Source organism: Cryptomeria japonica, chromosome 10 (genome assembly GCF_030272615.1).
Source record: "Cryptomeria japonica chromosome 10, Sugi_1.0, whole genome shotgun sequence".
Lineage (NCBI taxonomy): Eukaryota > Viridiplantae > Streptophyta > Pinopsida > Cupressales > Cupressaceae > Cryptomeria > Cryptomeria japonica.
The window spans coordinates 77703132-77775220 of NC_081414.1; positions in this window are offsets into that span (position 1 = coordinate 77703132).

Sequence of the window (72089 nt, forward strand, 5' to 3'; positions counted from 1 at the left end):
ATTTTTTTTAGCATAGCACAATTTATTTATTTATTTATTGTTGTTACTTTGCAATGCATGATAGTACCTTCTATAAAGATGTTAGAGTAAAGAAGAGCATTGCAAATTGGGCAATTTGATAGAAGGTAAACAATGAGCCTACAATGATCATAGCCTTTTGTTATGTGACTCCACTAGGTGATTTATATGTCTAATGCATTTATATTTATTAGAGGGTATTGTTCAATTTTGTTACATTTTATTTGCAATCACATGACATATAAAATTTTATTCATTCTGGATTTTGAAAATTTTTGGGTTAGTTATGGTGTTTTAAGCATCAACCATAGATATGTTTTCTTTTGAATTTGAAATAAAAAATTCTCATAGATAGGTTTTGTTTTGAATTTGAAATGAAAAATTCTCATGACTTCAAAAAAAATTGTTGCTTTTGGATTAAAATAAATTGACCATTTGAAAGTTTTAAACCATGAAAAGAGGTTGAACATTTCTTATTTCTTTGGATTTGAGACAATGGATTGTATAGCATAAATCCGTTTAGATTTGTTCCATTTTGAAGCCGCTTACGTATCCTTTTATCTTATATTTTTTTTCCACTTTTGGTTTAAAATGATTTTTTTGTTTTGTTTTGTTTTGGAAACAAAATAACCCATCTCATGTGCCTCTGAGAGGAAACTTTATTTATGCATCTTTAGTTTTTGGTGGCCTACAAATTTCTATTTGAACTTAGTAGGATAGCCAATGAATGAAATTTCATCTATATTGCAATTAGTTTTGAGTAGCGACATAAATACATGTTTAGAATTTGAAAAATTCAAAGGTATGTAATAGTAGCTTTTCTATCTTTATGCTTCCATGTGTTTGAATTGATGGAATGCTATTGTAGATGTTAAAATTAAATTGGAATAGTTTTTTCCTTTGTTTTATTACTATGAAAAGATAAGAATTGTGAGGATCCAATAAAGAAACTGATTAAATATATTTTGTTTTTATTCTTATTTTGCTTGTTTTATTTTCTACTTGCAAGGGAAAAGAGCGCAAAGAAAGTTTATAGTCATAATGTATTTTATAGTCCTAACATTTAATGCCATTGTTTTAGCTTTGTTATATAAGCAAACACCATTCATTGAACTTTTTTTTTGTAATGTTTAGTCATTAAAATGTGTGTGTCATATACATTTTTTTATGGCTATGATAATTTGGTTCAGCTATAAGCTTTTTTTCATTGGCATCTTTATCCTTTAAATTGATTATAATAATTTGGTTGATTTATTATTATTGTCAATAGATTGCAATTAATTTAAGATTATAATTGATTTAAGATTTAGAATACTATCTTTTGGTATTAATTCATATTAATTTTTTAAAATTTGATATCTCTCGATGTCCTCTACATAAATTTTATTTATAAAATATAGGTACGCTAGTTAAAGGTAGGTTGATTTAGGAAATGAACAACCAGATCATCATATTTGTCATTTATTTATCATAATTATCATCTATTACCCAAGTTCAATTCCCAATAGAGACATCTAAAATGAATTCTAAGTTGTGACTCTTGGCCTTCCATAAAAATGGGGAAGGTCTAGGGTCAATGTAGTCAAACATAATAATAATAATAATAATAATTCAAAATACTGCGGCTTCAGCCTATTACCTACCAAAGAAAAAAAGGTCCAAGGGGTTGAGCTGAACTAGCTAAAACACTGGGTTCTCACTATGGAGACCCAAGTTCAAATCCCAATAGGGACATCTGAAGTGGAATTCTAAGTTGTGACTCTTGGCCTTCCATAGGATGGGGAAGGTCTTGGGGTCGATCTAATGGAACTCTAAGCTGTGACTCTTGGCCTTCCATAGGATGGGAAGGTCTTGGGGTCAATTTAATCAAACATAATAATAATAATAATAATAATAATTTAAAGATATGTAATGGGGATGGGGCCCCCTACTATGTCCCCACTGGTTTATAGCTCCAGTCAAAATCTATTCAAAAAAAATAGATTTAATAATATTTTATTATTATTAATATAATATAATTATATAGTTTTTATAAATAATTTTGTATTTATTTATCATTTCATTAGTTAATTCATTTAAATAGCAATTTTCATTTTTCATTGTATATTTAGGGAATTAAATGATTCATTATTTTCATACTAAGAAGTCAAAATAGCAATTTCCCATTATCACTCAAGTCATCTCCTCCACCTTCTCAAATTGACTCCAAAATCAGTTTAGTTAAACTCATAGTATTTGATCTTATCCTCATCCTTCATTTATTTTTTAAGAAAACCCTTAAATACATCACCCCCATATCATTTTTGTTTGCTTGAGTTGTTTATTTGTGCTTTCATGTCTTTATGTTTAAATTTTTTATTTTTAGTGTATTCATTTTAGTGAACCCAATTTGAACATGCCAATCCACTTACTAATTATGGTGTGTATAAGTTTTTTGGTATTTATTCTTTTGTACAATCCTAGTATTTTTAGGTAGATTTAGCTATCAACATTTTTTCGGGGCTCCTAATGTGAAATAGAAATTATGGTTGTGTTTGGAAGGGTGAGTTAATGAACTTTGACATATAACACTCTATTTTTTATAAAACAAACAAATTTCTTTATTTTTATAGGGTATCTGATGTATTGATAGTATGGTATTATGTATGACTCTACAAAATCTATATAGTTGTACATTTATATTATATGAATTGTATTATGCTTTGGAAATATTTCACTTTGTGCTATTTGCATGTTTTCAACATATATTGTTATATATATAACATTAAGGTTTCTTGTTAAGCATGTACATACAATCCCTTGCCCTAACATATATCCACTACGCATACCTCCTAAATCATATTATGTATATCTTCTCATTATTTTGTATACCTTGTCATCCATGATATGTACATACCTCTTCACCTCTAAATATACCTCCAAACTTGCACCTTCCATTTTATTATATACAAAAAATGATAATATACTTTCATACAATATTTATAGTGAAAAATTTCTACTTATATATGTGAAATCATGGATATACACACAATCACTACATGTTAATAATCAAGATATACACAATGGTTTCCCGTTAATAATCAAAGTATACATAGAAACTTGTTCACGTGGATACATAGTTTGCAAATAGGGTTTATATTTATTTTCATTTATTCTTGTAATTTTGTAAAATATTCCCTTGGTCATATCACTAACCAAAAAATCCACTATCCACTTAGCCCTTGGTAGCCTTGTTTGCCTAGCCCTCAATCACAAGGGCTAAAAGCTAGTGTCCACATCTTTTATAAAAGCCAACTTGTAGCCTCTATTCATATTAGTGGGCATGAGAAATGCTAAAGGGGATGAAACTTGCACTCCCCTATAATATTAAAAAATATCTACACATGACCTTGCATTCCCTAGCTATACATCACTCAATAGACAACATATATATGGGCCCTTGAAAGGATTAACATCCCTATCTAAACAATTTTATCTATCCATTACCTTTGTGTGGGACACATGGGCCTCATGTAGACTCAAACCCAAGACCTCCCATGTAGGAGGCTCACAACTAACCGTTGCGTTGTGGGGTCATCTCCCAAATTTGTGTTAATTATTAAATCTATATAACTTCTATTTATATATTAGCGTATGATTATCCCATTAATATTTATTTCTATTATTTTATAGTATTTCAAGTTTCAATATTTTTTTCAATTTCTTCGGGTAAACTTGTCGATTTCAAGAACAATCAATGTAGGCTAAAATTAGGTTTTTGCAAGTTGTTTAAAGTAAATTCTTAGATCTATTTATTGGTTGCAAATATCTTGTAAGGTTCATTATAACATTTGTATGTAGTGAAAGTAACATGATCAATGACCTAAAATGTTTATATTTAAATTCCAATTTGGGTCCAAGCCAACTCCTTCCAAATTGGTTAGTTTTTTGAATTAAGCCCAAAATATTTACTAGAATAGTTAGTTTGGAAACAGTGGTTTATTCAAAGGAGAAGATCATTTTCTAGCAAGCTTCCCAAGGTGTTCATCAATACCACTTTTTGAGTAGAAATAGATTTTAAAATAAAGGAAATGTATTTAAAACATCTAGAAATTCTCAATTCATTTTCATAGTCTTAGATCAAATCTATTGAAGAGATTCATTTCTATGGGTATGAAGATTAGTTTTACATTTGAATAATTTTCTTGTAGTTGAGAATATTATATTCAAACACCTATCAACCATGTATCACATTACCACATCCTAAACTAAATTCTTGATCTATTATCATTTAATTATGTAACATATATTTTTACTATGCTAATTCTTTAAATTAATATTATTTTATTTATATAGAAAATATGATTTTTCTCCACACATTTAACTCATCTAATATTCTCCTTAGATATTCAAACACCTATCAACCATGTATCACTTTCTTAATGTCGAGTTAAAGAAAAAGTACTTATTTTGTGTACCATAAAATGTGTATGCGCGATTTCAAATATAGAGAATTGGAGTCACCAAAAATCCTATACAGAAGCATATTTAGTAAAATACTAATAAGACTTCGTAAACTATAAAAGCTTCCTAACAACGAGTATATGTTTTGAAAATATTATTTAATTGAAATATTTACTTAAACAAAATAAATATTAAATTGAATAATTCATTCTATTAGAAAAATTTCACAATAAAGATTAATTATAAATTTAAAAATTAAATATTAATAATTAAAAAAATTAGAAACTTAATAAAAAAAAAGAACCATCAGTCTTGAGTAGATGAAATCATAAGTAATATGTAAATCTAATTCAAATGCAAGACAAAATCCATTTCTTTCAATAATGTATGTACAATTACATAAATTACTTAAAGATAATAGCAAACAAAACATTGAGAAAATTTTCAAACAACAATACGGATTGACTAGCGCGTTTTACACCACCGATTTTGCAATTAACGAATGTGATTAACTAACCTATCACTAACACTTTGTACGAAAGGTCTGTTTGGAGCCAGAATATATGCAATCGTATTCCTTACTTCATTTTGAAAGGAGTTATTACAATTTATAAGTACCTAACATATAAGTACAATGTACAATGTATCACCTACAAATGGATGATCAAACAAAGATAGTGAACAAGTGGGTTGAACAATATGTCAAGAATTATGTAGAGATTCTTGAACATCCAAATTTTATTGCTTTAAGGTAAAAAAAAAAAAATGGTAAAGAGGGACATAATATCTTAAATAAGATTAAATTATATAATAGTTGCACTTTAGCTCATTCTGCTATATTTTTGGTGAGCTAAAGATTTCGAATCAAGAGACATGATACGTATATTAGATTCTTTTTATGGAATTTAGGCTATTTTGATTTTGATTTTTTTTGTAGTGGCAGCTTTACATGTGCAATGCTAGTCCTTGGGTTCAACTTGCCAATAATTATTAGATATATTGAATTTATTTGAATTTCGGTCATTAATTGTTAAATATAAATTTATTTGATCTTTTGGGTATTATATTTCTCTTTAGATTATTTGAGGCCATTTTGAATTTTTCTTTTGTAGTGGCAACTTTACATGTTGCACAATGCTAGTCCTTGGGTGCAACTTGCCAATATTTTGATTTTATTCCTCTACAATAGTGGTGTGGTATTTTCGTGCACTCAATTTGAGAGGCAATTTTCTTTATATTTCCACGTAGATGTTCCACATAGACCTTTTTTTAGTTTATCTCTTCTTTTATAAGAACTTTTGTTCTACAGTATCATCTTTGAATGAAAAATCAAGGGATATTTCATCTTGTGGATTAAAATCTAGGAGTTGTAAGGTTAGAGGATGTAACCCTTTTGATTTTGGAAGGAATTCTCATCCAAATAGTGCAAGAGATTTCAATTGTTATTAGTATTAATTACTTTTGGTGTGTTTTATATTTGTAAGTGTGAGTTTCATTTTTTTGTTGGTTTTTACTATGCGTTGTATTGCTAGAACAAGAACAATTGTGAGTATTTTTGTTGTTTTTTATTATGGGTTGTATAGCTAGAACAAGAACAATTGTGATCATTTTAGGTGTTTTTGAATACTCTTTGTAATAAAATTATCAATTTTTCTATGTAATTATGTATTATTCATTTCTACATTACAAATATTGTAATGAATTTAGTTAAAATTTAGAAGGTTTGTAAGTATTGTAATTATTGTTTATGCTTCATATTTGCTAATGTTTTGAGCTTAATTAGTGCAATCGAGTATAATGAAAATTGTTGTTTTGTATCAATTTGTGCTAATTATTAAATCTATATAACTTCTATTATACATCAGTATATGGTTATCCCATTAATAAATCTTTCTATTATTTTATACTATTTCAAATTTCAATAAATTTTTCAAATTCTTTGGTACAAACTTGCTGATTTCAAGAAGAATCAATGTAGGCTAAAATTAAGTATTTGCAAGTTGTTTAAAATACAATCTTAGATCCATTTATTGGTTGCAAATATCTTGTAAGGTTCATTATAAAATTTGTATGAAGAGAAACGAACATGACCAATGAGTTAAAAATTTCTATATTTAAATTAAAATTTGGATCCAAGCCAACTCCTTCCAAATTAGCTATTTTTTGAATTTAATTCCAAAATATTTAACTATTTTATATGGTGTTTTATAGAAGGACAAATCTTAATTTCAATGTAAGTACAATTTATTACTTAGAAGAAAGATCCATTCATAGATAGCATCACATTATCATTTGTATTTAGTGATATATTAGAGCATAGCGCATGATTACTTGTTATCTTGAACCTTTGTTCTACAATAGTTAGTAGAAAAATGATGGTTTTAATCAAAGGAGAAGATCCTTGCCTAGCAAGCTTCCCAAGTTATTCATTAATACCACATGTTTTACTAGATATAGATATTTAAAATAAATGTAATATATGTTAGACATCTAGAAGTTCTCAATTCATTTTCATAGTCTTCATCAAATCCATAGAAGAGATTTATTTTTATGAGTGTGAAGATTAGTTTTATGTTTGGAAAATTTGCTTGTAGTTGAGAATATCTTATTCAACCACCTATCAAGATTGAATTGTTATATATTAAATATTCTGTAAAATCTAAGCTCACTTAAAAAAATCTACAACAATATTTCACATTGCCACATCCCAAACTAAATTATTGATCTATTATCATTTAAAAATATAATAGATATTTTTACTGTCTCTGATTTTTAAATTAAAAAATAATTTATTTATACAAGAAATATAATTTTTCTACACATTTAAGTCATCCAATATTCTCATTAAATAACCATATGAACTATTAAAATCCTTTATCACTTTCTTAATGATTAATTAAAAGAAAAAATAAATGCTTATTTTGTGTACCGTAAAAATGTATATACATGATTTCAAATATAGTGAATTCTAGTCACCAAAAATCTTATAAAGAAACATATTTAGTAAAATACTAATACAACTTCATAAACTATAAAAACTTCTTAACAATGAATAAATAAACTTAAAAATATATATAAAAAAAAATAATCCATTATATTAAATTTTTATTCACAATAAAAATTAATTATAAATTTAAAAAATAAATATCAATAATTGAAAAAAAAAGCTTAATAAAAAAATAAGAACCACCAGCCTTGAACAATACCAACCAAAAAAAAGATCATATGCTATATAAAAATCAGCTGTCAAATAAATAAAATTTACCATAAGTAATATGTGAGTCTAACTCAAATGGAAGATAGAGTCCATTTCTTTCAACAATGTATGCACAAATTACATAAAGTACTTAAAAGAGAATAGCAAACAGAACATTGAGAAATTTTTCAAACCCAAGTTTGAAACAAATAAGTATAGTAATAGAGAAATTTTTCAAACCCTAAGTTTGAAAGTAATAGCTCGTGCAGAGCAATATCTGTAAATGACCTAAACTAGATAAATGACCTGTCAATGTCATTCCAACTCATTATCTCGCAGGTTGGAACCACATGTAACAATTCTTTCAAAAACCTCTGACAATCTCTCAATAAAGCTTTTGTCTTTCTTATTCGGTGTTGCAGATTGTTTCTTTCTATCTCCATTCACATGCTCATTATCATGTGTCTCAGTCCCATTCAGATCTGCATCATAAAACATAATTTAGACAAATAAAATAATACAGCAAATATGTTATGTGAAATTTTTATTGAAGATTTTTTTGTTGTCAAGGTTTCGGATCAAATTTTATGATCAATCTTCAGGGCAAATAGCAAGAGAAAAGAAGAAAAAAATGTTATTTAAGATATTAAAATTTCAGTCTATAATATTAGCAGAAGTTTTCGGATTTGATTGTATAAGAATTTCTCATCAACTTTTGCGCTTTTATTTATCAGAAAGAATGAAGATAATCAAAGAAGAAAAAAAATAATGAAGAATAGAAAACCTATTAGCTAAATAGATGAAGAAAGAGAGATTGACACAAACTCCAAAAACAGTGATACAAAAATTCTTACACAATGAAATTCAGAAAATTTAAACAAATATATATATTTTTAAATGTATTCATAATGAATATTGAATTGAATAAGTTATGGCATCTAAATTTGATCCTAATTTAAGATAAACATATGTACACAAATTTAGATCAAATTTGAACTAATCATATACTAATTTTGATATGATTTGACTTAAATTGAATAAAAAATTATATAAAATTTAAATGACTCATAATAAAAATGGAATTTTCTCTATGACCAGTCTGTAAGATGAACTCACCAATTTGATGACTATCACATCGATTTCTAGGTGTAGCCTACTATCTATGTCAATAGAATTTACAAACTCAATTCTTTGAAAAGTAACCCTACAGTTTTCATAATTTCAAATAATTCATTAAGAGAGAAATAAACTACCTGTAATCAATACTGATTTTACATAGTATTATTTACACCTTTTCAATTTATACTTCAAAATTTGATCAGTCACTTTAAGTTTGTCTTGAGGTCTTCTGTAATTTCTACATCCTTAACACAATTTAATAAAGTGAGTGATTTCATAGATTATTTATTTTTCTTTGTATTCAAGAGTTTGACTTTTTAAGATTACAATACCTGTTACTTCTTTGTTGGAATCCATGGGAGGTTGTAAGATATCTTTTAATTCTGGTTCAGGTGCAACAACACAGCTGTACCTCCTCAACACTACTTTGTCAACAGAATCCTGCAATTTGTGTCTGGATTCAATACTGAAACTTTTTCTCCTCAAGACTATATTGTCCAATGACTTCTTAAACATGCTAATGTCTTTAACCAGAACATGTTTTGAATCCTGCAATATAGGGTTGAACTCCTGCATTTTTAACAACAAAAGATTTAGCTAAAGTTTGGAACTTTTAGAATATACAGTACATAAAATTGAAGAATTTTAATTGTCAATAGTAGTTTTTTGGATTAAGTTGTGCATAGATTTTTTTCATCAATGTTCTGAATCATACGGCGCGATTCATCATCAGAATGATCTATGAATTTCATTCTGATGAGGACCATGCAGTATGATCGAAATGTTGAGATAAATCTATACACGGCTTAATCTAATTTAATCTAGAAAATTACTATTGATTTTCATCAACTGTAGAAACTGCATGAATTTAATTACTTATCTTGACTGTCAATTGTAGTTTCTGGATTAAGCTATGTATTGAATTTTCTTATCAACATTTGGATCATACTGTATTGTCTATCATCAGGATGAAATGCATAGAAAACAGCATTATACATATTTTAATTGTTCTCTATGCATTTCATACTGATGATAGATCATGCATGTATTTCATATTGACGATACATCATGCAGTATGATCCAAAATGTTGATGAGAAAAATCTACACATAACTTAATCTAAGAAACTATTATTGATCTAAAAATTAAATGAATTTAATTACCTTGACAGTTTCAAGTCGGCATAAGAAATCCTGAAGTTGCTGCTGGATCTTGAAACCAAGAGCATAGTCCTTAGACTTGATAATAGCAATCTTCATTTTTTCCATTTGTTGCCAGCTCTGTTGTACTTCGAGGATTATACTATGGTTGGCAGCAAATGCCTGGGTCTTGGACTTAATCATCATTGCTCCATAGCGTTCCATATTTATTGTGAAATGTATGTATGACCTGTTTATCTGTAAGTAGTTGCACATAAACTGAAAAAAATATATTGATCGAGAAAAAAAATATATCCCACAATGTGTGATTTTAATTGATAATTTTTTTATTAGGAAATATATTTTCTTAAAAATAAATCTTAAGAACATATACAATTAGTTTCAGATATAGATATTCTTTTAAATACCACATAAACAATGAAAAACATATCTTTTAATTGATATTTCAAAACATATTTATTTTTAAATACATTGAATGATTTAACAAGAAAGAAGAAAAAAAAATAATCTTAAAAACATACACAGAAATAAATAATCTTTTAAATAATAAAAAACATACCAATATCAAAATTTGGAAGCATTCATACCTCTATTCTTTTTCCTTTCAAATTTCTCAAATCTATAAGATAATTCAACAATGTTGGCTCCTTTCAAATTCTCACAACCCTAACTTTTATAGGTTCCGCCTTCCCAAGACTGAGATCAACTAAGCATTCAAAATATGAAACTCATTTATATATCATTTCTTATATTATTATTTGAGAGTCTAACAACTAGCCGACTAATTAGGCTTAATTACTTTTACAAGAGCAAAAATTATTAAAGGACCGACATACAAAAATAATAAAAATAAAAATTAAATGAAATATTCCTTCAGCATATTTTACATGGATTTTTCTAAAGATAGATATGCTAGTTTCATAGAAATTATGGAAAATGCTTATTTATATTAATGTATAATTACATATTATATTATCTTAAACTTTTTAATTAATTATATGTTTATTTTACTTTAATTTTTTTTATGATTTATAAAAAAAGTATATGGACACTAATGCTAGAGAGGCCCATAAAATATAGAATTGTTAATTCAAGTAATTTGTGGATCCTAAGCTTTAATTTTAATTATTTTATTTTATATATTTAAGAGCTATTTAATAGTTTTAATTTTCAACATTTATCCCATGTTTTAGATTGGTTTGATAATCCCCTCTTCTTTTAACTTCATTAACATATGCTAAGTTAAATCCTTCTTATAAGCTTTGGATTTATCAATGACCATGCAAATCCTTGATGTTATTTTCATCAATTGGTTTGGTCATGTTCTTGTATCAATTTATATTATAAACATTTTTGATAATTCTACTAATCTTTTGGGAATGTTATTGATTTTTAATTGCACTATTTCATTACCCAAAAACATTTGTTTACCATCCTCCATCTTAGCTATAAGTTGTCAATCAATTAGTTGGATATAAGATACATCCATACAATTTAATAATTTGTATATTTGCTAATTATTTTTTAACACTTTTTACTTGTGGAAGATATCATGTATGCTTGGCCTTATGAGGATTTCAATGTGGATTGCCATCAAGAGGGAACCATATCCATATCAATCTTGGGTGCTTCAACAATTAAAAAATGAGGAATAAATTATTTTAACTATCAATCTATTATAGGCGTATTTCATCAAATAACTCAGTGGTGTCCCAAACTAGATAAGTTTTTTAGTTATTTATCCTTTGTGGCATTACTAAATTTAATCTACAATGTAATTAATTTGAATATCTAAGAATATTCAAGAAATCAATTGCATTCTTGAGAGTATATATTCAGTCCAAAAAAAAGAGGTTCTTAATTTATAGTTTTGTATGTGTATTGGAATGCCAAATTAAATGCATCTTTGAAAAAAACATCATTAGATGAGTCAAGAAAAATGCCTACTCCCAAACCATCTTTTGAACACACACAATCAAATAAAATGGTTCATCAATCATTTATATCCTTATTAATGGAAGCGAAGAGGATGGAAACATCATGTTCACTATCTTATTCATTACAAAACCTAATAATATGGTTAGGGCCAACATCAACATGCAGTTCTTTATTGGTTGGCTTGTATTACTCTTCAATGATGTGTACCACCTTATTTTATGTATATAAGTTGGTTGCTTCTCCTATAATGGAATAACAACATATGAAAAATTCATTCATATATTCCCACCTACTAAGGCTACCCACTTTCTACATAGAAACGTGCTCCATTTGGCTTAACAATCCCCTATGATTGTATCCATTAGCAAAAAATTATTTTGGTATGTAGCCAATTGAACCCCCACTTTGTTCATAGTTCCCACACCATTTCTTCTATTAAATCCATGGGTTTTTTTTTCATATGAATTGGATACCTTAGAATGTAAATCATTCATAACCTAAAGAGCATGGTGTTACTTGAAGTTCTAGAGTCCAACATATACTTGTGGACCAACCATTCCCTATTCACCAATATTGTTTGAAAAGGGTCAATATTAAGTTGGATACTAATTATGAAATTCACTTAGTTAGCCTTAATAACTTCTACTTTATCTTTGTCATGATTTACACAATGTAACATAGTATTCTATCTTTTTAAAGTGAAGCAGGACATAACACTTTCTCTATTTTTAGAAATTATAATGAGTTCCATATTGAAATTGAAACTTAAATTTGATTCATGGCTTGATCCATATCAATATGCTTGTAACTGGGTTACAAGGATGCATCAAAAAATCCTTACCTCTTATCTCCTTCTCTATCTCCACAGTTTCCTTTCATTTGTTGGTGTTTAGCTAGTTATTCTTTGTTGCTTCCAAGGTTATCTCGTTCTAAATAAATTACAATTATTGTCACTATTGCATGGTCATGAGGATTAGTCACACACATCTTTATGAATTGTTACTATTGCACTACAACTTTTCTTTACTCCACCATCTTCCTCACAATGGTGGCATTCATAGTTTTTTTTTTCACTTTGTTTTCCTTTGTCAACATTTAAATTGGACCTACTCAACATATAAATAGCCTTACCTTTTGTTGGTACCTACTCATTTCTTAGTTAATATCTATTTTCGATATTCCTTACTAATAAATCTATGAGGGTTCAAATTTTATTAGTATATGATCTTTGTCCCTTTATACTTTTTCCTCATGAGTTCATTGTAGTTCTCAAAATCATGAGTATAGAGAACTCGTGTACTAGTTTGAATTTGTACCATGATCATAAAAATAGAGGATTTGACTAGTTGCCCCATATGCAATATTTTCATTGTCTTCTTCCATTGAATCATACTAAAAAATATCCAACTAACCAAGATCATCCTCGTAATATTCTACAACACCTTCCTTATTGAATAATTCTTCATTTTTCCCTTGCCTCTACTACAATTTCATAGTTGAATGGATCATAACGAATACCATATATTCCATATCATAATAAGGTCTCTTAAAAATACGCATTGACCCTTCACAATGGGTCAAGTGTTTTCTTTCCTTGATGTTTGAAATTCCCTTGCTTTGGAATCATTTGCCTATCATTTTTTTGGGTATCTTGGACCAATTAGTATTATATGGACTATTATATAGATGTTGAATCTCGTTGAAATGATTTACAACAATGTGAGGTGTTAGCCCCTTATCATTCCTTACTTTTTATATAATATATCCTTAACTACACCCATCAATCTATCCAACCTATTTGTAATAGTTAATGGCCTATTAGAATTTCCTCTACCTAGTTTTGAGATCTTAACATTCAATATTTTAATAATACTAGATCAATATGCTCTCATTTTTATCTCAATGTTTAAGTAGATATATCATATTCCTACCTTAACTTTTGTGGATTTTTGTCCATAATTGAATATCTAATATTAGCATAAAAGGAACCACAATACAAGACAAGAAACATGGAGTCATTAACTCTAACATTTTGTTTTACTTTCCTTATGGTCATCATGAATTTACTATTAAAATTAACCACCATTTAATTTATACCTTTATTGATGGTTGTGAATTATTGTATAGCATATTTACAATATATCTATGTATCCCCATATTGGAATAAGAACTCTCATGAGCTCATTGCATGATTGAACAATGTTGTCTTGGAAGTTCCTATACCACTATTTTTTATTTATTCAAGGGATTGCATAAACAACTTCATCGCCACATCCTTATCTTCAATTTCATACACATCCATGCTATTGATAAAATATCTTCCATTGTGATTATTTTGTTACCCTGTAGTTCATATCTTCCTTCTTATTTCATTTGGAATAACATCTTGGAAACTAGGGGACAACAAATAAATATTATTGCTTATATATTTTTGCCCCCAAAGGTTTCTAATGATAGGGAAAATTTGTCCATGCCTCTAGAGTTGAGGTCTCATATTTTACATATTATTTATTTAAGTTATTGATTATATTGCTAATTGTGAACATGTAGGGAATAATTTTGATCTCGTTGTTAGCCATTTTGAGTATGCTATATTTGATCTAACTACTTGGAATTTTGAGCCATTTTTTCTTATTGTAGCTTATTTGAGCCTAAATTTTATTTTCCTTTGTTTGAGGCAACCAATTAAGGCTATCCTTGTAAGGCCTACTATTTTGTGAACCTATCATTTATACTATTCTTACTTCATTTGACTTGATATATTATGATACTTAGCATGATTTTGATGACTGGGATATTTGACAAGTACTAGACCTAGATTATATTATATTGCATGAGTAAATAGGTTAGTTCTGTTTTTTCAATTCTATAAGCTTAAGTTATAATTGATAATGTAATGATAATATAAATGCAATAAAATGAGAATCTAGAATAGTTGACCATTTACTTAATTCAAATAATGCTATTTGTAATGATCTTGTGGAAATTAAATAAAATTTTAACTATGATGATTAGATGGTTATAAATCTTGAGGATTATATCTTTTGGAAAAGAGATAACTAGTATATATGTGATGTGGCATTTGATTAATTTTGAAAATGGAAAATGTGAGTGGAATGTGTGAATGTGTGTTTGTTTAATTAAATTGCTTCAACTATAATATTTCTAACATATTGACATGTAATTTTAAGTATGTAGGTATAAAATTTTGAGTCATGAAAATTGGAGATATCCCAACAACCTAACGTGAATAACTATTGTATGCGGGAAAAGTGGGCTGAAAAAACTAAATATGTGAAAATATTTCAAAATACTAGTCCACACACACACATAGGACTTCTTGGTGCAAGCTATGGAGTAATAACGTATTACTCAGCTTCCCAAGGAGGGTCCCATGGTTCTCTATCTCACAATGTCCCTCAAACCAATGTTTTGCTCTCAGATCACTGAGCAAAATGGTTCAGGGATGGAAAATGTAAGAACGAGGGATGCTTTGATCTATTTTAGTATGAAATGGATGTTAAGCTATGTATGATCTTAGAAATGCAATAAACTAGATGATAAGATGACAAGATTAGTATGAATACTATCCTAGCATACTATATTTAGTCTATGATTGACCTAAAATGATAAAGAAATTATTCTAAACATGCATATTAGTCTAATTCCTGATCTAAAAGAGGCTAAATGAGGAGCATATATGAAATGAGAAAGCTTGAAAGAATTTGAGCATAAGTGTAATGCTTCAAATTTTAAAGATGATTGTTAAAAATGGAGGAATGAGAGCTCTATTTATAGCACAAATAGGGCAATGGATGGTCAAGATTGAATGGTTTAATCAAGGGTTGAGTTTGAAAGTTGGGGATCCATGTGCACAATTGACACCAATGAAATGGTGACAAGTGTCAATATAGGACTAGGTTGAGAAAAGGGGTTGGAGGCATTAAAGGCCTGAGAAGACCTCATGGTTATCTAAAGGCTAAGGGTCAAGTCTAAGTTAGGCTTACCCACTGGATTAAGAGTTAATCCAAGGATAAACCTTTGTGCAAATGATTAAGAGATAATCATGGTCAAAGCATTAAAGGTCTGATGAGACCCTTGGGTTGAGTAGAGGTTGAGTCAAAACAAATGTTTTAACCATGTAGGAGGGTTTGAGTTAACCATTAATGGTTATTGGAGACTTTGGGGATTAAGTGGTTGAAGGTTGAAAGCCTTCAATGGTTTTCAAAGACTTTGAGCCATTTAGTGGTTGAAGGTTGAAAACCTTTAATGGTTATCAAAGACTTTGAGGGTTTGAGAAGTGACTTCCCTTTTGCTTAGGGATGTGACAAATTTTCGAGGAGGGTTTAGGTTAATTAGAAGCGATTAGAAGATTCTAGAAGGGATTAGAAAGGGGTTTGGGATTTTGCAAGTGGATGGAGGGATAATAGGATTTAATTGAAATAATTTAATTCAATTTGGTTGCAATTTGGAGAAATTAAATAAATTAGATTTATTCAATTTGGGATAACTATTTAATTAAATTTGAATTTAATTAAAAGTGGATAGGGGGGATTTAATTAAATAAAATGATTTATTCATTAAATGGTATAATGAATTTAATTTAAATAAATTGAGTAATTTATTTAATTAAATAGAGGAATGTGGATAATTTAATTAAATTGGATTTAATCAAATAGAGAAATGAACATAAAATATTCATTTAGGAATATGGTCATTTTTATACATCTACATTTTGCCCCTCTTTGAAGTGACGTGTGTGCACATGTTATTTCAAAGAAAATGATGCCTTATCATGATTTATGATCAATGCAATTTTGTGTCGCTCTTTTGATTTGCAAGTCGTGCCCCAGATTCAATATTTGATGGTGATGCCCCCTTGAGAGATGAATCAATATTTTGAAAAAAATAAAAATTTTGATTTAATTTGATGAGCTGCGTATGATGTGTATGATTTCGTGCATGTAAAATGTGTGTAAATTGATTCATCTCCCGATAAGTTACAAATGTTATGGTATAGGGGAGACCACGACCATATTACAGGTCCATTAGGCTAACCCTAATTTCATTTTCCTCCTATAAAAGGGGAAAAGGGCTTGATTGAGACTCATTTGTGCTTTGTTGACTTTGGAGAAAGAGAATTTGCTCTGGAGAGAAAATGCCTATTCCCTATCAAAGACACCGATTCGAGCGCGTTCGGAGGTATCGGAGGCCTGCAGCGTGTGGACCACCAGTAAGTCAACGTTTTTGACCCTTTTTTGATTTTTGATTTTGTCATTTTTAGGCTTTTTTGATTTTCAAAGTTCGGGTTTTATGTTTTAGCGCGTCTAGGGTCCATAGTAGCGCATACGAAGTTTAGAGTAGCGCATCAAGCTTAAGTTTAGGGGTCGCGTCCAAAAGAAATAGGATAGCGCATAAAACGAATAGGTTAGTGCGTGCATGGAGAATAGCGCATGGAAAGTGTTGGGTAGCACGTCGCGTCAATAGGTTAGCGTGTAGGGGTTACCTAGCGCATAGGGGCCGCAGGGGGTCGCATAGGGAAGGGGGTTTAGTGTGTAGGACTAACCTAGCGCCTAGGAGGGGTAGATTAGCGCGTAGGAAAAGTCTAGCGCATGGGGTGGGTTAGGTAGGGCATGGGGAGAAAAGATTAGCGCTTAGAGTCAGTCTAGCCTATAGGTTAGATAGAATAGCGCATAGGAGAGACAGCCTAGCACATTGGAGGTTTTTAGCGCATTTAATAACTGTCTTAGCGCATCTGAAAAATTTTGCAGAATTGGCCGAGTTGAAAATTTGGTTGGCTTGCCTGTCGTGTTTTGATGGATTTATCCAATATGAGTGTTTGTATAACTTGTTTTGATTTGCAATTTTCCAAGTTATGTATAGATATCAACGTGTTTGGGTAGATTAGCGCGTAGGAAAAGTCTAGCGCATGGGGTGGGTTAGGTAGGGCATGGGGAGAAAAGATTAGCGCTTAGAGTCAGTCTAGCCTATAGGTTAGATAGAATAGCGCATAGGAGAGACAGCCTAGCACATTGGAGGTTTTTAGCGCATTTAATAACTGTCTTAGCGCATCTGAAAATTTTTGCAGAATTGGCCGAGTTGAAAATTTGGTTGGCTTGCCTGTCGTGTTTTGATGGATTTATCCAATATGAGTGTTTGTATAACTTGTTTTGATTTGCAATTTTCCAAGTTATGTATAGATATCAACGTGTTTTGTTAATCAGAATATGATGTATTTGCGTGTTTTGTTTCAACTTCAATGTGTGTGAAGCCTGAGTTATATTACAAGCCGATATGGGTTGGAAACTTGAGTTGTTTTACAAGCTGATATGGGTGGGAAACTTGAATTGTTTTACAAGTTTATGTGATTGTGGAGACTTGAGTTGTGTTACAAGTTTTGATATGGTTTTTGAGAACTTGAGTTGTTTTACAAGTTGATATGAAATGATAGGATTTTGAACTGTGATAGAGATGAGCAAATTGTTTCATGTTGCTGATGTAAGTTTGATTTTGATATCTTTGTTTTGATGTGGAAACTGATATTGGATATGTTTTGTGTGTTGACAGGAGCGATTGGGTGTGGTACAGTCGAGGGAGAGATTCCCACCGTGGACATTAATACCGCGGTTGTCGCAAGCTGATTTGGATATTATCGAGAGATGTGGATTGACCTCTCTCCTGGATATGCCTCGCTTCACTGTGAACCGAGGACTATTGACAGCTTTGGCAGAGAGGTGGCACAGTGATACGAACACCTTCCATTTTGCCACGGGAGAGATGATAGTCACACCTGAGGACTGTTACCGGATTTTGCGCATCCCTGTAGTAGGGGCACTACTTCCCTATGAGCAGTCAGAGGAGGGTGGCACAGAGGCATTGCGCCGCATATTCCAGGATGATACAGTTTGTGGTTATGAGATCCCCTGGCAGGAGTTTTTGGATTTGGTTTATGCACCGCTGCCATCTGTACTGGCAGGATTCATTGGGGGATTCCTTTGTCCTGATCGCAGGTCAAAGGGATTCTCGGTGGGATGGGGACTGGTTTTGGAGGAGATGGTTACTTAGGGTAGGAGGTTTGCATGGGGGTCAGCGATGTTGGCTCATTTATACAGGAGTTTACATGAGGTAGTATACCTCGGTTACGGCAGTTTGTCAGCTAGCGTGACTTTGTTACAGGTATGGTACTGGGAGCACATTCCAGTAGCGAGGCCACTGGCAGACAGGGACAGGCTCGTAGGTGTAGCATATGCCTACGGATACAGAGGTCTAGTTGTCCAGCATAAGTTGGACAAACTAGAGCATTGGAGGAGGGTTTTTGATGACATTGATACAGTCACCTGGAGACTGTATATAGGCTGTGAGGTGTGGGCTGAGGATGGGCTAGAGATGTCCTTTGTATTCATGATGAGGTATCTGATTGGGAGGACCCCGTTCGTGATTGAGCAGTTTGTGGTGACCCGAGTTTTGAGGCAGTTCGGGCACCAGCAGGGTATTCCTCAGGGAGCGTGCCTTTATGCACGGCGGCCGATTGGGGGCCGACTATTGATAGTGTCGTGGCAGTGGAGGAGTTTGTGGGGTTGGCCGGGCAGATCTGGGATTATGCCCCAGAGATCCAGGATGCGGGGATGACAAACGAGTTCGCTCGATTGTTTGTTGCGCGGGCAATGGATAGGATCTCAGATCCGGAGGAGATGAGGCCAGCATTTGACTCAGATGAGGAGGAGGGAGATGGGCGAGATGATGGAGATGATGGGGAGGATGGAGGAGGAGGAGGTAGAGGAGCCAGAGGGCGGCGGGGAGGTATAGTGAGGAGAGGAGAGAGAGGTGTGGATCGAGTAGTTAGACAGGGGAGGATAGACAGGGGGAGAGGGGGATTGGTTATCGGAGCTAGTGGAGAGGGGAGAGTGGGGGAGGTGCTAGCTGTAGTGGGGGGCGATGATGAGCCTAGTCGGCCAGCCCAGAGGAGGAGGACGGATGCACTCCCACCTCCAGTACCAAGGACAGGCCGAGTGGGAGGGGTTCCTCCAGCACAGGTACCACTACGGGTTCGAGTTCCAGGGCATATGGAGGATGCTCAGATCCGGACCTTACAGATTACTGTACAGCAGCTCCAGGCACAGATTTTGACTTATCAGCGGCAGATTGCTTAGTTGACCACTGAGCGAGATACCAAGATAGAGCGGCGAGGATGGGCGGAGGAGGTGGTGGTGAGCATGCAGAGAGTAGCGGCGGGTGGTCCCATGAGAGACACCCTGAGAGAGCTGGCACTGAGAGCCCAGGAGGCAAAGTATTACAGGCGACACTACGAGGCTGTAGTACCTAGGGACCGGCAAGTTGAGAGTTTTGCTCAGTCGAGATCCAGCCGATCTCGAGCTACTGGGTCACGGTCAGAGAGTCGAGGTGTGACTGGTCCATTGAGACAGGACCCTCCTGGAGATCTAGGGGCAGGTGTATCTGGAGCAAGACCATCTCCGTCAGGAGATAGTCATACTTGAGAGACATGGTCTCTGTTGTATTTTTGGATCATTGTTATTCTTTGTACTAGACACAGTTTTGACACATTTTGTACATTTTGATCAGTTTTGAGATATATATATATATATATATATATATATATATATATATGGCACCATTTTTTATCATGTGATGTGTTGATATGGATGTATTTATTTTATGTGATGATGTAATGCTTAAATATATGATGTAATGTATGATGCAGGATGTATGCTTTTATATGCTATGAGATGTATCTTGAAATGGAGATGTATGATTTGATATGCAACTGAATGCAATATGATATGTCATGATGTTTAAATGATATGCAAACATGTAAAATGATAGGATATGTAGCTAATTAAAAAAAATGATATGCAACTATGTTTTTGGTAGCATCCTCATTCTGTATTTGCCATCCAATATAACCATTTGTTTGCTTTCGTTGTAGATATCATCATTGAGCATTGATTTGTTTAGGATATGTTGAAAATTTATACAAGCATAATGGTATAATTGAACCATAATGACCTGAGAAAAATTTACATGATATTTGATTTTGCAAGATAGCACAAGCGTCAAGGTATAATTGAACCAGGACGACCTGAGTGCGCATTGCGTAAACAGACAAGATTTGATCATTTGTATGCGTGAAGTGGAATCAGGCCTTTAGTGGTATTCGACGTATCACGTCTCGAGGCATGTATTCACATAGTACGAGTGATCGCCTCCCAGATAGAAGACTAAGAAAATATTGGAAATTCCTCTTGACCTCTAGCTATGAAGCATTTAGTGAGACAAGGAAGAGAATCCAATAATTCAAAAAGTTCAAAATGCAAAACTAGTCAAGACTTTATGCAAGAATGCAACATGTAGTACTTCAAAAAATCATCCATCCTTGGTATTTGTGTGAATTGTTATGTTTTGGTTTTTGTGATGAAGCGTAGGGTTGTTTGTTGGATGTCATGCTTCTGATTTTTGTGATATTTTATGATGTCATGAATGTTTGCAAGTTTTTGAACCAATTAATGCCCCTAGCTGAATGTGCCTCTTGATATGATCATGTACAGTGATTACCAAGCCATGGTGGGATGTGGTAAGAGGATAGATACAGATGGATAACCTAGGATAGTGACTACATTAAGTATATCCTGAATGAATATATGCTAAGTGTCGGGCGATGGCCGATAGTGTTTTGATGGATAAGATGGCATGGAGATAGATAGAGGAGCCGTTCTTTCACAAGGGCACCTGTTTACCAGGTTTTCACCATTTGCTTTTACTTGTACTCTTTGTTTTTGCTTTTTTCTGGATTTTTTTGATTTTTTTTTTGCTTATTTTGGCTTTTTCTGTGCATTAGGCTATTTTAAGTATAGTACTTCTTTAGATGAATACTATTAGTTGGGTCGTCGAGCACATCTCCGTCTGAAGTTGTTAGCTGATAAGCACCTGATCCATAGATTGATATGATAACATAGGGACCCAACCAGTTAGGTTCAAATTTCCCTTTCTTTTCTCGATCTTGCTGATTTCTTGGATTTTCTTTGAGGACTAGGTCACCAACTTTGAAGTTGCGGGGAATGACCTTGTGATTGTAGCTCCTGCACATGCATTGCTAATATGCTTTGAGATGAGTATAAGCATGTTGGCGTCTTTCATCTAATAGCTCAAGTTCTTGTAGTCGGTTAACTCGATACTCTTCATCTGGGATTAAGCCTTTCAAAGAAACTCTGAGAGATGGAATCTCTACCTCTAGGGGCAAAATGGCTTCTGATCCATATACCAATGAGTATGGTGTTGCGCCTGTAGGTGTGCGGATGCTAGTTCGGTATGCCCAAAGTGCTGGATTGAGTTGTACGTGCCAATCTTTGCCTACATCATTCACTGTTTTCTTGAGGATTTTCAGTATTATCTTGTTAGATGCTTCCACTTGACCATTTCCCTGTGGGTAGTATGGTGTAGAGAACCTATGTTGGATTTTGAATTTCTCACATAGTTCTTGGACATCTTGATTCTTGAAGGGCCGTCCTTTATCTATGATGATGGAATTTGGAATACCATATCTGCAGATCTGATAATTGAGGATAAAAGAGGCAATTTGTTTCCCAGTCACTGTGGTCATGGGAACTGCTTTTATCCATTTGGTAAAGTATTATGTTGCTGTTATAATGAACTTGTGTCCATTTGATGATGAAGGGTGAATTTTGCCAACTAGGTCCAATCCCCACTGACAAAAGGGCCATGATGTTGTAAAGGGCTGCAGTTCCTGTGCTGGTGCATGTATCAGATTGCCATGGATCTGACATTTAGGATATTTCTTGGCGAAATGATATGAGTCTTTTTCCATTGTAGGCCAGTAGTATCCCATCCTTAGAAGTTTTTTAGCAAGAGTAGTACCACTTGAATGTGTGCCACAAATACCTTCGTGAAGCTCGTGTAAAGCAGAATCAGAATCATTACGATCAAGGCAATGAAGAAGAGTACCATCGAGACCGCAATGATACAAAGTATCAGCGGTAAGGGTATAACGAGCAGCTTGTCGGATAAAGTTATGTTTTTGGTTACGGGATCGGTCCATGGGTAAGATATTATGCTTGAGATAGTCGTATATTGGTCCATATAACGGAGAATTTGAACCAGTCAAGGCATAGATAACATGGGATTCAGAGTGGTCATAGGCGGGGGAGAACAGTTGCTCTACTAGGAACTCGTAACGACTCTGTTGCTCTGGAATTTGTAGTAGTGAAGCGATTGTAGCCATTGCATCGGCTGCTTTATTGTTCAACCTTGGTATTTGCTCGAAGGTGATGTGCACAAAATACTATTTGAAGTCATCCACCATTCGTTTTAGGGTAGTAGCTTATCGTCCTTTGTCTGATAGTTGTTATTGATTTGATTGATGACCAATTGTGAGTCTCCATAGACTTTTAGCTCTGTGATTTTCCATTCTACGGCCATTTTGATGCCTATGACCAATGTCTCATATTCAGCCACATTATTTGTGCATGGAAACATAAGCCGATATGATCTTGGCATCGTGTGTCCTTCAGGGGTAATGAATAGAATGCCGGCCCCTGAACCATGTTGTGTATAAGATCCATCAAAGTATAGGGTCCATTGTTTAGTAGAAAGAGTAAGAACATCCCCGTTTGGAAATTCGATCTCCATGGTGTGTTTTCCTGGGAGCGGTGCTTCAACCAACTGATCTGAAATTGCTTGTCCTTTGATTGCTCGTCTTTCTGTGTACTGGATGTCAAATTCACTAAGAATCATGACCCATTTAGCCATTCGGCCTGTAAGAGCCGCCTTACTGAGTAGATATTTGAGAGGATCAATTTTTGTGACTAGCTTGATGGTGTGTGCTAGCATATAATGGCGGAACTTCTGAGATGCGAAGACCACTGTTAGGCAAGCCTTTTCAATGAATGTATAGTTGAGTTCATAGCCATTCAATGTCCTATTGATGTAACATATGGCGCATTCCTTTCCTTGTTGATCTTCTTGTGCCAATAGTGCCCCTAGCGATATATCTGTTGTTGAGATATATAAAATAAGAGGCTTTCCTACGACTGGTGGTACTAGAATTGGTGGATTCATCAGGTACTGTTTGATTTGGTAAAAATATTTTGCACACTTGCCCTCCCATTTGAATGGTACATTTTTGTGTAGTAAATGGTTAAATGGGAGACTTTTATCTGCTAGCTGAGTGATGAATTGCCTGATCGATTGAAGTCGTCCCTGTAGAGATCTGAGTTGACTGATATTCTGTGGTGGTGGCATGTCCATAATGGCTTGTACCTTTACTGGATCTACTTCAATACCTTTAGCTGAGACTATGTAGCCTAGTAACTTGCCTGATGTAACCCCAAAGACACACTTTTTAGGGTTAAGCCTAACATGGAATTTCTCCAATTGATCAAAATTTTTTGCTAGGATGCCAAGATGTTCAGCTCTAGTGAAGGATTTGGCTAGTAAATCATCCACATAGTCTTCCATAAATGTGTGCATCATGTCATGGAATATTGTGGTCATTGCTCTTTGATAAGTGGCCCCTGCATTCTTTAAGCCAAAAGGCATAACATTCCAGCAATACGTTCCCCAAGGATAGGTGAATGTTGTTTTATCTTGATCTTCAGGAGCTATTTTGATTTGATTATAGCCTAAGAAACCGTCCATTAGTGAGAGCATTACATGGCCTGCTGTGAGATCTACAATTATGTCGATACTTGGCAGAGGAAAGTCATCTTTTGGACAAGCTTTGTTGACGTCTCTGAAGTTAGTGCAGATTCTGATACTACCATCTGGTTTTGATAATGGCATTATGTTGGAGATCAATTCTGCATAGTCAATGGGTCGAATGAATCCAATGTCCAATAATTTCTTTAGTTCAGTTTTGACCATGAGTGCCACCTGTGGATTCATCTTTCGTAACTTTTGCCTGACTGTTTTAACTCCTGAAGAGATGGATAAGTGATGCATGATTAAGTGTGGATCCACTTCGGGCATATCAGCATATGACCAAGCAAAGTTGATTTGCTGTCCTTTAAAGAAGATGATGAATGTCGATCTTTCTTCCTCTGTTAGAGATTCTGCAAGGTGTATGTTTTTGGTTGCTTCTGTTGTACCAATGTTGATTGATTGAGTGGGCTCAATCAAAATGGGTGATCGCTCATGAAAGTGCTCAGGAAGAGTGTCAAGTCTCCCATCGTTAGGTGCCTTAAAAAGGTTTTCACCCTTAGATGTGTCCTTTATTTTTACTTTTTCATGATCTAGAGCTGCCATTGACTAGTTTTCAGCATCAGATCCTTTATTTGGTTCATTTTTGCGACTGAGAGACTTGGCACTCCCTGATTGACAGATATCGTTATTTTGTTCACAGGTAGAGCCTGTTTCCAGATTTACGGTACATAGGTAATGGATAATAGATGCATCATCTGAGAAAATTGGTATATCATAGATTTCAGGTTCGTCCCAGTCCATGAGGTCAGGAAAGACAAGTGGTAAGGAATCGTTGGGTGGATCAAGTTCGGCTACTGTAAGTGTTAGGATAGAGTTTTCATCGTGCTGGGTTTTGGTTTTAAAGAAGTCCAGGATTTCATCGAGGTCTTCGATGGTATCATTCTCCACATAGACTTGTTCATAATGTTTCTGTTCGCTTTCCTGGGCGTCATAGATATTTTGTGGTCCAAATTCAAGAGCTCTATCTCCTGCGTTATGTTCTTCTTGAGAAAGGGATATAGAATCAGTATCATCCAAGATATCGGTAGTAGCATTGGAGCAGGTACCCCATTCATATTCATTGGAATCTGTCTCATAGGCATCATCCCAGATTCTATCTGTGCTGCAAGCAGGTGTGTTGTATGGTGAAAACAAATCTTTGATGATTGATACCATTTTGATGGTTTTTGTAGATTCTGTATCAGATCCATCTTCTACTTGCTGGATTTGTTCATAGACTGTGCTTCCTCTGGGAGGAATAATGGTATCTGGAGATGACATGATTTGTTCTTGAGCTATTGGTGTTCGAATATGAGCTACTGCTACAGATAGGGCCTTCTTATGACTTAGAAGCTTTTCCTGATGTAACTTCTGATCTTGACGTTCCTGTGCCTTGTGGATTGTTTCTGCTGATTCAAAGAGTGCTTCCTGCCAGGATTCTTCCTTTTACTTTGTCTTTACTTTCCATTGAGGTTTGGTAGGTATGTGTGGCGGCTGTTTCAATAGGAACGTGAGTTTAGAACCCAATCCTGCTTTGTTTCTGCTAGGTTGTGAAGGAAGATCTATAGGTTCAGTGACTCCTTCTTTGCATTTGCCAATAAGTCCTTTACCGCCATATCCCATTCGCTTCATGATTAAGTAGCCTTTTCCATACAGGTGTGTTGGTAGAACAATGTCCAGAGCGACGGCTCTATGATCTTCTTCCTCATCTTTGTATAACCAGCTAAGAATGTCCTTGTCTTCTGTTTCATGTGCTAGAGTACCCAATTGGATGAAGGTGCCATCAAATTTAGTGATGGGCTGAGTGGCTAGTTGTGTTGATGTAGTAGGCAAACCATGCGATCTAGGTGAGGTTGGTAATTTTGCCAAACATAAAGGCTCCAGAGAATATTCTCCCATGCCTTGGTCTTTGATTTGCATTTTCTGCTTGAAGTCTCCCCATAAGGAGTTGGACTTTGCTGTTTGTAGATCTGATGTTAAGGATCGTTGCTTTTCTCTATTATGAGGAACCAAACTGTCTTGGGCTGCCCCCATTGTGTTGCAATGTTGAAATGGATTGTGATCAGCTGATATGGAGATTTCTTGTCCATCATAAGGGAACTTGACACACTGATGATACGTAGAAGGTACTGCTTGCATTTCATGTATCCAGGGTCATCCTAACAAAATATTGTAGGTTAGATCTATGTCTAAGACTTGACAGATAGTATCCCTTTGTACTGGGCCTACTTGAATAGGTAATATCACTGTTCCTTTAGAGGATCTTTCCTCATCATCATATGCCTTTATGGTAATTTTCTTGCAAGGATCAATAGATTCTTCTGAGAAGCCTAATGCATGGATAAGCTTTAAAGTACATATATTAAGTCCGGCTCCTCCATCTATTAAGACTCTTTTCACTTGATGTTTGCAAACAATGACTTCAATATGGAGAGGAGTATTATGTGGATGACTCAAGGAGGTATTGTCATGCTCTGAGAAGGTGAGGTTATGAGGTCCTGTCATATGGGCGACCATGGCTTGAAATCTATCTGTATCCAAATTTTGAGGTACATTGGTTTCCAATAGCGCTTGCTCTAATATGTCTTTGTGTTTTGGTGATAGTTTCAATAATTCCAGGATAGATATCTGAGTTGGAGTCTTGCGTAGTTGGCTAACCAAGTCATAGTGGATTTTTGGTGCGATAGTTGTAGGTGCGGTATGTCCCTTCAAGACATATTTCTGAGTTCGGGTTGTTACATTGACAGATTCGTGATCATGCTGATCTCGAATGGTGATGACATTGACTTGATGATCCTCAGCTGATATGTGGTTGATGGTGTTGTTGTAGATGTGATTAATACGAGCTCCACGTGTATCATCTGAAGTTGATGCTCCATCTTTGTTGTAATTTGGGAGAGGATTTTTGAAGGCTTCCTGATCACCATTTGTTTTGAGACCATCCACTGTTAAGTCACCTCGATCAATCATGTCCTGCACTATGTGTTTCAATCTCATGCACTCGTTTGTTCTATGACCCTTATTGCGATGGAAATCACAATAGTGCAAATCATTCCACCAAGGTGGTTTGATTGGGGGTTCATAGTTGTTGATTGGAGGCAAAGAAAGAATCTTATTTGCCAAAAGTTCTCTGAATGCAGATTCTAATGATTGTCCCAGTGGTGTGAAGATACGCTTTTGGAAATTGTTCGTGTTGTTGTGTGGATTGTTGTTAGGTCCTAGATTCATGTTTTTGCTTTGAGAATTGTTGTTGTTGTTCACGTTGAGTTGTCCTTGATCATTGTTTGGTGCATATGTGTTAGCACTGGGGGTAGCATTTTTAGGATTTTGAGGATTTTGAGGATTTCCGGATAATGCAAGCATGGGTTGCTTAGATTTGGGATCATATGATTCATTGTTGCCTTCATTTTTGTTTCGAGTCCAAAATCGAGATTTGTCAAGGTTGGTGTTGTTCTGATTATTGTAATTTGATGAGTTTGTTCCTTCCTTGTAGAATTTGAGTGTTCCCTTTTTGACACAGGCTTCCTCTACTGGAATGCCATTTTTGATTAATTTAGCGAAAGATGGTATGCATTGAAGCTTTAGTCTATAACTCATTTCACCATTCAAGTTATCGATGAAGATTTCCATTTTCTCCTTTTCGGGAATGTCTCGAGGATATCTGGATACCATGCGTCGCCAGCATTGAAGGAACGCCATGAATGTTTCATTGTTCTTTTGTTTGGTGTTGCAAACATCTAGCATGGTTATGGCATGTTGGATGTTGTAGGAATAGTGGGTGATGAATTTGTTAACCAATTCATCAAATGATCTAACAAGTGGTGAAATTTTGGATAACCATTCCATGGTTTGCCCTCCCAGGCTTTTGGGGAATAACCTCATTAAATAGGTGTCATCATGAGCAAATTTAAGGCTTAGTGTGCAAAATTCTCGAACATGATTGCGGGGATCACTTTTTCCATCATATTTATCAAATTTGGGAACATCTGAGTTTGGAAGAAAATGCACCATGTTCAAACTTCTATCAAATGGATAAGGACAGATTTCATTTAAAGAGTACCGCACTGTTGTCCCTTGTTACATATCCTGTATTTGCCTTTGCAACATTTGTATTTGTTGAGTAAGGGCTGCCAAAGGTATATTGTCTTGCTGAGGAAAAAGTTCTTGCTTCGTATTGGTTCTCAGCTGAAAAGGTGTGGTAAATGGTATATGTTGCTCTGGTGTTTCTAGCTCAGGTATACGCATTTCTGGTATGCGTTGTTCTGGAATGTGTTGTTCTGGGATATGTTGTTTAGGTATGTGAGTTTCTTCTTCTCTTTGTTGTTCTTGATATGTATATTGTCGAGATCCAGTTTGAAAATTTTTTGCATCGAAATCTTCGGGAAGTTTAACGCCTTTGCTTGTAAGCATGAACAGATATTTTTCTTTGTCATTTTCCATGAGTTTTTCAACAAGTTTTTGGAAGGAAGGGTTTTCTTGACATTCCTGAAGAAGTGCGTCTATAATTTCAGGTTCTTCTACGGGTGGAACTTCAAAAGGATTTGATAATCTACGATTCATACTTGATTCTGCGTGTGCCTTGCTTTGTTTGTTACTTTGAGAGCGAGTAACAGACATTTTAGTAGAAACTTTCAGTGATGAAGGGGATAAAAGTCTCGTTGATGTGTTGCGTGGGCGTTGGTGGTTCTGGTTGAGATGTGTTATACGTGATGCACTCGTCAGGCAAGAATGCTGGATTGATCTTTCCGCCGCAGTTGATGGTTTGATTAAAAGCAGACTTTTGACAGTATGCTCTTATTTTCAAGGGTTCTTTGTCAAATTCACTAGATTTGTTTTGGATATACTTTTTGACGTGATGAAGGAATACCCTATGAGATTTGAAGAGTTGATGATTGATGTATAGAAACTTATTTCTCTTGATGAATTTGGAAAAACTAGGTTGTTGTTTCTTCAACGTGATGTTACGATAGAGGTTCTTTCTTCTCAGAATAAGGGGATTAGTCATGCATGAGTGATCAATGATTTCCTTTGATTTGTTTGGATTCAGTTGATTCTTTTTTTTGAAAATTTTCAAATCTTACTTTATCAAAGTGAAGGTTTAGATGCCCCTTCACGACAAAGCGTGTCAAATGATATGATAAAAGCTTCCCAATCTGGAAACTGGATTTGACAATTTGAGAATTTTAAACAAGTGTTTTGAGATAAAATCCGTAAGATGATAAAGGATTTTGTTGATACTGATGATGAATTTTTCTGGATTATGATAGGAGAGACATCCTCTATTGTGCGATTTGTTTAGGATTCTGACAACTATGTTTTGACACAAATTTTGCTCAAGAAATAGTTTTAATGATTTGTTTTTGTCACTCTGGATTGATGAAAAATGATGTTTGACGAAAAAGGCTTCTAAAAGGTTTTTGAAAATTTCAAAAAATTTCTCGATTTTCGCTCTTTGTTTTTCGGCCTTGGATCACGCGCTAGAACAGAGTCTATATGCCCTACTTAATTTACTTGATGCGCTAAAAGAATGAGCACATGCGCTAAGCTGCCCCTAGACACGCGCTAAAGTTTGGACTTTCTGAAAAGGGCGGTCTAACAGTTGAAAAAGTCTATGCGCTATCCTAGGTCTTCGATGCACTAACTGCTCGACCTTATGCGCTAATGTTTCTATGCCACGCGCTAAGTTGTTTTTTCCACGCGCTAAAGTTCGAACTATTGAAAATTGTTGTCGAATTGTTTGAAAAAGCTACGCGCTATACTGGGCCTGTTACGCGCTAACTTTTAGACTTTATGTGCTAATTCTTGGTTCCTACACGCTGAGATGTTGCTTCCACGCGCTAGACTATTGTTGGGATGGGCTAAAGGACTTTACACTATTTTGTCTTTAGATGGAAACGCTACTGTTTTAACCCTACGCGCTAATTAGAGGTTTGGATGCGCTAACAGAAGTATTCCATGCGCTAAGAGGTTGCTCTTATGCGCTAAACAACACTAATTTTTCCTTTTGGTTGATTTCTTGAGGATTTTGAATTTTGTTGAGAAATTTTCAAGTGTGATAGATGATTTTCTGAAATAATAAATGCAAGCACAGCACAAAAAGTACAACCATTTTGCCTAATCTAAAAAAAGTGTATGTTCTTGCGAGGATGTGTTCAAATCCTCGATGTTATAACAGGTTTGGATACAAGTAATACACTTCAGAAAGACTTTTTAGTCAAGGGTCATAAATAACATCATAGCCCACTAGTCTTGATACTCCGTCAGCTCAAACAGCCGTGTCACCCCCTAGAGGGCGCCCATTTTTTTGCCTTTTGCTAGAAATTAACTCAAAGTGAATCGCTTCACAGTTGAGTAGTTATCTTGGGAGATATATGGTGAGTAATCTTGGGGGTGGATTCTTCCCCACCCTTGCACTATGATGTTATAAATGTCTAGTTGCTGACTCGGCTCAAAGTTTCTATTTTTATGGTTCATAATTAAGCTTCCCGTTCGGTCGTCAGTGATAAACTCCCTCAGGAGGCTTCCCAACCTTTAGAACAAAGACTTTACGTATCTCGAGGATACTGGGGGAAGGCTAATCACTGCGCGCAACCGTTGAAAAGGACTTTCGTCACTTTCCACATTTGATTAGAGTGGGTTGGAATTCTTGGCATCAAAGCCGTTCTCCACTTAGGTCGTTCCCTTCACACCGGCCATAAACGGCTTTAAGAGTTGATTGCAACTCCTCGGGAAGGCAGGCCTGCTAAAGGATGTAAATGCTTGAATTTAAAGAAAGCTGTAAGAGTGGGCTGGATTTTTGATCACCTAGTTAAGGGGAGAGCATATTCCTTCCACTTTCGAGACAAAGCAATCAATTGGGTTTATTTTATCCTTTCAAATCAGTGATTTACTAAAATCTATGCGGAGATGTTGCTCCACAAAAACATGGTGTTCATTTTACCTTAAAAGAATGATTTTTTGATCTATGAAAAGGAAATGGTCAACAAAACAAATTTTTGATTTTGCGGTCAACAAAAGAAATCAGTTAAAAGAAATGGCTTCCGCTCCACCTGCAAGAAATTTGTTAGAGTCCTGCAAGCAAACCAGAAAAGGAAAATGTTAAAGAATTTGGGAGACTTCCACAAGTCTAAAAACTTCAGTTCGGTTACAATAAAATTTCTTTTTTTTTTTTTTTTGGTCTGTGATGCGCTACAGAGTGGACTGCATGCACTACAATAAAAATTAGATGCGCTAAACTGATGTTTCTCTGCGCTATACTATTGCCTGGATGCGCTACTCTGTGAGTTGGAAGCGCTGCTCTATTTTTTTTTCTTTCCCGCGCTGAGACCTGCAGGAAAATTAAAAATTAGATGCGCTAATGTTTGAGTTTCACGCGCTGGATGATGGGCTATAAGTGCTGAAATGTGGATCGTATGCGCTATTCTGTTTATTGCATGCACTACTCTGTGTTTTGCCCACGTCCAGACCTACAGGAAAAGTTTAGTGAGGTTATGCGCTAAAGAAAGGTCTTTACGCGCTGTAGTATAGCCCCCATGCGCTAAACAGTAAGCGGGATGCACTAGACTATCAATCAGATGCGCTAGGGAATGTTTCCCACACGCCGATTCCTATTTCCCGCGGACCTGCAAAAGTGATTAATTTGAAAAACTGATTTGTTATTTAGGGTCGGGCCCCACGGTGGGCGCCAGAAATGTATGCGGGAAAAGTGGGCTGATAAAACTAAATATGTGAAAATATTTCAAAATACTAGTCCACACACACACATAGGACTTCTTGGTGCAAGCTATGGAGTAATAACATATTACTCAGCTTCCCAAGGAGGGTCCCATGGTTCTCTATCTCACAATGTCCCTCAAACCAATGTTTTGCTCTCAGATCATTGAGCAAAATGGTTCAGGGATGGCAAATGTAAGAACAAGGGATGCTTTGATATATTTTAGTATGAAATGGATGTTAAGCTATGTATGATCTTAGAAATGCAATAAACTAGATGATAAGATGACAAGATTAGTATGAATACTATCCTAGCATACTATATTTAGTCTATGATTGACCTAAAATGATAAAGAAATTATTCTAAACATGCATATTAGTCTAATTCCTGATCTAAAAGAGGCTAAATGAGGAGCATATATGAAATGAGAAAGCTTGAAAGAATTTGAGCATAAGTGTAATGCTTCAAATTTTAAAGATGATTGTTAAAAATGGAGGAATGAGAGCTCTATTTATAGCACAAATAGGGCAATGGATGGTCAAGATTGAATGGTTTAATCAAGGGTTGAGTTTGAAAGTTGGGGATCCATGTGCATAATTGACACCAATGAAATGGTGACAAGTGTCAATATAGGATTGGGTTGAGAAAAGGGGTTGGAGGCATTAAAGGCCTGAGAAGACCTCATGGTTATCTAAAGGCTAAGGGTCAAGTCTAAGTTAGGCTTACCCACTGGATTAAGAGTTAATCCAAGGATAAACCTTTGTGCAAATGATTAAGAGATAATCATGGTCAAAGCATTAAAGGTTTGATGAGACCCTTGGGTTGAGTAGAGGTTGAGTCAAAACAAATGTTTTAACCATGTAGGAGGGTTTGAGTTAACCATTAATGGTTATTGGAGACTTTGGGGATTAAGTGGTTGAAGGTTGAAAGCCTTCAATGGTTTTCAAAGACTTTGAGCCATTTAGTGGTTGAAGGTTGAAAACCTTTAATGGTTATCAAAGACTTTGAGGGTTTGAGAAGTGACTTCCCTTTTGCTTAGGGATGTGACAAAGTTTAAAGGAGGGTTTAGGTTAATTAGAAGCGATTAGAAGATTCTAGAAGGGATTAGAAAGGGGTTTGAGATTTTGCAAGTGGATGGAGGGATAATAGGATTTAATTGAAATAATTTAATTCAATTTGGTTGCAATTTGGAGAAATTAAATAAATTAGATTTATTCAATTTGGGATAACTATTTAATTAAATTTGAATTTAATTAAAAGTAGATAGGGGGGATTTAATTAAATAAAATGATTTATTCATTAAATGGTATAGTGAATTTAATTTAAATAAATTGAGTAATTTATTTAATTAAATAGAGGAATGTGGATAATTTAATTAAATTGGATTTAATCAAATAGAGAAATGAACATAAAATATTCATTTAGGAATATGGTCATTTTTATACGTCTACAACTATAAGCCATATCCATAGTCCATATGGAGGGACTAAAGTCTCATTTGTATTTTATTTTATTTTTTATGTGTGGTTAGGATAATGGAGTATTTTATCTTTAATTTTCAGATTTAATCTTTTGGGCCATTTTAGATGGTTGATAAATGTCATATTAATTTTTCACAAGTTTTAGAGTCCTAAGGACATAGCTTTGTGTTAGATACCTTCTTGGACTAATGTGAATTTGGACCAACCTTTGTGAGCATCAGTCTAGATAAAAATATGCAATCTGCTCACTAGACCAATGCATGTAATGACCACCGAATACCCTAGAGAAATACACTAACTAACATGCAATAGAGATAATTTGTTTTTTAAAACATAAACTACTCAAATGTAGTAATCATTCATCAACCAAATAACATCTAACCATCATAATCAAATTCACATAATAACATGACGCAAGTGGAAATAAACACAACATCTCAAAGCATTCTCCAGGGCATCTCAACATCATCACTTAAACTAACCATAAGAAATAACATTATAATCATGATAACACAATTACCACCATAGACTAATGCATACTAATTCCTAGCATGATTTAGTCTTACAATGCACACATGATTCTTCACTGTTCTATATCATGATTATATCCATCTACTAAGAATACTTAACCAATCATTTTTAAGTTCATTTTAAAACACCAATACCAAATGTTCCTACTCCCAAATTACTTATAGGCATTTATATCATCATGAACCAATCACAAGATAATCTAACATATATCCAACATTACATAAGACCATATAAACATCCATGAATCAATTTCCATTAATGAACCAATATTACAAGTTATATTTTTTATTCTCTTAACATACTATTACAACATATATGATTACAATATCCTTCACTACAAGGAACATGGTCCTATTTACATTTCATTTACATCATGAGTCACTACATACATTGCCCTATAATCATTTACATCAATCTGCTACAAGAATCCATCCAAAGTTGAGAAGACTAGATATCTGCATCCCTGCAAGAGCATCCAACAAAGAACTCCCAATGGAAGAAGGCATCAAACCACCTGACCATGTCAAACCAAAGGAAACACCCCCCTTGCTAGGAGATGACACAAGATCTAACACATACTCTAGATCTAGGCTGACACCTAACAACCAAAGGAAAGTCCCATACAACAAGGAATGCTAAGCAAACATAAAATAACCAAATGATAACCATCAACGCAAACCCTCCAGAGGGAACACAACCAAGCAAGACTCAAGGAACTAGGACCTACATGTAATGAGAAAGAGTATCATCACATGCAACATGTGGGTACCTAGGTACTAGTCTCAGATGTCCCAATGCATATGTGGAGCCATCTCAACCTTTATGGAGTGAGGGAGATTATCTTACTTGGGTATTACCAAGGTCTTCCCAATCCTATCCTAGTCCACCACCGCAGGGAAAGGAAAAGGGGGCAACATAATTTTATTATCTAATTAGGATGAACTATTCTACCCAAACCCAAGTATTATTAATTAAGTTATCACTTGTTTATATTGGAAAACTTCCTGTGAGATACCCAGTGATCTAGACCTCGGGTACACCTGGCAATCCACTCCACATGATCCCAGTCACTCACTAAGAAGACCACTCTCCCCCTAGCATGCACTTAGACCTTAGGGTAACAACATAAATTAATTCAACATATCCATGGGCTCACAATAATACAAGGCCTGGCTCACTAAGGTATCCAATCCAATTGAAATCATCATACAAGAATCCAATAAATGAGCCCGACTACAAGATAATTACATACATAAACCAAGTAATCAAAATAACCAATAATCAGTCAATGAAACAGGCCTGGAACATCTCAGGTATTAGTAAATAGCCTCTGGATTTTGGAAACCAAGAACATAAATCTAGAAAATGAACTAAAATTGGCAAACTGACTCAACTAATAGATTGGCGCATTTATACAATCCTTCAGCACATATATCCAATCTTACAATGCATATGTTTAATCATTTAGCACATACATTCGATAGATTAGTGCATATGTTTAAATATCTGGTGCATATGTAAAATAAAGTAGCACATATGTTCTATGTTTTAGTGCATTTGTACCCGAGACAAGAAAACTCAGAAAATGGAAGATTAAATTGCAACTTGGAAAATAAAATCAGACGAATAAGTTTAAGTCCCAAAAATAAAACCAAAAGGGACGCAAATCTAATACAAAATTAAGGAACATAAATTCCACACTCAAAATAAACTCATAGAGGCAAAATTCAACTCGGAAATAATTACTCCAAACAATTTCTAGCCATGAAAACTCACAAGAAACCAAATATAAAACTCCCAACCAATTAAGAAACCAAATAGATTCTAGAATCCAAAGCCTAGCCTTCAAAACCAACAAGAATCATATCCAAGGAAGAAAAATGCACAAACATAGTAAAGAAGAGCCAGACATTCACGACAATCAAAACTATATTAAGTAAATATTTATTTCCCAACAACCCTGAAGACAATCTTTCCTGAAAATAAAATTCTTAGAAAGAGGAATTCTCCAACCTAGAAGATAGAAGTAATGGAAAAGAAAATTTAAAAAAGCACAATCCACAAACCAAGCAAACCAAGAAATCTCCAATCTCCAAATTTTCAACCAAAAATCCAAACTTGCAAGAGAAAACCAGAAAATGCTCACTCAACAAAATACACAAGAAAGCCAATAAATAGAAAATTAAAGCATAAACTATAGAATATATCAGCCAATCAAAATATTACAAAATAATATATTTCTTACCAACCTTTCACATAAACCAAGGTAAGAATAATAAAATACTATTTAATTAACTTACCCAATAATTCAGCCAATAGAATAAGATGGTAAGTAGAAAGAATATATTAATTATCCCAAAGTGTAAAAATATAAATACTAATAATAATACTCATGACACAATTAACTATAAAATCCCATCAGCAAAATAGCCAAGGGTGTATAAACAAACACCCAAATTACTAGATAATATTTATCCAATGATCATAAATCAATAATATAAAATTACTTATTAAATATGAACCCCAATAAATAAATAAACCAAGGGCTATAAATTAAAGCCACAATAAAATACAATCAAAGAATATATAAACAATTAAATATCAAAGCAATATTAATAATGATATCAATAATAATTACAAAAGCCATTATCTAATAAATAATAAACATCCAATAATTATTAAATCATTTACCAACATTACTTCTCAACTATATTAAATATTATTACCAACTATTATTATTTTTTAATTATTGCCAACTATATATATTATATATTTATTTATTTTATTATTATAAACTATATGTCCATTAATTTAATTTAACATTATTAAACTATATAAATCATTTAATCAATTAATTAATAATTAACCAAATAATGATTTCCAAACTACACAAATCAAGCCACCATAAAATAATCCTAAAAAGCATTACACACTAATCACGACTCGTGCCAAGACTCTAAACTGACAAGGGTAATCAACTTAAACCTATATTATAGGGTGGGATATCATGTCAACTCCGATCAACTTGCCATTAGGATAAGACATGCTTAGGCCTGTGAAGCCAGGTGGAGTCGATGTCTGGTACCTGCAAATCCTGTATCCACAAGGCCACTATACAACATATACAATATATAATAATAGGAAAGTGATAGAGAATCGCAATGGCACATACCACTCGCAATGAGTGATGTGACATTGTCCCTATCACAAAGACAATAGAATACACTTGCACATAATCAAGCAATATCATAATCAATCTCACATCATGAAATAGGGTTAGTACATAATATAATATCCTCAAATCAACATTAAGTAGACTGCACTATATCAAAGAGATCTATTGTCATTCAAAAGAGCTAGATGGCCTAAGGAGGGGCATTACAATGCACATCCAAATGCACATTAGTTCAAGCTAGAAAGAGGTGGTACCCCTAACTTCTACCAAAGATACTCAAAAGTATCTTTACATAATGCCTTCATGAAGATATATTCAATCTGCTCTTTTGTAGGTACATACTCAAGCTTTACTTCATTATCTAACACCTTTTCCCTCAAGAAGTGATACCAAATAGATATATGCTTTGTTTTAGAATATTGTACCAAATTATTAGAAATATTTATTGCACTAGTGTTATCACACATAATAGATATAGGCTCATTGAATGTTATACCGATATCTTTCAATGTCTACTTCATCCATAGAATTTGTGTGCAACATGAAGATGCTGCAATATATTCTACTTTAGATGTAGATAAAAAGATATAATCTTGCTTCTTACTTGACCAAGCCACTAACTGGGAGCCTGGAAAGAATGCTCCACCACTTGTATTTTTCCTGCATCATCAACACTTCCAACCCAATCTACATCAGTATAAGTTGTTAGAGTAAAATTTGAACTTCTGGGGTACCACAATCTTTAAACTCCTCTATTCCCTTTAGATATCTGAAGATTATTTTCATTGCCACAACATGAGACTCTTTTGGTTGTTGCTAAAATATTGCTGCCCAACAAACTGCATACATGATATCCGATTTGGTAGCAATCAAATACAACAATCCTCCAATCATTGATCTATACCGACTTGCATCTACTTTAGGAGACTTAACATCCTTTTTCAAATTGCATCCAGTGGTCATAGGTGTACACACCGGTTTGGAGTTTTCTAACCCAAACTTCTTCAACAATTCTTTGATGTATTTAGACTAAGAAATGAAAATTCCTTTTTCACTTTGATTAACTTGCAAAACAAGGAAGAAATTTAACTCACCAATCATGGACATCTGAAATTCCTTCTGCATTTCATTACCAAATTTTCTGCACATGCCTTCATTTCCTCCAAAGATTATATCATCAACATATACTACAACAATTAGGATTCGATTTGAATTAGTTTTGAAATATAAATTAATATCAACCGAACCGTTTTGAAATCCTTGATCAGTCAAGAATTTATCTAGCCTTCCATACCAATCTCTAAGGGCTTGTTTCAATCCATACAGGGCCTTCTTTAATATGCAAATAGTGTTTGAATCATCTTTCAATTTGAATCCTTCTGATTGCTCAATATAAACTTCTTCTTTCAACTCTCCATTAAAGAATGCTAATTTCACATCCATCTAATAAACTTTGAAATTCTTAAAAGCTGCAAAAGCCAAAAACATCTTGATTGCTTCCATCTGAGCAACCGAGGCATATGTCTCATCAAAATCAATACATTCAATTTGAGTATAACCTTTGCAAAGCAACCTTTCTCTATTTCTCACAACCTTTTCATCTTCATCCAGCTTGTTTTGGAATATCCACTTAGTTCCAATCACATTCTTGTTTGTGATTCTATTAACTAATTCCAATGTTTGATTCTTCTCAATTTGATCCAGCTCCTCTTTCATTCCCTTCATCCAATTTTGATTATTGCAAGCTTCTTCTATTATTTTCATTTCAGTCTCTAAAAGTAAACATAATAAAACTTGTTGTTGAGCTTCTTTTCTTCTTGTGATTATACCTTTGTTCTTATCTCCAATAATGTGATCCACTGAGTGATTCTTTTGAACATATTTTGGGGTCTTAGATGTAGATGTCAGAGCTTCCTGAGATTCCTTTTCTTCTTCTCCTTATTTGGTCTTCTCTTCCCTTTTTCTATCATTTGGTTCATTAGACTCATATCCTACCAATTTGTCAAGTTCTTTAGAAGTGTCTTCATCAACCTTCATATTTGCACTTTCAACAATCGTGTTCATCCTTTTGTTGTAATACCAGTATGCCTTGCTCCTTGTAGAATATCCTAGGAATATGCCTTCATCATCTCTACTATCAAACTTTCCAAGATTATCCACATCTCTTCAGATGTAGCACTTTCTTCCAAATACCTTAAAATAATTCACTGTCAAAGATCTACCATTCCATAGCTCATAAGATGTCTTTCCATGTTTCTTTTGATATAAAATTTTGTTAAGATTTTAGATTGTAGTACGAATTGCTTCTCTCTAATAGATTTCTGGAAGTTCTACTCCTTTGATCATTGTTCTAGCTGCTTCCTGAATTTTCTGGTCCATCCTATCAACTACACCATTCTTCTGAGGTGTTCTTGGGGTAGACAATTGTCTTTTAATACCATGTTTCTCACAAAAAAATTTTTAATTCATCAGAAGTAAATTCTCCTCCTCTATTAGCTATTTTGAATTTCTCTAATACTTATGACTTCTCTCTCAAAAATGCCACCCATGATATTCTAGAATAATCATCAATAAATAACATGAAATAGCTTTCACCTTGTATACTCCTTATTCTAGTCAGATCGCATAGGTATGTATGCACTAAATTCAACAATCCAGTGGACAAATGCTCATTTCCTCTATAATTTCCTCTTGTCTGCTTTCCAACTTGACATTATTTGGACATGTTGTTATCTAGTTCGGTCATCCTTGGTAAGTCTCTTACTCTGCTTGATTAACTAATCTTCACTAAGTTGTCAAAATTGATATGACACATCCTTCGGTTCCAGAGCCAGCTATCATTGATCTAAGACAATGAACAATGTTTCATAGCTCCTTCTAGCAGATACATATTTCTGCTAGTCCTTTTCCCTACTATAATAATGATTTCGAATCCTTTCTAGATATCACAACCATCATCCTGAAAGACAACATTGTAACCATTTTTGTGCATCTATCCAACATTTAAAATATTATGATGCAAACCCTTCACATAGTAAACATTGTCAATATTATGCTTTCCATCAAAATAAATATAACCAATTCTTATAATTTGTGTTGTCTGATCATCTCCAGACCAAAAACAACCACCATCATATTTATCCAGCTTCACAAACTTACTTTTGTCACCAATCATATGATTTGAACATCCATTATCAATCAACCATTCATTTTTATCTCTTTTATCATGTAAAGCAGTAGCACTAGTCTTAGGAATATCAAGCTTAGGAACATATCTTGCTACCAAGAATAAACAATCACCATCTTCATAATCTAACTCATCATCTAAAATACTAGCATCATCTTTGACGTAATAGACTCTCTTATTGAACTTTCCTTTATTTTCTCTATATTTTTGTCTTGAATTATTTTTTGGACACCTATTAGGAATATGATCAATCTTTCCACATCTAAAACATTTAAGGGGTAACCTACCTTTGTATTTTTCGGTACCTTTCTTCAATCTCCTCACAAATTTTGTTTCCATCTCATATGGACTTTCATCTTTTGGATATTCCTCATATGCTTTAAATTCAAACTCAGTCTTAACTTTGCCTTTTCCAAACTTCCTTATCTCAAATGTTGATAGAGTACCATACAGTTGCTCTCTGGTGAACTTATTTGGATCATAGGTTTCTTCAATAACTGAGATCTTGTCACTATAACTTTCTAATAGAGACATCAAGATCTTCTCAATTATGTCTTCATATGTCAAGGTGCCACGAAGTTCTTTGATTTCATTTATAGCACTATCAACCTTCTGAAAATAGCTAGTTATGTCTTCTCCTTCTTTCATTTTCAAATTCTCATTTCTACGCTTAGTTGTTAGATTATTTGATAATTTCACTCTATTATTTCCTTCATAGATATCTCTCAACTTTTTTCAAACCTCATAAGTAGTATTCAGTGAAATAACCTTTGTCAATTCAATTTTAGATAAAGCACTAAAGATAACATACCTTGCCTTTTCATTCTCTTCATAATCTTGAATCTCATTAGGAGTGGTAAGTTCATGTGTTAGTTGAACATACTTAGTTTACATTGCTTTGCAAGCATTTTATCCCAAATATATCAAGTAGCCTCTCATATTCACTTTCCAAAAACTATAGTCGGATCCTTCAAAGATAGGAATAGTCAATTTATGTGCCATCAGATCAAGATCTAACTCAAGCAGTTAAGCTCATCTGCAAGGAACCAAAGCTCTGATACCAATTGTTGAATATCCAAGCAAATGAGAGAGGGGAAAAATCAATAGTTAACTCAAAATATTTACTTTTATCCTTTTTACCTCTAGATCCAAACTAATAGAATTAATTAACACATATATAGCATGAAAAACAGAACATACAACATATCACACAATGAAAACCAGATATGATGTGGAAAACCCAAAAAGGGAAAAACCATAGAGCATGTTAGTTCTCAATATATACATCGGTTAAGGTGATTTTTATAAAGGGTGGCTCACTACTAGAATGCTCATTGTGAGTGGGCTCACTACCCAGAAAAAGGCTCACTGCCAAAGAAAGAGAAAGAAAGAAAGAATCCACAACTGAAACACAATCTACACAAGCTGGACTACTTTCAGTGCCTCAAAATGAACACACTCACTGACATCACCAAGAGTCATATCTTTCCTTTCCAATCTCGCATATCTTCAAAACAATGTCACACTTTTTCTATATCTAACTCAACTAGATCATCCTCATATATATATATTGTCTTCTGAGAAGCATAATCTTTCAAGTTAGCCAAGATAGGGATCTAAAATAGGTCAACACTAAACAATCCAATGGTGGGAAGAAATGAGTAGTAGACCACACCACAACACACTTCAATGGTTAGATCAACACGTTACAATCATTACAAATTCTAGACCCAAAACCCATGATACACATGCTACACCACAATCTGTCACTCATCCTCAAATTTTGGACTTAATTTGGACCCAAACACTATCTCCCAAAGAAAAAAGATAAGAATAGGACCAAGATACACATGAATACCAATGATCAACACCATATCTAATATTTTGAAATATCTGGGTCACCAATATATCTTCTGGAGCACCAAAGATTCTGGGAACACATATTCCAAATCACCAATTTCAAGAACAACAAGGACATCAATGACAACCACTTAACAATACCATCGTATCCACAACACACACATCTATAACAATCTTTTCCCTTTACCCACCATAAGACAATGGGTCTTTTGGAAACTTGTGTAGTCTTTGCATCTTGCCCTAAGATTGTGCATTTCGATAATGCAAGTCTCTTGTATCTTGCCCTAAGGATGTGCACCTTAGTCTTCTAATTCCATTTAGGTGTAGTGAGATTCCTTGGCCTTGAGCCTAGAACATTGTAATCAATTATTCATATTGTGAGTGCGATTCTCATCATGGTTTTTCCCTTATTCAGTTTTCTACGTAGATATGGTGTTCATGTGTGTGTTGTGCTTTATGGTTTCATGTTCCATAATTGCAAAAGTAAGTTAATTTTATTTTGAATTATAAAGGGTTACAAATAAGTTGTTTTAAGGTCTAGATTGATTCACTCCTTGTCTCAATCCTATGGTGCGTTCAACAATTTCTATAAGAGAAAGCTTCCTCTAAGATATACTTAACCATCTGAGGAAGGTCTAGGATGGTGCAAGACATCTATTTCAAGGTAGAAAGGTTTGATGGCAAAAATTATTTATCTTGGAAGTCACAGATGGAATGCCATCTAAATTCTCTGTCACTTGGAATATAAGACATTATCAAAACTAGTTATACTACTCTAAATGGTGGTCCTACTACTCTTGATGAGATCAAGAGTCATGAAAATAGTGCCAAGGAAAGGAAAATACTTGTTATTAGTTTGAGTAATTAACAATTTTTGAAGATCAATGGATGCACAAGTGCAAAGAAAATTTGATATAGGTAACATTTATGAAGGAGATGAGAATACCAAGCAAGTCAAAATGTAGAATCTAAAGTATAAATTTAAGAAGCTGAGGATGTCTAAAGATAACAACATTGAAGGTTACCTGCACTAAGTGAATGAGGTAGTTAATGCAATCAAAGGTATTGATGAAGAAATGAAAGAAAGTGAAGTTGTGAGAAAAGTGATGAGAACGCTACCTAAATACTATAAGCCTAAGAAGTATGCCATTGAAAAAGTCATGATATGGATAAATATAATTTGGATTGGCTCTATGGATCACTCTTTGCCTTTTATATTTTAGGAATTAGTAAATAACACAATAAGAAGAAGGAAGTAGCATTCAAATTTATCAAAAATATTGAAGATGAACCTTAAATGAGAAATGCCATGGATGAAGTGGAAGAAAACTTTGTGAGAATACTAAAGAAAGGATCTATGAAATACAAAGGTAAGGTACCCTTTCAATGTTTTAATTGTGGAAGAATAGGTCATAATGATTCTAGATTTACTTTCAAGGAGGATAATTATAAGAGATTAGATGATGATAACAAGAGAAAATATAATTATAGGAGAGATGGCATAAACAAAAAGAGTAGATGATAGAGATAACTCTAAAAAGAGTTTTATAGTTCAATGGAGACCTATTTTTCTGAGGATGAAGATGGTGATGAATCAAATAAAGAATCATTATTTCTAGGCACACAAGAAAAGGACAGTGAAAGGTTCAATACTCTACATGATCAGAATAATAGTGAAAGATCAATGACCATGAAGACTACATTGCATGCAAAAGTGGTACCTAAAGCTTGGATAATTGATTTTGGATGCTTAAATCATAAAACAAGAGACAAAAGGAAGTTCATTGGTGTAGTCACGACAAGAGTAAGTCCTGAAAGATAATAGTTTGGACCGTGAAGCAAATTAAATACAACACAAATAACTCAAAGCGATGGAGGCAATGCAGAATCAGAACTATTTTATATCAACAATTTAATTACAACTGGTTGGCAACATGCGACTCACAAGATTCAGCACATAGGCCTAATTATAAACATGCTCAAATACAGTATCTAGGCTCAAGCAAGAATGTGATCCAACTCTAGATCTTCTATTTTGATCATTGCCAAGAACCAGGGATGTTCCTGCATCATTGATAGACTTTGCTAGTGAGGAGGCTACACTTATTTTTTTATAATGGAACTATGTCCATTGATGGTAAGCATAAGACAAATGATGTTTATTATGTTAAAGTATTGAGACATAAATATTTTGAGTGATTCAAATGTGTAGTAAAGAATACAAGTTCATATTTCATGGCTCTAGATGTGAGATTATAAAAGAAGGTTCTAGAAGGTTAGTTGTAGAAGGAATAAGAAAAAATGGCAATCTACTATGTGAAGGAAAATAGAGCAAGCAACTATATATTGGTGTAGAGAAGTGAATGTGGGTTCTGACACAAAAGGTTGGGATATGTTAACTTTGATAACATGGTGACGATCATTTCATGTTGTGAGAGATTAATTGAAGATTATCAAACCTACGAATATAATATGCAAGGAAAGTCAGATGAGAAAAAAAACAATTATATGCACCTAGGACTCCTTAGTAGAATGGAGTTGTTGAAAGAAAGAATAGGACTATTGTAGATATTATGTTAAAATGTGTTAACGTGTTGGCATATGCACACTCCAATGAGACATTATAGGTGATTGAAGGTTTTGTCATTGATGGCAACCTTACAATCCTATGGCACCGGCAAGGCATTACACCGACAAGGCATTACACCGGCAAGATAGTTCACCGACATCAACATATCACACTCTACACCGGCACTCAGACCACTGGCACTGGCACAGAGAAAGGAAGCATACTGACACAGAGGCCGATAGGATTTTTGATATATTATATTTTGTTTATTATTGTAAAAAAATTGTAAGCTGACTTGGCAAGTTGTAAAATGACTCTTATATATAAGAGAGATCATTGTAGACATGTGAGAAGAGAAAAGAAGATAAAAATTAGGTAGACCTATTATGCAAAATATAGGTTAAAGGTTTTATGTAAAGAATAGAGCAGAAATCGGTACTGGATCTGGCAATATAGATGCTATTGTAAAGCAGTACAAGATATTGGATTTGTATAATCCACATTGTAAGTCAGTGAGACTTCCCATTTTGTGATTGAGCAGTGAGCTCTAGCAAGTTAGCCTTCCTGCATGTGCAGGCCCCTCTTGTAAGTAATATTCTCTTATTGGCCAATAAGTGAATATTGTGGGTCACAAATCCCACCGAGGTTTTTCCCACACTGGGTTTCCTTGTTAAATCCTTGTGTCATGGTGTGGTTTTCATGAGGATGCTTTTAATTCTGTTTATTGCATTATTTCTTGCATACCGGTATACTGTTATAATATGTTCTACATGTTTTAAGTTAAGAAATTCAATCCACCGGTTAGATACTGATTCACCCCCCCTCTTAGTATCTATGGGAATCCTAACAATTAGTATCAGAGCCTGGTCCTCTATTTTGAGAAGCCTAACAACTTGAGGAAGATCTTGACATCGGTAGAGATGGAAAATCTGATGAAGCAACTTGAAGCAGCTCTTTCAGACTATGATACAGAGAAATTGAAAAATATCAAACTAGAAGATGATCTAAAAGCAGCTCAGGATATCATTCAAGCACTTCAAGAGAATCTTACTATTGCAAGAAATAAGAGAACTTTGTGAAAAGATGCAAAATGAGAATGATGAGAAGGAATCACTTGATGATATAATAAGCAAGTTGAAACTGGAGAACATGACAACAAAGAATGAGATGCAGGATATGACTATGAGATTTTGTAAAGAAATTGAAGATAGGAAGAAGAATGAAGAAGAATTGACCAGAAGACTAAGTGATGCAGCAAATGAGAACACAAGACTTAGCTATGAAAATGATTTATTGAAGACATATCTGATGCACACTCAGAATGACTCTAATGAACTGATGAGGGAGAAAGAAGTCTTAGAAAAAGAACTAGAAATTGCAAATCAACATAAAGAAAAATTCAAGAAAAGCTCAGAGGAACTTGGTAACTTGCTGAAGAATCAAAAACCTAAAGGTGATACTTCTAGAATTGGCTTTGAAGTTGGTGAAAGCTCGAGTACTACATACACACAGGATCACAGCAAATCAGTAAGGCAACCTAATGCTTATAAATTCAATGGAAAATGCTTTAACTATAAAAAGTATGGTCACAGAGAAAATGAATGTAGATCTAGAAATTATCAGAATATCAACACACCCACCAGTCAATGTTCAAGATGCAACAAAGTTGGTCACGACTCTAAAAATTGCAGAATGAATGTGAGATGCTATGTTTGTAGAAGATTTGGACATTTATCTAATCAATGCAGAACACAAACTGGCATATGTTATGGGAAAGCTATTCAGAAGAATAATGTGACTTGTTATGCATCTAAAAAGATTGGGCATATTGCAAAATTTTGTAGAAGTAAAGGATCACCGACAGACAACAAAAGTTCAAGCTTGAAAGGTAAAGAAAAAGTTGAAGAGGTTAGGCAAGGATTCTCAAAACAAAGGATTAGAAAAGCTTATCTAAATGTTGGGAATATTCCTCCACTAGTAGAACCAATCAATGCTTCACCGATAGGACAGAGTGATGCTTCACCGGCAAGACAGACTAGTGCTCCACCGACAGGAAGTTCTTCATCAAATTGAAGAAAGTTTCCTTGAGGGTTTGGCAATCTAAAGACACATGTGCTATTATTCCCTCAGTTAGAGATGAGAAGTTGGAAATTACTTCATTACCAGCAGACAATGTTAAGTGAATACTTAACCGACATGCATTAAATGTGGTAGATGGCAAATAAACACTATAAATTTGTGGTTTTGGCTCCATTTCATTTCACCGTGATTTCAAACATTTGTAGAGCTTCAAATTTGCAGAGCTAAGGAATTCCAAGCAAAGAGGCAAAGCACTTCAAGAAATCAATCCATCCAAGATAAAAAATGGTATTAATCATCATGGCATCCACCTCTGCACTTGAATATATAGCAAACCCTACTGTAGTCGAAGTTATAAAATGCCCTAGGCTCGTATTTCAACTAGTTCTCGAGGTAGCAAAGAAAGATGACAATATAGGTGCTTTCTCTCAAATACCAAAATAAGTTGTTTATGCTGAAGACCCCAGAATTTACATTCACTATAACATAGAGGAATTGGGAGATGAAGAGATCAAAACAATGTATAAATCTATCATATGTGATAATTTCGGAAATGTGAAACCGGAACATAAAATCATTGAAACCATAGGATTTACTAAAATCCTCTACATTCCTGAATTTCCCAAGGATGTGATTAGGATAGTCTTAAGTAGGGTACATGGTGAATTTTTCTAGTTAGATGTAATTCACAAAATTACCAAGGTAGCTGTGAAAGCTGTCACAGGGTTACCGTCCACTGGTAAAAGACCAGACAAGACTAAGAAGGTCTCAAATGACCTAGTAACTAAACTAACTAGTGCAACATCTGATAGAAGGTCCTTGAGGGTAAATGATGTAACAGATATAAATGTGAGATTCATTAGCATGATTTTAGGGTATAAAGCTACTCATGCAAATAGACTCAAGTCAGTTTCAAGTTTATGCATTAAGAGTGCTTATGACATGATTGCAAACAATGTGAACATTGACATATGTGAATGGTTAAAAGATGAGTTAATTGACAACTTAGGCAAGATAAAGAAAGATAAGAAAGGAACTTTTAGGTATGGTAATCTTCTTGTATGCTTGATGCTACACATAACCAAACAGGTTCCCAGTATAGGCTATAAAGTATTGGGATTTGATATACAGGTAGGAAAACAATTGACATAACTATTCAACAACATGGGTGAAAACAAAGAAAAGAATATCCATGAATACTTTCAAGCACTTAAGGCCAAAATGAAGAAGAGAATCAGATTATCATAGAATATTGTTGACAAGTACAAGGGTGATATATGCTTTGTAATGAAAAAGGATGAGATCTGGATGGAAGAAGTCATCCCAAGAACAATCTGGGTAACAAAGATGGGCTATGAGATAGATGATCATATAATTGAGACTTATGCTAAAGCACTTCTGGAAGCACCAAACGAACCAAAGGAAGAAGTATTTGGTAGTGCTGAGACCATAGAAAAACAAATTCAATCTAAGAAGAGAGTGAAAAAGGTTGAGGCGGTTGTGAGAAGAGGTTCTAGATAGGCAAAGGCTATTAAAGAAGATGTATTAAAGTAAACTAGTATCACTGAGGATGAGTTAGGAACTCTATAGCCTGAGACTCACCTATCACTGGTAGGCACTTCTTCAGAGAGTGACATGCTTGTAGCTTTCAAAAGAGTTGTAAGGAAAAGAGATCCTTCACCAGCAACCACACCATCACCTAGGAGAACTAGACAGAAACAACAAGTAGTAAGATCTTCGGTTAAAAAGACTACACCAAAGAAGAAACTAACACCCAAGAAGAAGAAGAGAACAAAACAAAACTTGGCCCCTCTTGACATATTGCTAAATGAAATTACAAAGGAAGGGAAACTCAAAAACATAGGAAAGGTCTATGACACTTTGATAGCATATGAAAAAGAAGAAGTGGAAAACAGTGTTATTTTACACATGGACATGTATAAGAAATTTTTGATGGAAGTTGTAGATGAAGTACCAGATGAACTGTTCAAAATACTAGAAGCAAGAAGACAAGTTGTTATAGAGCTTGATAAGAAAATAAAAATTGAAAAGTTACAAGTTGTTTATCTAGTAAATTCACCTAAGGAGATAGATGACTTAATTGTTGAAGTCAGCTAGTCAGTATTCTCTACTGCACACTGGCATATTGCTTTAATGGTTGGAAGAGTTAATGAGGTAACTGAAGAAACAAAAAATGCATGGGACATATTTCTTGTTGAGAAAGAAAAATAGGAAGAATACAAGAACCCCAAACCAATAAAGGTATATCAGAAGGAGAGAGACAAAGGAAAAGGAAAGGTTGGTGGACCTCCGAGTATCAAAGTAAAAGACAACTTACCCCCACCTCCTTTGATTACATCATCGGTAACAACAACTACAGAAGATCAACCGGCAGTTGAAGGTATGGATGTAGATGATGTCAATCCTAATCTTGAAGTCTTATACACAGTAGATGTTGATACACAAAAGATCAACATTATGGTAGATAAAGATACAACTGGTAAGACATACATGGCTAGTGAGCCTCGATAACTAAGAAAACTGATCAAACACAAGAGAAACTGACAAATAATAACATAGGAGAACAGATAGAGAAACAAGAAGAGCAAAATGCTCCAGAATAGGTATAGGAATAGAGTCATGAGGAAATAGTACAACTGGCAACAGGAGAAGTACACAAACCATTGCTTAAAGAAATGCAAACACAAACAGACCTACCAGAGGTCACAACAAGCTTGGTTAGTTCCTCCACCAACGGAATTCAGAATGTTGGTTCCTCCTCATCAGGCCACAAATCAACTAATGTAACTGAAGTACTATTAGATTCAATCAAAAGGATAACAGATTGTAGTTCACAGGCTTATAAAGCTATAGATGACACAATCCCAATTTTGAAGGTAATTGCTCCTAACTGTAACATAGACAATAAAGATTCTTTAGGACAACTAGATACTTTGTGTAAATACATCACTGAGAACACAGTGACTATTGAGAAAATAAAGGAAGAGACATTGAAGGACAAGGTAGAAATTGAAAAGAAAAAATTCTTTGAAGATCAGATAAAGAAGTGTACTAGGGAATTTGGCACACTTCTACTAGAATTGTGTAACTTGTTAAAGGAATACAAAACTTTGTATAAAGACACCTGCAAGACAGACTTTTTAACAGTAGACATAGATAAGAAGATGAGAAAGGTACAGGGTGAAATCAATAAACTTGCAAATAATTTTGTTAACTCACCTGATACATTATCAGTTTTTGAGCAAAGGATAACAAATTTTGAGGAAGAGTTACTTAAGTTAGAAAGAGAAAAGGAGAGAATAGTGGATAAGGAAAATACTTTGAGATTAAAACTAAGTCCAAGATTGGACTATGTAGCATCATTGGAGAAGGAAATATCTGAGGCACTGATACAGGGACAAAAAACACCGGCAGAGCATATGCAGCACTTCTTTGGTATAGTTAAAAGAATAGAGACAGCAATAAGAGACAGTAAAAAGTTTATGGAGAGTATAAACTTGATTTTGGCGGATCTATTTCAAATTGTAACTACCCAGTTACAAGGTTGAGACTACAACTCTACTGACATCTTGACAACCTTTGTCATTGATGCCAAAGGGGGAGTAGTAGTATGAGAAAATAACCGGCAAAAGAATTATCTACTCAGGGGGAGTTCTTATATTCTTGGTAACATATTTTTGGAAACATTTTTGGATTAAAGTTTTGGATACACTTTTGAATTTTCTCATGAGTGTTGCCATCAATGCCAAAGGGGGAGATTGTTGGCATATGCACACTCCAATGAGACATTATAGGCGATTAAAGGTTTTGTCATTGATGGAAACCTTACAATCCTATGGCACTGGCAAGGAATTACACCAGCAAGATATTTCATCAGCATCAATAGATCACACTCTACACCGGCACTTAGACCACTGACACCTACATAGAGAAAGGAAGCATACATGCACAGAGGTCGACATGATTTTTGATATATTATATTTTGTTTATTATTGTAAAAAAATTGTAAGCCGACTTGGCAAGTTGTAAAATGACTCTTATATATAAGAGAGATCATTGTAGATATTTGAGAAGAGAAAAGAAGATAAAAATTAGGCAGACCTATTATGCGAAATATAGGTTAAAGGTTTTATGTAAAGAACAGAGCAGAAACCGGTACTGGATCTGGTATTATAGATGCTATTGTAAAGAAGTACAAGATATTGGATTTGTATAATCCACATTGTAAGTCAATGAGACTTCCCATTTTGTGATTGAGCAGTGAGCTCTAGGCAGTATTGTATCTCTTATATATGAGGTGTGTATCTCTTATATATGAGGTGTGTATCTCTTATATATGAGGTATTGTATCTCTTATATATGAGACTTCCCATGGTTTTTTAATATTGTTTGACGGTTTCATGTATTGTATCTCTTATATATGAGGTGTGTGAGATGAAAGTTATGTGTACGAGTCTTATAGCTATTGAGTTACCCTTGAATATTTGGTTGGTGGTACTCCTATGAAGAGATTTCTCTTCAAGTATATTGTATTTTTTTATTGATTTTTGAATAATATATTGGGAGGCTTTTGGAGTCTGGGGTTTTTCTCTCGAAAGGGTTTTCTCGACGTAAATCATTGTGTTGTGGCATGCATGTTATTATGTCTATTTCTATTTTTTTTTGCATTAGCCCCCTCTCAAGATTAGTGTAGGAAGTTATTTCGCTACTTAATTTCCTTACACAAATAAGAGTGAATCACACAAAGACTCCTTATGAGCTACGGCATGGAAGATCACCTATTATCAAGTATTTCAGGACATATGGAAGAAAGTGCTACATAAGAAGATATGAAGAAGACTTGACAAATTTCGATGTAAGACCAGATGAAGGAATATTCTTGGGATACTCTACAAAGAGCAAGGCATTTTTTGTTACAACAAAAGGTTGAAGAAGATTAGAGAAAGTATGAATATCAAAGTGAGTGAAGAATGGAATCACGTTGCCCCTAAACTTGAAATTCAGATAGAGGATGCTCTTGTTATTGTGGAAGAGAAGGAAGTTCTAGAATAAAAAGAAGAGACAAATGTACAAGAGAAGGAACCTAAACAAGCACCTAAAACACTTGCAAAAAATGCATGAAAGAACCATTCAGAAGATTAGATCTTTAGAGACAAAGATAAAGGAGTTTAGATGAGAAGATGACTTGTTGAGACTAGTGAACATGTAAATTTCTATTTCATAACTTATGTGGAGAAAAAAAATCAAAATCTAGCAAATATGAGGTTTGGATGAAAGCAATGAAAGAGGAGATGAATCCATTAGAAAATAATCATACATGGGAATTGGTACCTAGATGGGTGGATAAGAATGTGATAGGAACATAGTGGGTATTCTAAAATTTTCTAAATGAAGATGGAGAAGTGACAAGGACCAAGGAAAGGTTGGTTTGTAAAAGCTATCACAAGTTGAAGGTATAAACTTTAAGGAGATTTTTACTCTAATATACAGGATGGAAGCTATAAGGATGTTTCTTGCATTTCTTGCATATAAGAACTTTAAGGTATATCAAATGAATGTTAATTCAACATTCATTTGAGAACCTGGACAAGAAGTATACATTGAACAATTGGATGGGTTTAATTTGTCTGAAGATTTAGATATGGTCTATAGACTCAAGAAGGTAATTTATGGACTCACGCAAACTCCTAGATCTTGGTACATAAAGTTGGATAAGTATTTGTTGTAGTATAATTTCAAGAAAGGTACAATAGATAGTAATTTGTATTTCAAATTTTAAGGTGATAAATTATTAATAATTATTGTGTATGTTGATGATATCATTTTTGGAGGTAATTGTTGTGTATGTTGTGATGAATAATGATGAACAAATGATACCCTAACTGGTACTGAGAGGGGAGGTGAATCAGTATAGACAAAAACTTCTCAATAACTTATTAGGTTAAAACAATGATAATTGGTTTTCTTCATCATTGAACTTAACCATGGCAATACCGGTTAAACACAGTAAAACTTCAAACATCTAAACCACTAAAACTGAATACTTCAAATATCATTCAACACTTGATAACTAATTCATCCATATACATATGCATGTGTTGCATCAGTAATACCATAACCATTAGCTTTGCATGCATAATCATCTAAACAAATAATACTCAATCATCACATGAAAAATGCATAACTCATGACACATAGATTTTTCATGTGGAAACCCAAAAGGGAAAAACCACAGTGGAGATGAATATCCACAAGCTTGTTTTTGAACTCTTTTGAAGCTTGCTTTGTCAGGAGCCTAGTCCGGTTAAATACTTTACAATAAGGTTTTGTTAGGAACCGATCCTGTTAAAGATCACCCGATTAAGGGATGGCTATATGCCCTGTTAAAGGTTACCTTGCTAGAGGATTTGAAGAACTCAATGAACTTGAGTCACCTGGTTAGAGGTTTTACAATAGGCCTGTTAAAGCTACCCAGTCAAGGGATTTTCCTTATGTTGAAATGGTTAGAAGACAACAAGTAAAGCTCTAATCTAATAAAAACACTATATGCCAAGGTAGATCCTTTTTAGTTCCTCTACTCTACAATCACACTCTGCAGTTTTCCACTCATCTACTCTGTAATCACACTCTACAGTTTTCCACTCATTGGTCTAGAAAGTATCTCATCACTCGGATACAAACACAACATTTGCCAACACTTACAATAACAAATATCATCAACCTTATAGACAACAATTAGGTCGGTAGCATAAACCCTAAACCCTAAACATTTTAGGTTTACAATTACAAGCGGTCTGATCTTGACCATTCAAACACTTTGCATATAATAAAACAATCTCAAATAGATCACAAGTCATTTTGCATCATCCATTCTTCACCGCATAGAGAAATTAGTAACCCATCACGCTTTCTTCTCATACCGCTAAGAAGAATGTTCATTCTCGAGGTAGACATTTAATGCAATTGATCTTCACATGCAAGATCCTCAAGGAAATCCTTCACGTGCACAAAAATGACGTGGCATATCGATCTCATCCTTATTGCTTAGCTAACTCATCATAGAATATCACCAGTTGCATCGTACAAGCTAGATTGCCAAACCAGAAACCTTAGAGCTAAGACTACCAACCGGTAGTCACACTTAGTGAAACCCTGACACCAATTCACTTCATCTCTTCATTCTGGTTCTCCAACTTGAATATCAATAACAACTTCTTCCAATCTTCATACCGGTTCACCTATACTTATTGACATCAATGACAACATATATTATCATTGTATCATCATATTGGTTCATCATATGCCAACAATCTCCCCCTTTGGCATTGATGGCAATACTCAGTGTAGAATTGCAACTATAACATATATCATACATCAAATATCTTCTCCCCTTTGACAACAATGCCAAAGTGGAGGCACAAGCTTCCATTCTCCACTATGCTGCTCCCCCTATGGAGTAGCATCCTTCAACACATCAACGTTGTAAGATTTGTCACTGTAGTACCTGACTGATATGGAGCACACATTTTTTAATTAATTCACCTCTCAAATAGGTAAATGTAGTCCTCAGTAAGGGCTTAGTGAATATGTCTGCTAGTTGCTCCTTACTGGAAACATGTTGTAATACACATGTTGTAATACAACCTCTTTGTTTTCAACCTTCTCTCTCAATAAATGATACTTGAGCTCAATGTGCTTGGTTCTAGCATGCAATATCAGATTCTTGGAAATATTGATTGTGCTTGTATTGTCACAAAATATACTCATCAGTTTAGATATAGGTACTTTGAAACCATCCAATACATGTTTCATCCAAATCGCTTGAGTGCAGTTCATAAATGCTGCCACTTACTCTGCTTCAACTGTAGATTGAGAAGTACAACTCTTCTTCTTACTCTTCCATGAGACTAGTCTTCCACCAAGAAAGAACGCTCCACCAGTTGTGCTCTTTCAGTCATCCACATTACCTCCCCAATCTGCATCGATATATACTTTGAGATTAAAATCACCATTGTATGGATACCACAATCCATAATCAACTATTCCTTTTAGGTATCTAAGAATCCTCTTGACTGCTACCAAGTGGGATTCTCTTGGACTTTTCTGAAAATGAGCTACTATGCCAACTACATGAGCAATGTCTAGTCTATTGTGCACCACATAGTGCAACATACCTATCATTGACCGATACTCCTTCTCATTTACCGATACTCCTTCTCATTTACCAATGTTGAATCATCTTCCTTAGTCAATTTACATTCGGTCACCATCAGTGTACCAACCGGTTTTCTTTCCTCCATGCCAAAGGTCTTCAATACCTCTTTGACATATTTAGGCTGGGTAATAAAGATACCCTCTTTCATTTGTTGAATCTGTAAACCAATGAAGAACTTTATTTCTCCAATCAGAGACATTTCAAACTCTTTATTCATTTCATTTGCAAATGCATGGCTCATTTCATCATCTCCTCCAAATATTATGTCATCTACAAACACTTCATAGATCAAAATCTGATCACCTTCAGATTTTAGGTATATGTTGTTGTCCTCACTTGTTCTCTGAAATCCTATTTTCACAAGATGAGAGTGTAATCATTCATACCATGGCCTTGGTGCCTGTTTCAATCCATATAGGGCCTTGTTCAATCTACACACCATGTTACTATCTTCTGATAAGGCAAACCCATTCGGTTGATCAATATACACTTCTTCTTCTAGGATTCCATTCAAGAACATAGACTTCACATCCATCTGGTATACCTTGAATCTCTTAAATGCTACAAATGCAAGTAGCATTCAAACACCTTCCAGTCTAGCCAATAGGGAAAAGGTTTCTTCATAGTCTTCTCCCTCTTCTTGCACATGTCACTTGCATACAAGTCTTTCCTTGTTCCTTACAATCGTACCTTCTTCATTTAGCTTATTCCTGAAGACCCATTTGGTACCTATGGCATTCTTGTGATCTGGTTTGGGTACCAAAGACCATGTTGCATTCTTTTCTATCTATTCTATCTCCTCTTCCATTGCCTTAATCCAGTCTTCATCTGTAAGTGCTTCTCTAGAAGTCTTTTGCTCAAATTTAGTAATCATGCAAGAGTTTTCTTTCATCTTTCTTCTTATGAGTATCCCTCCATCTTTATCTCCTATGATCTGCTTCGGATCATGATGTAATTTCACATATCTAGGAATGACTCTAGATGAATTTGCTTTCTTTTCCTCTTCTTCTTCTTCTCCATCTTCTTCTTCACCTACTGTAGCTTCTACCGGTATAGGAACACTTATGTCTTTTCTTGTTTCTTTCTTAACCAGTTTCCAGAAGTTTACACCTTGTTCATCTTCCACTTTCTCGTTGTAGGTTTCCTCAGGTTTCTCAAGGGATTCATCAACCCTGACATTGATACTCTCAACAATTTTTTGAGTCCTGTTGTTTTAGCACTTGAGAGATTTTCTCTTAGTAGAATATCCAATAAATATTCCTTCATCACATTTAGCATCAAACTTGCTCAGATGCTCACCTCTCTTGATGTAACACTTACTGCCAAATACTTTAAAGTAACTCACAGTTGGAGTCTTCCTGGTCCAATACTCATAAGTGGTTTTATCTTTACCTTTCTTGATGAGTACCCAGTTCATAGTATAGACTGCAGTGGTCACCACTTCTCTCCAAAAATTGTGAGCAACCTTTCCTTTGATCAACATTATTCTGGCCGCTTCAACTACATTCTTGTTATTCCTTTTCTGCTATGTTGCTTTGTTGTGGTGTCCTTAGGGAAAACAAATACCTCTTGATATCATTCTCTTCATAGTAATTGTTGAATTCATCAGAAGTGAATTCACTTCCTTGATCAATTCTTAGGCATTTTATCCTTTGACCACTTTCCTTCTGTATTAATGCTCTAAAGGCTTTGAACTTTCCAAATGCCTCAAACTTGTCTTTCAAGAATGTGACCCAAATAATTCTTTCATGAAATACCTATCTCCTTGAATACTTCTAGTTTTCATTGGACCACATAGATTGATATACACAAGATCAAGTAAGTTCTCTGCTGAAAAAGACTTACCTTTGAATGTTGAGGAAGACATCTTCCTAGGTTAACATTCTCTGCACAAAGAAATCTCCGGTTTGTTCAGCAAAGGCAATCCTCTTACTGGCCTTTACAATATTATCAAAATTCATATGACAAAGTCTCCTATGCCATATCCAGTTGTCATCAAATTTCTCCATCAGACACTGACTAATCTTGGCATTCAATTGAAATAAGTTACCTCTGGTCTTCTTAACAGTGGAAATAAGTTCACCACTCTTTCCAATTATATTGTAGACTCCACCTTTGAACTCCAGAATGAGTCCTTTGTCATTTATCTGGGCAACACTCAAAAGATTGTGCTTAAGGCCTTCTACCTAGTAGACATCATCTACACTACTCTTTCCATTTAGTGAGATGAATCCTTTACCTTTTACCAAGCAAGGTGCATCGTTGCCAAACTTGAAAACACCTCCATCGTATTCTTCTAGAGAAAGAAACTTTCTCTAATCACCAGTCATGTGGTGAGAACACCCATTATCAATAATCCACTCATTAGAGTTTTCAATCCGATTGACAAGGGCTTTCTTCTCAAACACTTCTTCCTTTACAACTACAAATACTATGTCTTCATTCTCTTCATCTTGAGATTCTTCATCAGTAACACCTTCATCAACTGCAACAAGACAATTTCTTCTACTTCCTCCTTTATACTTTCTAAACCTCTCTGGTTTATCCTTATTGTCATTGTTAGGATAGTTAACAACTATATGTCCTATATTATTGTAGGAAAAACATTTTAAAGGAATCTTACCTCTATATTTTCAGGTGCCTTTTGGAAGTCTCTTGGCAAGAAGAGCTTCAAACTCCATCAAAATCTCTTCATCATTCATACCTCTGCTTTGCATGGATTCATAACTGGTACTTCTTTTCCTTTTCTGGTTGGTGCAACAGATGCTCTAAAAGATGACTCAGTCTTCTGAACACTGCCATCATAGCTATTCAACTCATAGGCTATCAACTTTGTAATGACAGACTCTAAGGATACCTTGGTTTTGTTGATAGACCTTAGCTCCTAGATAGCAGCATCTCTGATTGCATATACCAGTAACAATGATCTCAAAACTTTACTAACAATGGTGACATCATCAATTGTTCCACCAGTGCTCTTGATATCTCCAACCACAGTCTTGATCCTTATGCCATATTGTTGAATGGTCTCTCCTTCAACCATCCTCATGTCTTCAAATTTTCCTCTAAGGCTCTCTTCCTTAGCCTTCTTGACATGCTCATCACCACCATAAATAGTTTCCAATGTGTCTCATACATCCTTATGAGTGTCCTTATCTTGTACATCAATGAACTTAATATCAAACAAACTACTAATAACGGCTTCCATGACTTGCCCATTTTCTTGAATCTGTCTTTTCTGATCATCGGTTAGAGTGCCAATGGGGATTACATAGGCATTTTCAACATACCTCTAGTGTTGAGCACCCAAACTCTTGATATAAATCTTCATTATTTCCTTCCATATTTTGAAGTTATCTCTATTGAACTTAGGACCTTCCCTCTTCATCATTAAAGTAGGATCTTTTGCCTCAACCGGTTAAGCTTATATCACCGAGGACCTGGAGTTGCTCTGATACCAATTGATGAATAATGATGAACAAATGATACCCTAACTAGTACTGAGAGGGGGGGATGAATCAATACAGACAAAAACTTCTCAATAACTTATCAAGTTAAAACAATGATAACCGGTTGTCTTCATCACTAAACTTAACCATGGCAATACGAGTTAAACACGGTAAGACTTTAAACATCTAAACCAGTAAAACTAAATACTTCAAATATCATTCAACACTTGATAACTACTTCATCCATATACATATGCATGTGTTGTATTAGTAATACCATAACCATTAGCTCTGCATGCATAATCACCTAAACAAAGAATACTCAATCATCACATGAAAAATGCACAATTCATGACACATAGATTTTTCATGTGGAAACCCAAAAGGGAAAAACCATGATGGGGATGAATACCCACAAGCTTGTTTTTGAACTCTTTTAAATCTCTCTCTATTAGGATCCTAGTCTGGTTAAAGACTTTACAATAAAGTTCTGTTAGGAACTGATCCTGTTAAAGATCACTCGGTTAAGGGATGGCTATATACCTTGTTAAAGGTTGAAACCCTGTTAAAGGTTACCTTTCTAGAGGATTTGAAGAACTCAATGAACTTGAGTCACCTGGTTAGAGGTTTTAAAATAAGCCTGTTAAAGCTACCCGGTCAAGGGATTTTCCTTCTGTTGAAATGGTTAGAAGACAACAAGTAAAGCTCTGATCTGATAACAACACTATATGCTAAAGAAGATCCTTTTTCAGTTCCTCTACTTTGCAATCACACTCTGCAGTTTTCCACTCATCTACTATGCAATCACACTCTGCAGTTTTCCACTCATCAGTCTGGCAAGTATCTAATCACTCGGATACAAACACAACATTTTCCAACACACAATAACAAACATCATCGACCTTATAGACAACAATTAGGTTGGTAGCATAAACCCTAAACCCTAAACATTTTAGGTTTACAATTACAAGTGGTTTGATCCTGACCATTCAAACACTTTGCATAGAATAAAACAATCTCAAACAGATCACAAGTCATTCTGCATCATCCATTCTTGACCGCGCATAGAAATCAGTAACCCATCACACTTTCTTCTCATACTGCTAAGAAGAAATTTCATTCCCGAGGTAGACATTTAATGCAATCGATCTTCACATGCAAGATCCTCAAGGAAATCCTTCACATGCACAAAAATGACATGGCATCTCGATATCATCATTATTTCTTAGCTAACTCATCACATAATATCACCGGTTGCATCGCACTAGCTAGATTGCCAAACCGGAAACCCTAGAGCTGAGACTACCAACCGGTAGTCACACTTAGTGAAACCTTGACACCGGTTCACTTCATCTCTTCATACCGGTTCTCCAACTTGAACATCAATAACAACTTCTTCCATCTTCATACCAGTTCACCTGTACTTATTGACATCAATGACAACATATATTATCATCATATCATCATACCGGTTCATCATATGCCAACATGTTGATGATATCATTTTTGGGGGAGATGATGATGTTTGTAGGAGATTTGTAGAAGACATGCCAAATGAATTTGCGATGTCAATGATTGGGGAGTTATCATTTTCCTTCCGTCTTCAAGTGATACAATCAAAAGATGGCATTTTCATTTCTCAAACCAAGTATATCAAGGAGATGTTGAAGAAGTTTGGTATGGAGAACTGTAAACTAGTTGGAACTCCTATAACTACTAGTTGCAAGTTAAGTAAGGATGATGGATCTTTGGAAGTTGATAAAAAATAGTATAGGTCTATGATTGGAGGATTGTTGTATTTGACTACTTCAATACTAGATAATATGCATGTTGTTTGTTTGGCTGTCAGATATCAAGCTAATCCAGAACAATCTCATGATCAAGCAATGAAAAAGATATTAAGATATTTGAATGTGACTCCAAATTTTAGTTTGTGGTACAAGAAGAATGATGATTTCACTTTGAAAGCATACACAGATCTTGATTGGGCCAGATGTGTTGATGACAAAAGAAGTACAAGTGGTGGTGAATTTTTCTTGGGAGACAAATTGGTCTTTTGGTTGAAAAAAGGCAACTTTTAGTGTCATTATCTACAATAGAGGTAGAATATATTGCAACAACATCTTGTTGCACTCAAGTCATGTGGATGAAGAAAACTCTTAGAGATATTAAGGTGATGTATATGATGAGGCAATTCCTATAATGAGTGATAATAGAAATGCAATTAACATTTCAAAGAATCCAGTAATGCATTCAAGGACTAAAAACATTTCTATCTAGTATCATTTCTTAAGAGAGAAGGTTGCGAATAAGGAAGTCGGATTAGAATATGTGCCTACAAAGGATCAGATTTCAGACATCTTTACCAAGGCACTAGAGAAGAATATTTTTTAGTATCTCAAGCACAAATTAGGGTTTATTGCACCTCCTTCAAAATAGATGCATAAGATTGGTGCATTTTTTCATGGGGAGATTCAAAGTTTATCATGTCTTCTTGATTTTTGTGGTAGAAAAGAGTTGTCACTACTAGACAAAGTATTGCAATTATTAGAGTTATACCTAGGAGGAGAGAGATTTACTATTAGTGAGAGAGATACAAAGGTCAATATAGTAAACTATTGTTTGTAGTGTTGTGCCCTTTGTCCTTGATGTCAAAGAGGGAGAGAGTTTAGTAGGAAGGGTGTATTTCTTATTGGTGGTACAAGTGTTGCCATCAATGAAAAAGGGGGAGATTGTTGGAAACTTGAGTCATGTTGTCATTGATATCAAACTTGTTTGGTTTTGTCATCATAGTCTATATTTTTTGTGATTATGTTTTAAAGGTATAGAGAGTGAAGAGGAAGTTGGAGTTAGTTAGCTCTATGGATGTTGTGTATGGTTCAAAAATGAGTATTCAAATGTTGTTATGTTGTTTGGTAATAATGTTAAGTGAGTATGAGGTGTTTCTAGAAGGCTATAGGGAAGTTGCAATATGAAGGAAAGATTATTTAATATCCTCATGGAAGAATTCTGTACATTCCTTTGGTTCTTGATGATGATTGCTTGTAGTTCTTGATATAATGTTTATATTATATGGATGTGACACTATCATTTTTTTAGGTACTCAGTTGTTCAGATGATGAAGTTGGTTGTGTTAGTTTGTTGACAACGAGATTGTCTATTGGGATTGGTCCATAGAATGCTATGAATTTCTCTAATATGTTGTTTAAAGTGTTGTGGATTGGAGTACATATTAATATGGTATGTGTATTGTTCAAGTTTAGATATCTAGTTTTGGTTTGATTAGAAACATTTGTAATTATGGTGTTCTGTGTTCAACATTGTCAGTTGTGTTTAGTCTCTAGCTGACTCAGTTGATTTATCTTATTTAGATCATGCTCCTTTGGTCTTAATATATTTTGGAGGTTGAATTAGAATGTTGATATGGGTCCTATCGTGGCATGTGTAGATCCATATTATATAATTTGCATCAAGTGATGTTTTTGGGCCAATTGGTTAATGCACTTCATTATTTTTCTACATGTTACATTTGATGTTGACTTTGCAAGAAGTGTTAGCATGTGCAATTCATTGGAATCAACTTAGGAATATGTATTGTGATATTTTTGGGTCCACTTTATCTCATGGAGTGAACCACATTGTGTGTTTTTGGTCCAAGTGGTTGAATTTATGTAATCATGTACATGTTCTATTTATGGTCGACCTAGTTAAGGGTTTCAATGAATAGTCTTATGTAAATGGAAGTGCGTATGTGTGAATTGGTGTGTGGATTATTGTGAATTGGATATGAATGATATACAAGTACAAGTGAAGAAGAAAAAGTGTGAATTTTAGTTTGTGATGAGATTTGATTATCATATCTAGAATATGATAGTGTTTTGAGTCAATGAATGAAGTGAGATTTGTTTGCCATGATATTGTTCACTTGAAATAGTGGTTCAAGGAAAGTTGCATAATTAGGAGATATTTTTCATTTCAATTCATCTTTTTCCTATACCAACCAAAAGATAGTGAGTCCTTTGGTAGCTTGTGCAATCTTTGTATCTTGACTTGAGATTTATGCCTTAGTAATGCAAGTCCCTTTTATCTTGTCCTATGGTTGTGTGTCTTAGTCTTGCAAGTATTATCAGGTGTAGTGAGCTATCTCGGCCTTGACCCTAAAACATCGTAACCATTTATTCATATTGTGCTCGTGTGATTGTCATTGTGGCTTTTCCCTTCTTGGGTTTTCCATGTAAATTCAGTGTTCTTGTATGTGTTGCTCTTTATGGTTTCATGTTTCATAATAATAGAAGTTGATCATAGTTTGAATTTTAAAGGATTATAAATAACTTGTTTTTAGGTCTAGACTAATTCACCCCTACCTGTCAATATTGTGGTGTGTTCAACAATTATGTGTTATACTTCCTGTAGCATCATAAATTGTAACCTTGTATAATTCACACTTCATATTTGTGTTCCTACTTTATCATGCCCTATTTCCATTTGCCCAAAGCCCATTTTGGACTCCTTTTACTTTGAACTTGATGTCACTTGTGTGCATAACTAAGTGGACCCCATCTTAGGGCTATCCCCCCTTATTTGTTGGTTTGCTTATCTTGTTTTTGGAGGACAAGGGTATTGTACCTCTCATATCTAGACTAGGGTTCCATACCACCCTATTCCACCTTAAACAAGACCCATTTAAAATATAGGTGACCATTTCCCCCCCACAATGAATTTTGGTCCTCATGGCTCCATTTGACCATTGTAGGTCAGCCTAATTGGTAATTTACCTAGGAAACCCTATATAAGGATAACTTATGAATCAATTTTAGATTTAAGACTCCATTCATTTCATTCACACATTTGACATCAAGAATTCAAGACAAAATTTCATCCTACCACATCCTTGAAGCATCATGGAGAAAAGTCACATCAATCTTCAAGCAAGAATGTGTGTTTGTCATGTTATTGCATTCAATATTTGTGATCATGTCTAAAGAGAATTGCATCATGAATATTCCTATTGATCATTACAGATTTGAGGTATTTCTTCTAATATTTACTTCAGTATTTACATATTTTATTTCAATTCAATTCAAGGTTAATTCCTAAATTAGGGTTTGACCAAAGGCAAACCCCTATTCACAACGCATTTTCCTCTCTTTTTGTGTGTAGGAAATTGATTAAGGAGATATGATCAAATATTCCAACATAATAGATGACACGAATAGGTTCAAATTTTATAGGAGAAAAATATAGAGGAACAGAGTGACCTACTACCTTGTTCTTGAGAATTTTTCCTGATCTTCTGATAATGGGTCCCATGCATCTCTCTAATCTGGAAAACATCCCACTTGTCTATTCAAAATTTATAGGACCAGGGTGACCTACCACCCTGGTCCCAACAATTTAGCTTGTATTTTCAACTTTAGTTTCTAATTCATTTCTTCTTCTTAGATCTTTGTATAACATCTACAAAATATTAGGATAATTGGTGGACAACTGAGAGGGGGGGTGAATCAATTGTCAACAGATTCTAAAACTTTAAGAACACAAAACCTTTTACCAGAATTTATAAAACAAATATCAAAATAGTATATATATCAATTAAGCATAAACATAAACCATTTACCAAATACCAAGCATTCACAACACCAATATTTGTACATGGAAAACTTGGTAAAGGTAAAAACCATGGTGGGAAGCCTACCCACAGTCAAATTATACTTTTGTAGTAAGTATGTGATTACAATAATAGGGGTATGCTCATGCAAGAAGGTCAATAGCCTAGAACGCACTACGCATCACATAAGAGCCTCACTAACTACAAAAAAAATCCATACTACAATCCAGAAATAAGAATGAACTACAAGAATATCATCTCCTATGCCTGAGTACAATTTCGGTGAAGCTCAATACCAGAGGTCTTAAACCTATTATACAAACCTAATTTGATCACCTATGAGTGACAAAAACCTTTGCATATGATTATAACTTTATTTGCACACAGATAATCTCATAACCCATGTCATATGATCTACAAAGAGATCTTACATCATATATATGCCAACCCGGGACCTAAACAATTAGGTCGACCACCAAAAAGATAATACAATAAATCTATATTGTAAACCCACAAACCAATGAAAAACCAAGTCGACTTCAGACTGAAACAACATTAACCAATCAATAAATCCAACTGGTAACACATCGGGAGCACCCACCAACACATTACATAAACCAATCCACAACCTAGGAGAATAGAACCAAACCTAGAATAGGTTGCCATAAGCCAAATCCAACACCACCAATCAAGTGGAAAATGAACATGATAACCATCAACATCCTAAAAAATGTTTAAGAAGCCACACCAACACCACTTATCAGATTCATCAAAAGATCTTCAATAAAGTTTTGCCAGTAAAACCCATACCGGTAACCAAAAGGCTTACTAGAGAAAATGGTAGCATCCAGATCACCAAATCCTGAACCAATTGAATGAGATACACATATGAACCACATGAATAACCAATCCAAACCATTACCAACAATTAGACCATACTGGAGAATACCAAAGATAAATCTCTTGATCAACATCAAAGTCCAACCACTCTACCGGAACCCATTAGACAACCAAAGAAGCTAGTGTTGACATCAATGACAAACATCAATGCAACACATAATCAATTCCTCCAAATTGCCAACAATCTCCCCCTTTGGCATTGATGGCATTACTAGATGTGAGAAATATCCAAGTGCCAAGATATACCAAACAAGTCTTCCCCAATGGAAGACAGCCAACAATCTCCCCAAAATGATATAACAATGAAGCTCTAAACCAATAGATCAAACTCCCCCTATGAAAGATATCTTTGTTAAGCTCTGTTCTCCCCCTTTGACTGATATAGCTGTTAAGCTCTATTTTTTACATGAATATCTCTCCCCCTTTGACATCAATGATAGAAATCTGACATAAACATCAAATAAAAATCAAAGAACCTTTGAACCTCATAGCTAACTACTCCCCTTGAGTAGTAGCACCAACACATCAATCCAGAATGAATAATAGCTTTGATAAGTTCATATCGGACTGATGCCAATCAACATCACTTAAGTCTCTACTGGAGGTGTAGAGACCCCCAATCTATCTCTAAAGTACTCAAATGATTCCTTAGGAAAAGGTTTATTGAAGATGTCTACAGTCTACTATTTAGTGTTCACATAAACCAATCTGACTTCATTTGCTTCCACCTTCTCCTTAAGAAAATTATACTTGATTGATATGTGCTTTTTCTTAGAATGAAACACTGAATTCTTTGATATGTCAATAGTAGCAGAGTTATCACAGTGAATAACTACTAGTTCATTACAATACCCTTATATCCTTCAACATTTGATTCATCCATAGAACTCATGTACAATTAGTAGCAACAACAACATACTCAGCTTCAGTAGTAGATAAAGAAGTACATGATTGTTTCTTGTTGATCCATGAAACAAGTTTCTTTCCAAGAAAGAAAGCTCCATGGATGTGCCTTTTTGGTCATCAACATCTCCAACCCAATTTCCATCTATATATGCACATAGTGTAAAGTCGTCATCTTTAGGATACCACAAACCATGCTCAGTTGTTCTTTACAAATATCTGAAAAATCCTTTTCACCGTACTCTCATGATTCTCTCAAGGATCACTCTGATATCTTGATACAATACAAACTACATTCATTATATCCAGTCTAATCTGAGTCAAATATCACAAACCTCCAATCATAGATTTATACCTTGTAGGATTTACCAGAGTTGATACATATTTCTTTGTCAATTTCTCACTTGTAACCATAGGTGTACCAACCGGTTTAGAATTTTTCATACCAAATTTCTTCAACAACTCTCTAGCATACTTAGTTTGATAGATGCAAATACCTTTATCAATCTGTGTAATCTGCAAACCTAAGAAAAATGTCATCTCCACAATCATAGACATTTCAAATTCATTCTTCATATTATCAAATAATTCCATACATAACTTATCTTCACCGCCAAAAATGATATCATCAACAAAGACCTCAACAATCAATATATCATCATCAGTGATCTTATAATACAAGTTACTATCAACATTACCTTTAGTGAAACCAAGCTTCAAAAGATATTTGTCCAATCTAGCATACCAAGCTCTAGGGGCTTGCTTCAATCCATATAAAGCTTTCTTCAATTTGCAAACCATGTTTTTGTCATCTAAAAGTAAAAATCCATCAGGTTGCTCAATGTAAACTTCCTCTTCAAGATCTCCATTTAGAAATGCACACTTAACATCCATCTGATAAACCTTGTATTTTTTATGTGCAGCATAAACAAGAAATAATCTCACAGCTTCAATCCTAGCTACCAGAGAAAAAGTCTCATCATAATCAATTCCTTCCTTTTGAGAATATCCTTTGAAAACCAATCTAGCCTTGTTCCTCACAACTTGTCCATCTTCATTTAATTTATTCCTAAGAACCCATTTAGTTCCAATAACATTCTTATTCTTAGGTTGGCGAACTAAAGTCCATGTGTTATTCTTTTATATTTGATCCAATTCTTCTTCCATAGCTTTCATCCTTACATGCTTCAACAACCGATGCCAGTTCAACTTGAGAAATTGAACATACCTCTTTAGCTGGGTCAACCTTCTTCTTCTCACTACTCCTTTTCTCTTGTCTCCAATGATTTGATTTTCTTAATGATTCAACCTTACATACCTGGGAGTCTTCTGAGTTTCTATTTCTCTGCTCTGATCTTCTATTACTATTGAATTTTTTTATGTTGTCGGGGTAACTTGGTCAACATTCTATTCCGATACAGGTGCTACCAGTTTAGTTATGATCATTTCCACTTCTGGTTCTCTCTCATAAGTTCTGATTTGACCTTTGTACTACTCATCCACCTTGACATTAGCATTCTCCATAATTCTCTGTAATATTTTATTATAACATCTATATGCTTTTCTTTCATTAGAATAACCAAGAAATGTCCCTTCATCACATCTAGAATCAAACTTTCCAATGGAATCATCTCTTTTGATATAGAATTTACTACCAAAGATTTTGAAATACTTAACTATAGGTGTATGACCAAACCATAACTCATAAGGTGTCTTACTAGTGTCTCCTTTGATATGAACTATGTTGAATGTGTATATTGTTGTGCTCATATCTTCTCTCAAATAGATATGAGGAAAATTAGCTTCCATCATCATAGTTATAGCTGCATCCAAGATAGTTATGTTCTTCCTTTCCACAACTCCATTCTGTTGAGGTGTCTGGGGTGCAAACAATTGTCTCCTTATACCATAATTCTCACAATAACTATTAAATCCACCGAATGTGAATTCACCACCCTAATATGACCTTAAGCATTTAATCTTCAACCCTATCTTTGTCTCAACTTTAGCTTTAAAGATCTTTAAATTTTCAAAGGATTCATATTTCTCCCTTAAAAAAGTAACCCACATCATTCTAGAGTAGTCATCAATGACTAGCATGAAATATCTATCACCCTGAAAAAATTCTTATTCTAGTAGGACCATACAAATCAATATGAATAAGATCAAGAATATCATTAGATTCGACTTGTATACTCTTAAAAGATGTTATGACTTGCTTACCCATTTAACATTCCTTACATACTAGATTATAAGGCTTCACAATCCTAGGTATATCTCTAACTTCCTTAGTTGAACTAATCTTTACAATGCAATCAAAATTTACATGACACAACCTCTTATGCCATAGCCAACTCTCATCAATTTGTACAATCAAACATGTCTTCTCACCGAACTTCAAATGAAAAATGTTACCTTTAGTATGAGTATCAGTTGCAATCTCCAATCTAGATCTATTGATGGTTTTGCATTTTCCATCCTTGAACTGTAGTTGAAATCCCTTAGCCACCAATTGTCCCACACTCAAAAGATTATGCCTTAAACCTTCAGCATAATAAACATTATTAGTGTTATTCTCCCCATCCAATGATATAGTTCCTCTTCATCTGATCATGCATGCTTTGTCATCTCCAAATCTAACGAGACCGCCATCAAATTCTTGCAAAGATAGAAACTTCCTTTTATCTCCAGTCATATAATGTGAACATCCACTATTTACCACCCATTCAGCCTTGTCTTCAACTTTAGCAACATGGGCCTTCTCCTCATTTTGAATGATAAGTTCCAGAGAATCTTCCTTGATAGCTAAAAATACCCATTGCTTTCCATTGTCAGATCCACTAGCTGAATCTTTTGTCGGTTCATTGGTCACACCTTCCTCATCTGCATAGAAGCATGAATTGTCTTTGTTCCTTCTATACTTATGCTTGTTTTGATAATCATGGTTAGGCCTAAAACATCTTATTAGATGCAAAACATTTAAAAGATGATTTTCCTTCATACTTGCTTCCTATCGAACCTTTAGGTACTCTTCTAGAAAATAGGGCTTCAACTTGCTCAAGCTCTTCATCTTCTTTCTTCATATCCTCCAGTTCCTTTGCATATAGTGTTTTCCAATCACTCTTGCTGATTGATGATGTAGATGCATGAAAAGAAGATTCAATCTTTGTAGCTCCTCTAGCACCAAATTCTTCAAGCTCAAAAGAGGATAATTTTCCAACCACAGTATCCCTATTAATAGAAGTGTTAGAAATTGTTCTCAACTCATCAATTGTAGTAGCCTTCATCTTGTAAGCCAATGACAAATCTCTTAATACTTTAGAAACAATTTCATCTTCGCTCAGAGATCCACCATAGCATTGAATTCCCATGACAATTTCATTAACTCTTTCCATAAAAGTAGTAATTATTTCATCTTCCTCCATTTTTCAGGTTCTCATACCTCACCCAGTAACCATCAAGTTTAACAATGGGGTCACCTTCATTCAGAGTCTCCAACTTATCCCATATAGCTTTTGCAGATAATTTGTCTGTTAATCCCATAACTTGTTGATCAGAAAGGGCTCTCAAAAGGGCTTCTCTTTCTCTACAATCATTCTCAATGTTCTTATCCAAGTCTACTGGAGGAGGATTCCCAGATGTCAGATCATACGGAGTAAAGCCTTTCTCAGTGATCTCCCAAATCTCCTTGCTAAGAAATCTCAGATGAGTCTCCATCTGAAGCTTCCATACTCTATAATTTGTTCCTTCAAGCCTAGGGTTGTCCTTCTAGTAAGCAATAGAAGTTGAATGATTACTCACCATACAATCTTCCTCAAGTAGTTAAGCTTCGGTGGAGAGGACCAAGCTCTGATATCAATCATTAGGATAACTGGTGGATAACTAAGAGAGGGGGGGGGGGTGAATCAGTTGTCAGCAAATTATTAAACTTAAGCACACAAAACCTTTTACCAGAATGCATAAACCAAATATCGGAATAGTAGATATATCAATTAAGCATAAACATAAACCATAAACCAAATACTAAGCATTCATGACACATAACACCAATATTTTTACATGGAAAACCCAGTAAAGGGAAAAACCATGGTGGGAAGCCTACCCACAGTCAAATGATACTTCTACAGTAAGTATGTGATTACAATAAGAGGGGCCTACACATGTAGGAAGGCCAATAGACTAGAGTTCACTACTCATCACATAGGAGCCTCACTAACTATAAAAGAAATCTAGACTACAATCTAGAAATAAGAATGAGCTGCAAGAATAACATCTCCTATGCCTGAGTATAGTTCCGATTAAGCTCAATACTAAAGGTCTTAAACCTCTTACACAAACCCAATTCGATCACCTATGATCAACAAAAAACTCTGCATATGATCATAACTTTATTTGCACATAGATAATCCCATAAACCATGCCATATGATCTACAAAGAGATCTTACATCATATATATTCACACTCAAGACCTAAACAATTAGGTTGGCCACCAAAAAGATAATACAATAAATCCATAATGTAAACCCACAAACCAATGACAAACCCAGTCGGCCTGAGACTGAAACAACATTAACCAATCATTAAATCCAATCGGTAACATATCGGGAGCACCCACCAACATGTTACATAAACTGGTCCATAACCTAGCATAATAGAACCAGACCTAAAATAGGTCGCCATAAGAAAAATCCAACACTTCCAATCAACTAGAACATGAATATGATAACCATCAGCATCCTAAAAATCTTCTAGAAGCCACACCAAAACCACTTATTGGATTCATCAAAAGATCTTCAATAAAGGTCTACCGGTAAAACCCTTACTAGTCGTAATGGTGGAAAAGGGTGATGAAGAAGTCAAGAGGAAAGATTTTCTCTCCTCAAGTGGAGGAGTGAAAGTTTCACAAAATATTCTCCTCAACCTTTCACACACATTACATTTAAAAGAGGGGGGAGAATTCACTAGATCCAATCTCAAGAGATCGAATGCTAAGTGAATTAATAATGAATTTGGAAAGTGAAAGTAACCCCTCTTTTAGAATGCAATAGGTTGAATTATGTGAATTAAGACTAAGTGTAAAAGCAACAAAGAAATGATTATAAGTTGAGATAGAAATGTGCGATGAAGTTGTGCACCTGGAATTAGCAGTAAAAGGCCGAGATGAAGCTCCCCTACAAATTTGGGCAAAATTTGTTGGGACCATGTTGAAAGTGCACACGGTCTTCTGAAAAATCCACGCTTTGAAAAGGGTTTTTCCACCTTTGAAACTAAAGTCCAAATCTACAAATACAGTTGCACACCTACAACCTACATAGAGAAAAGAGAGAAAATGTTGTTGGGATTGGGGGTGTGCCTTCAGGTCAAACTTCGGTTTTGGAATTAACCAAATGATGAAAAGTACTTGCAAGTAATGAAAGTAAATGACTGAAATGGAATTCATCTCAAGAGAGGATGCAATTGAAATGTTGATAGAGTTGTTTGAATTGAATGTCATAAGAGATCTTCTCTTCAATGGTTGAATGCTTGACTTGAATGCAACACCTAGTGAAAGGAGATTTGAGAATGCTCAATGCTTGAATGCTTGAATGGAGATAATGCTTGTTCACCTCACTTTTTCTTATTGACTTATCTAAATGGGAGAGAGAATGCATCTTATATATTCGGCCATTAGGGTTAATTGACTGATTTTTCATCATAGGCCGACATAGGGAAATTTTTCCTCTTTTCAAAATGCAAAGCCCAGTGCAAAGCTCCCCTCTACTACTTCTTGTCTTGAAATAGGGCAAGGACAGGGGTGCCACGCCCCTATCCT